Here is a 72,089-nt window from a genome sequence, read left to right as displayed (position 1 = left end):
GAGGATGACCCACTACACTTGAGAACAGGTAAAGGCTTATGGGATGCCTGGCAGGTCGATTACATAGGCCCCTTTAAGCAGTCAGGAGCCAAACACTTTGTGTTAGTGGGAGTTGGGATAACATCGGGATTAGTTCAAGCCGAGGCCTTTAAAAGAGCTACAGGAGAAAACACTGTCAAGGCATTGCAAATTTGGTTTGGAACTTTCCCAAAACCGCAGGAAATCCAATCTGATAATGGGTCACACTTCACTGCTAAAGTGGTACAGGAATGGGCGAAAAGTGAAGGAATAAAATGGACTTTTCACACTCCCTATTACCCTCAAGCAAATGGAATTGTAGAAAGAACCAATGGTCTTTTAAAACGACTTCTGAAACCACAGGAGGGAGGCTGGGATGGCCGTTTGCATAAAGCTGTGCAAAGTGTAAATGAAAGATGGGGGGTGAATGGGTGCCCAAAGATTACCGCTTTTTGCCCAAATTCTCTGAGCCTAGTTTCCTCACAGAGAGGACCAAATTATCCCAAAAACCCAGCTCATTATCCGGGACAACCTGTGTTAGTAGATCTCCCCACGGTGAGAGAGGTACCACTTGTGTTGAAAACTTCTCTGAATAAATTTGCATGGATAGCATCTGATGCCTTGGGAAAGGAACATTGGACAAATACCCACTGGATAATTCCATCATTTTAATATCCTGCCCATAGGTGGCAGATTATACGGTGTTTGCTATTACAGGAGAACTCCCAGGGACACTTCAAGTGGCATAAGAACCAGATAGCCATGTTAACATTATTAGTACTTTTCTGCATCCTGTCATCCTCCCATGGCCAAAATTTGACTGAGTGGCCGTGGTCTGAAGCTACCATCATATACACCAGTGCTCAAGGATCCTACCCTAGAGACCGTCGCCCAAACCTAGCGACCGTGGTACAGCATGACTCAGAGGTATATCGTCAGAATTAGTGGGGTTGGGACCGAAAAAACTAGGCCAGAATGTTGTCTGGGACAATTGGTGAAGAAATCAAGGTAAGATGCAGAAAGATAGAAGGATCTTCCCATGAGAAAGCTACCTCCATCGTAATAATGGGAAACCTTTTAGAACCAAACATAACAAGCAGTTTGCACCCCAACATTACAGCAGAACTTTGCCCCACTACAGCGTGGAACTGCAAAAAGCATGCCCCTTTTAAACTGTGTTGTCGTCAGAAGGATATTGGAAATCATACACTTGACCCCAGCACCAACAATGTTGAGATCACAAAGCTCTGTAAGGATGAACCTACTGACTGCGGGTATAATTTCACTTTAGCCAAATCAACCTATGTGATATGTAACTGGCAAAATGACCTGGCAAATCAGTCAGGTCCAAAGAGTTTAGCTTATAAGTTTAAAATCAATGCTGTGGAAAGACCCATGCTGATAGTAGTGATCATACAACCTGGTATGCAAATTCCCCTAGTGTTAAACAGCAAGGACAATATTTTCCCTCCCTTTACAGTGACACAAGGTGATGATATCACAATTCGATGTGAATTAATTGCTAGATCCCTTGTTGAACCCATACATAGCTCTGTCATAGGCTCTCATGCCCGTGTTTTACACTGTGAAGTTCAAAATCAAAATTGTTGGTTGAATTTGACTAATGTACAATCTTCCCACAAAGTGGTATGTGGTGAAAACCATACTAAGCATTGGGGGGAACTTGATGTAAATGTGGTAAAGCCCACTACCCCACCACCAGTCATGCTAAGGCCACAGATTTATGAAATTGGACCATACATAATTAGGAAAACTGGCCAACAACAAATATTGTTTCATCCTGAGTGGTCCCTCAAAAAAGTCAAATTACTGATGCAGAATAATGTTTCAGAAATTCAGCCAAATTGTTCACCCTTTTTACAAACCTCCTTTAAGGGGTGGGATACCTGGCTGCGAAAATGGAATCCTTCTAAGAAAAGAGTGGCAAGAGACATAACCGGTGTTATGGAGACAGGATTGGGAATTCTAAATAGCATTGACTCTGAGGTATTGTTGAATAAATTAGCTGCCACCACGACGGATTTGGCACAATTACAACAACCCCTATAGTCCTCTTTGTCCGCCTTGGGGACACAACAGTGGTTGTTATCCAACATATTACCAAATTGGGAGAAGGCAAATGTGAAAGATCACAAAATGATAATTGATGCACTGGATGTTACTCAAAACAACATCTCTTTGGCCCTTAGTTGCATCCAGGCACAGTTATGGATGCAGACAGTTGTTGCCTCAATCATAAGAGAAGGTGAGGAAGGCATATTTCCTACCGAAATTTGGAAAATAGTTTGGGACAATGTAAATGATTATGAAAGAGAATTCCAATCCTGGTGGAAATTAGTGAACTTTACCTATAACCCCAATACCAACACAGTTACAGCTTTTGTGTTAACAATAGGCAATGCTTCAGTGCATTTGATATTCCCTATCATTGCATTAGGTATAAATCATGATGGAGCCATTCTCTATCCTTCCGAGCATAGACTGGGTCTGTCAAACTGGTGAGAAATGGCAAACTGTCAATTTAGAATCTTGTGTTGATAGGGAGCAGCAAGGTTTTATTTGTGAAAGTAATGCAATCATAGCTCAGGACATTTGTTTGGACACAGAGCAAAATATTTGTCATTTTGAAGTACATCCTAACGAAGCTCCTGGAACAGTGCTTGTGTATATAGGCAACGGGTGGGCATGCTTCAGGACTGTCTGTGATGTTGTAGTTGTAGAAAATGTAATGGTAGATACAAAAAATCACTCTAATTTTTGTGTCTGTAATTTTACCACAATTACAGGATGTGACTTCTCTTATAAAGCCCCAGTTACGTCCTACCATCTTTTACAATCCAATTTCACACTGATTCACCGGATAATGCCTGCCCTCATTGGAGTGAACCTGACCTTAGTTAAGCAATTGTTGCTTCACCAGGATTTAATAAAAATTTTGGAAAAGATCAAGGAAAATGGACAGAAAACTTTGGTAACAGTCCATCATGATGTGAAGGAAATACATCGTGTTATGGAAAGGGTAAAAAAGGATGCTGAATACAGGTGGTGGGATACCCTTTTTGGGTGGTCACCTACTGCTACAGGTATCCTGAACAAAGTGTGTCATCCTATTGTTGTCCTTTTGATTTTGGTTTCGATTGGCCTTGTTTTATCAGTCATTTTATACATCCTAAATTGGAAAATGATGAAGCAGTTGACACATTTGGCATCTATAATGAGAGCACACAGTTTAGTCAACATCCCTTTTGCAAAGGACACTCCTAAAGTTATTGACATAAGACGCACTACCCAGACAGCGAAAGTTAGGCGTGTAACAGCAGTCTGATTTGAAATGGTTTGTTGTTTTTATTAATGTTGCTTTGTCTTAGTTATGTTAATTAAAAATTAAGTTTGGTTTTTTTTTTGTTTAGAAATTATTATCACTTTAAAATTTTAAAGAATTTTGTGAAAGAAAATTGTTTTCAATTAAGTATATGATTGAAAATTGTAATTGTTGATTTTAATTGATGGTATTACATTATTTGGTAATTTGAGTTAATCTTTTGAAAAATTGTTATATTAATTATTTGGTGATTTATGCTGATTATTTTGAAAAATTGTTATATTAATTATTTAGTGATTTGTGTTTTGAAAAATTGTTATAATAAATTTCTTTAATTTTTGTTTCATTTTTGCTTCTATTCCCTTTCCATATTTTTCCTTTCTCCCTCCTCTCTCTCTCTCTGTCCCTCTCTCTCTTCTACACCCTCTCTATTGTTTCTGTTTTTTCTGGGATATACTGCCAATGTGGACAAGTCCTGAAGACTTCAGGAGACTACGGAACCCTGCTGATGGAAGAACACCTTTGTCGCCAGTCGTGAGTCACGGGGTGGTGTCAGAGTCTGTCCAAGGATGTGATTTGCCTCACAACTGTCTCCAATGGTTGGGAACAGGGACCCCAAAGGGAGCCCCTGGCCTGGCTGAGGTGGGACGTTTGCCGAGTCTTGGAGGACTGAGAACAATAGAGCTCGTTACAGTGGACTGAGCTGACTATACTGACCGTACTAGAAGGGTACAACTTTCAGCTTGTTCCTGAGCACCCAACCTTAACACAGGTGCCTGCCTCGGCTCTGTGCCACTCGCTTGGTTCTCTTTGGCTCCATGCCACTCGCCTTGATCCTCACCTTAACCAACCTATAAAGACTCTGAAGACCCAAACACCTTCGTGTACATCCCACTGGAGAAGATCGTGTCTATGGGCATCTCTATGCCTTGAGGACTTGTCCCTCCACGTTGGTAGCTATAACCCCCTTACCCTCTTTCTCTATCTTTCTCACTATTCTCTATTTTCTTTCCTTACTATCGCATTGTGGGCACTAAATAAAAGTGCATTTTTTGTTTAAGCAAACGGAGTTGTCCCCTGCTGTGTCTTTTGCGCTTTGAGATCTCCAAAACGAACCATCAGGTTCCCCGCATATGTTTGCGGACCCTGACAGGAGGGAAATGAGAGAGTAGCTTTGGTGGGTGCCTGGCATCCAGCCAGCATCAACCCACTACAATGATGAAAATGTGGAGTGTCATACAATGTCTGCCAAGACTATAGACATTTGTTCACTTTATGACACACATCACTGACCTGGAATATAACATTCTGGCATTAAATTAAATTGGGATAAAGGGGAGGATACAAAAAAACCAAAACACGATTCAGAATGATGTAACATTGAGGACAAAAATGAACTATACTGTATGAAGAAGTTGTAATGGGTGCTGTGGTGGTTTCATGTTTGCCAAATTTTATTTACCAACTGGAAATAGAATTTGGGAGAAAAAGGCAAAACAGGCTCAACTTGAAGGTAAACACATAGTTTATTAACACACAGTAAGGAAAAGGAAAAAAAATGAAACTTTCAAATCCCTTCTCCTCCCCCACAAGTTTTCACTTTCCTACAAACAATATAGAGACAAAACCTGTGACATTCCGTCAGTTTGACCATTTAAATATTGAAAAAAATGAAATTTAGAAAACTGAAACCTTTAATTGTCATATAAGTGTATTAATGTCTTAAATGTTTATTTTGTAAAAAGCCACCTCCGTGCCCCCCCCTAGAGAGGGGAGGGGGGGCAGTGAAGGGGGAGTTGCCTGGTCGCTTAGAAACCGCCCGCAGGCCCCTCCCCCAGACCCCAGAAGTAAGCTGCCTGCCGCCCTGAACAAGGGGGAGTCTGCACTCCCCCAGACCCTTGGACCACCTTAAAAACAAACCTCAAAAGCGAAAAGCCGGTTCCCTTCAAAGAAGCTCGGCAGCCGCAGCCCCCCCCCCCCGCCGCCGGAGCAGCCAGCACTGCCACCACCAAAGCAGAGAAAGAGAGGACCGGCCGCTCCCCCCAAGCCCGGCACGGGCGATCCCCGCCCGTGGCCAGCCGCCGCCGAGACCGAGAGAGAAAAAAAAAAAGAAACCGGCCGCTCCCCCAAGCCCGGCACGGGGAATCCCGGAACCCGCGGAGCCGCCCCTCCCCCGGCGCGGCTCCAGCCGCCAAGCAGCCGCCCGCCCGGCCCGAGTCCAGTCGCGGAAAAACCCCAAAGCCCGCACGTGGCTCAGCCGACAAGCGGCCAGCCGCCGCTGCTAGATAGCGCGTCCACAAGCCCGCAGAGCCGCGTCCCCGAGCGCGCCCAGACCGCTGCCTCGCTCCAAGAAAGGGGAACCCACGCCCGCCACGTTCCGTCCCCATCTAACAGCCCTGGTGCTGCCCACCCCCGAAACCTCCAAGATGCCATATTGAATGCCATGAGAGCCCGCAGCCCCTGCTGCCCAAAGGCCGACCCCGCATGCAAATCAAAGACCCCGAGGTGCATCTCGGGACTCTTTTAACACCAAAAACCCCTTATAAAAATAAAACTGAGTAAAATTAAAACACACAGGAACCAATGCTGAGCCGTGTAGACCCTAAAGTATCAGGAGAACTGATTTTTCCAGTTTTTGTTACTGGCTGTAACTTAAGGGTGCCAAACCAGAAGTGAGACCCCCAAAGAAAACAAAAGCAATTCAGAACTTTGGAGTTACTCCCAGCGAGGGGCGGGTTCTCCAGCTCTGTTGAACTCCCTGCAGCAGAGCTGTTCAGCACCCTCCTCCTCCACGACGCACGGGCTGCCAAAAACCCCTCGAGCAACCATCATAAGAGCTGATTAATAAAGGCATTTTAAAGAGATTAATATTATCTCTGCCCATTTTATTCATAACAAATATAGTCTTTCATCAATTCTTCAGGAGAGGAGTCTCTTGTTTACCATGGAATTCTCCCACTGACAACCTAGAAAAGTTCTCTTGTGGGTAGGAACTCACAGAAACAGCCGCCCGGGGAAAACCTGCTTCCATGTGATCTCCTCCCATTAGCAGTTGCCCAAGCTGCTTATGGGTCGTGGAACTCAGGCATCTGGAGTGTCACCTTTTAAAGATAAGCAACTTCAAAGCAAAGGATTTCTAATCTCAAGGAACAGAGATGTCTTCTCACTCCTTTCACTGGTGGAGGAGCTTCTCATACAGTCCATCACAAACATCTTTGCTCAAAAATCCACAAATCACCTCCCCAAATGCATATTTTTCCATGATTTAAAGGACAATCTACCAATAGAGTTCATTTCCATAGCTCAAACAAGAAAGTCCAGCCAGCAGGCAACTCCTTCATCCTTCCTCTAATTAATCCTTTCCTCACTCTCTCCATCTGATTTATGCTGTCTTCTCTATGCTCAATCACTTTGTCTGTTCTCACTCCGGGAAGAGCCAGTGCTTTGGAAGTTTCATCTGCTGGCAGGAAAGACTTAAAACTTGCCCAGGCTTGCGGTGGTCACGTGATTTCTGCTCGATGGCAGCCAGGATTTTCAAAAGCCATGGGAATGGGGGGGGAAAACTCAAACAGATTTTGGAGCAGCCTGGCTGATGAAAAAACTCCTTGCCCCTCCACCCCTCCTTCTCCTTCAGGGTGGGCCCAGCTCGGAGCGGCTGCAGGTTGCAGGCTCCCCTCCTCCTGCTGGGGGAAAGGGCTCAGGCCCACGGCCAGGCCTTGGGCCAGCTTCCCCTGCATAGGGGAAGAGTCAGGGTGTTTCCAGGTGCTAAAAAAACTGATTCCGGCTGAGATGGAGGCACATCATCCCCTTCCCCGGCCTGGGAGTCACCGGGCCAGGTGGGCCTCCCATGAAGGCCCAGGCCTGGGCTGGTTGGGCTGTCCTGGCCTCCTCCAAGGGAGACGCCTGAGACTGTCTTACCTCCTGTGAAAGCGGAAGAAAGAGAGAGCAATCCCAGGCTTCCTTCTAACTTTTAAGGCTGTGTGTTTCCCAGAGGTGTATCCCTGCATGCAATTGGCTATTTTGGTTGTCAATTCAAAGGAAACCACCAATTGCACCTCACCATTGGTGCTAAACCACCACAGGTGCATTTTTAAAAACAAAATTTGAAAATTGTTGAGATAGCAGGTGTTGGTGTAAGGAAAGAGTTAAACAGAGAGCAACAGCAGCAGCTCCGGCAGCACCAGCAGCATCTCTCTGGACAGCATGTACCTGAGACAGAACTGGACGAATGAGTTTCTACTTCCACATCAACATAGAACTGTACACTCTTCACGCTCCTTTACCATGGCTTTGGAGAGAACAACAGAGGATGTCAAGAGGACAGATTTATTGTAGAACTGTGATTACGCCTGTAAGCTATAACAAAAAAAAAAAGCTCTTAGGACTATATATATATATATATATATATATATATATACTGATGCTTTCGAAAAAACCTCAGATTCACTCTCTCTCTGCTGGTGGGTCTCATTCCTTCATGTATCACAAATGGCACCTTATTACATAGGCTTACAACTGCTACGGTGATTCAGTCCTGTGATACAACTCAGCCGAACCATTTGGTTGTGCCTGAAAGATCACTGAGGAGCTCCTCTCATCGCAGCTACAGATCAAGGCTAGCCAAAAAGCAAGCAGCTGGGTAGCATTTTTTCTTTAATTATGGGGAAAAGCGCAAACAAATCTCAAAGACTCCATAAAGACTTTCTGTTGCGCATTAGCAGGGAGCAAGGATATAAAGTAATATCTCAGAAACTTATATCCTTACTCATATGGATTCAAAAAAACTGCCCTGGTACCCCTCTGATGGTTCTTATGAACTTAGTCATTGGCAAAAAGTCAAGAAATGCTTACAAACTCGTCAAGTTGCTCACCATGGCGTTCACCCCAATGATACAGTGACTTGGCGTGTTATCTATTCTGTTTTGCAACAATTTAGAGAAGTGGATCATGTCGCCTTGGATGCACCACTATCCTCGCCTTCTGAGAAGGATGATTAGGAACACCAAGAACTGTTTGATCTGGGACCTATCGACCCTGACCAAGAACCAGATTTATACTCTCCTGACCCCAATACACATTATGGCAGCCACCACTCCTAGCGCAGAAAAAATATTACAGACAGCATGCCACTCGTCCTCTTCCCTATGCCACATCTCACCTTGCTAATGATTATGAGGACATGCTACCTACTGAACTCGTGCTAGAAGGGTTTATACATAGCTGCTTTACAAGAGGGAAATATTGAACTTTTACAAGCTATGTTGCAGTGTGCATTTTGGGTTTTCTAAAGTTCTGTATGGTTTTTGTTAAGTTTCTGTAATAGTTCATCCCTACCATCCCCCTTTCCCAAATACCTGTCTTTTATCCTCACAATAGCCCTCTCCCAGTCCATTGTAATTCTTCCCTGATAAGACCCATTGACACACCCTAGTGCTTGAGTGCTCTGGCAGAGCCTGGTGACTCAGCCAGACTTCAGGTTCCCCACTCCCCTTTTGCCCCAAAATAGACATGCCAATGCCCTCTGTTCCTAAGTCATTCTCCTTCATTCTCAAAGGTAACACCCCCTGTACTTAAGGGCAGATAAGCCCTAGAACAGGTCACTTGCACCTGGGCCATGGCCTGAATAAATCCTTCATGGTCACCAAGTGTAAGTCCGCTCCTTCTTTCAGCCTGGAACACGTCTCTGTCTGGGGTCTAGACCCAACAGGAATAACTCATTTATATGGTTATCTGAAGAGCAGGGCTGGCCGGAGATCAGCTCAGAAGAAACCATATTTGGTGCCCAAGGTGTGGGGCTCAGATCTCAGACCTACCGGACACCCAAAAGCACGTGGCTGAAAAGGGTACCGAGAAGACATGACTTTAAAGCGACCACCGAGGGTTTCTCTGCAATATTGAAACCCCGGAGCATCCAGGGACCAGCTAAAGAAAACACTGGCACCAGCGAAAGGACTTTGGTTCATTTTACACTGCTGGGAAAGACACCCCCAGCAGAGAAGGACAGCCCTCAGCTCCCAGAGGGTCCTTCTGCAGCTTGGAAGACGTACCATGAAATTTCTTTTCTCTATGCAAGATGGTGAGTTGCTTCTTTGTTAGGAATAACTTTTGGAGTTCCTACTGGAACAAAAGGCTTTAAGTCTAGGATCCCCTTTCCCTGTGAAGAAAGGATTTTTGGGAAATCAATTGCGCAATTGTAAGGGAATATCATCCGTAGAGAAAAATCTCTATCTCTGTTTCTCTCCTTTCTCTGTGAACATGCGACTTTCGGGGGGGGGTCACATTTTGTGGGCTTTTTTCTTTGCTCTACATCGCCACCTGGAGGTTGTGGCAGGCGCAGCACCCCCCCACCACGCCACATGGCCGGGGACAGGGACACTGAATCTGACTGTTTCTGACTTTTCGTGGTATTGTAAAACTTCTGTAGTCATGGGAGTGAATTATTCTGCAGAGGAAAGGAGTAGTTTTTTAAGGATTTGCTCAGAGTTAACAGAAGCAAAAGTTAAGTTCTCTGAAAGGGACCTGAAGAAATTTGTAAGATTCTTGTTTTTTCATTTCCCTCAAACCACTTTAAGATCGTGTAATTGATTTATTAGAAAACTATGGATATTGATCTAATACCAATATCCAACTATGACGGACAAAGACTCTCTAACAGTTTAAAGTTAGAAAGTGTATGTTTATTACGATGCCGAGCAGCGTGCGGGATTGCTCCCAAATACACACGCGCAATTTACAGATGATCACAGGGTCTTTTATGTACAGGAGTATTGAATACCCAAAACATAAATGCATATTCATAACTCTGGTACATCCCATTCCCCGCTTTGTATGGTAATTAGCCCAAAAAGCCATTAAGCATGCGTAGTTTGTTCTTTGAAATGGGTCAGTGGTCTTTTTTATAGGGTGGGGTCCCAAAATGATGAAGTAAGATGGGTCTTCCTCTCTTTGACTTTTTAACCTTTAGTGTTAGTGACAGCTGAATCCTGTTTTTTTTCAGGACTGTTTGATTTATGATTGTATTGTATTCATGGGGTCTATTGATTATTCAGGATGCAAAAGCCTGGTTTGACAGCTTCTCTGATTTATCAGTTCCTTCAATGATTTATCAGTTCCTTCAGTCTGGCTTCTGTTAACAAAAGGGAAGTCTAGCTCCCTTACCTCAGCAATATTTATTTTAACTAAAGTCTTTAATTCTTCTAAATCAGTGCTTCACCAGTTAGCAAACAAAATTTGGCGAACGTGAAACCACATAAATGGTGCCATGACTTGGATGAACGAGCCAAAACCACTACATACAGGCAGAGCTTTATGGTTTCTTCTGAGCTGATCTCCGGCCAGCCCTGCTCTTCAGATAACCATATAAACAAGTTATTCCTGTGGGTCCAGATCCCAGACAGAGGCCGCTCCTCCGTGCTCACCGCGGGGACCCCAGTCGCCGAAAAAACCGAGAAGTGAGCCGGGCCCCCCGACCCCCGCTCCGCTGCCGCGGGGTCTGGCTCCCGGCATCCCCGCGGTCCCCGCCCGCAGCCGCCGCCATCGGGAGTCTGCCTCGGGCTTCCCAGCCCAAACCGCTCCAGCGCGGCACAGCCGATAAGAGCGGCCCGCCGCGCTTCGTTCCCAACCCAGCCTCGTCCCACAGCCGCGCCAATAAAACAGCGCGTCCCCCGGCAGCCGCGGGGCTGGGCACCCCCGCCGCTGCCGCCGGGTGGCCGGCCGCCACTGCTAGACGGCGCGTCCCTGGGCCGCCAAACCGCCGCCGTGGCAGCCGACCCCGGCCCGAGCCCGGCGCAGAAAACCCCAAAGCCCGCAAAACCACCACGTAGTGCACCCAGCCGGGCGGCCGCCAGACCTCCGCCTCGCTCCAAAAAGAACACGCTTCGTCCCCACCTCACAGCCCCGCCACCATCAAGACCTCCGAGACGCCATAACTGATTGCGAAACTCCCATGAGGTCGTTAGAGCCTGCAGCCCCTGCGCCCCGGAGCAACCCCGTACATGCAAATTAAAAATCCCAGGTGCATCTCGGGACCCTTTTAACACCAAAAACCCCTTATAAAAATAAACCTAAGTAAAATTTAAACCCACAAAAACCAATACTAGGCCGTGTGAACCGTAGAGGATCAGTGGAACTGATTTTTCCAGTTTTTGTGACTCACTGTGACTTAGAAGTACCAAACCAGGAGTGAGACCTCGAGGCAAACAAAGAGAATTCAGAACTCCGGGAACACTCCCAGCAAGGGAAGAGTTCTCCAGCCCTGCTGAACTTCCTGCTGCAGAGCTGACAAAGACCCTCCTCCTCCACGGTGCACCGGGCTGCCAAAACCCCTCGAGCAACCATTGTAAGAGCTGATTAATAAAGGCATTTTAAGGAGAAAAATATTATCTCCGCCCATTTATAACAGGAGGAGCGGGACCGACCCTCTCTCTCCTCTCGTTGCATGCGTCTTTTGAGAAAACAGGGAACAGGGCTGGGGGAAAGGGGGACCCGGAGAGAATGTTCAAGAGACTGTTTTTCACTTCCCATCTGACTGCAAGCCTGAATTGCCTGCAGGCAGTGAGGCCACTTAGCAAACTGCAACTTGTAAATCACCATCACGGCTCAAATCCACAAAAACCTCTCATACTTGACCACAGAAGTATGGATCATTATGAAGCATTGATTTAGAAGAATTAAAGACTTTAGTCAAAATAGATAGTGCTGAGGTAAGGTAGCTAGACTTCCCTTTTGTTAACAGAAGCCAGACTGAAGGAACTGATAAATCATTGAAGGAACTGATAAATCATGGAAGCTGTCAAACTAGGCTTTTGCATCCTGAATAATCAATAGACCCCATGAATACAGTACAATCATAAATCAAACAGTCCTGAAAAAAAACAGGATTCAGCTGTCACTAACACTAAAGGTTAAAAAGTCAAAGAGAGGAAGACCCATCTTACTTCATCATTTTGGGACCCCACCCTATAAAAAAGACCACTGACCCATTTCAAAGAACAAACTACGCATGCTTAATGGCTTTTTGGGCTAATTACCATACAAAGCAGGGAATGGGATGTACCAGAGTTATGAATATGCATTTATGTTTTGGGTATTCAATACTCCTGTACATAAAAGACCCTGTGATCATCTGTAAATTGCGCGTGTGTATTTGGGAGCAATCCCGCACGCTGCTCGGCATCGTAATAAACATACACTTTCTAACTTTAAACTGTTAGAGAGTCTTTGTCCGTCATAGTTGGATATTGGTATTAGATCAATATCCATAGTTTTCTAATAAATCACTGGGAGATAGGATCCTGGGAGAAAAAAGCAAAACAGGCCCTAACTTAAGATAAACAGACAGATTTTATTAACACACACTAAGAGAAGCAAAGGAAAAGGGAAAAAAAACCCCACAAATGAAATTTCTAAAACAAGCCTTTCTCACACCACAAACTGTTCATATTCTACAAACAGTGTAAAGAGGCAAAACTCAGAATTCCAGGTCAGTACCACTTATAAAACAGTCTTTCATTCAGTCTTTGAGAGAGAGAAGTCTCTACTATTGTTTGATAACTTTCCACAAGAGAAACAATCTGCTTGTGGCTTCCAACTCACACAAATGCGGCCCGCCCAGGAAACTTCTCCAGTTCTGGAACCTGCCTTATCACGTAGCCTTTCCCATGACTACATTTGGGCTGTAAACTCACATATATATTGGGGTGGCACTTTTAAAGATAAACAACTTCAAGGCAAAGGATTCTTTAACTCAGGGAACAGAGATGTCTTCTTACTTCTTCTGCTGGCACAGGGGGCTTCTTCTCATCTCTCTGTTCCAACCTCTCATGGGACCACCAAATCCCAACTTCTAATTCAATATTCATTCAGTAAATCACCGATACCTTTGCTCAAAGAATCAAAAAATCATCTCCCCAATTCATATAGTCCACGATTTAAAGGATTACTCTGGCATATTCATATTATAGTCTGTCACCAAAACTCCCAGGAGTTTTCAGCCTAGGACTCAGGCAACTTGTCATCTCCTCCCACTTAAGAAGTCACTCTTCGTTTACTGACTTAGATATCTTCATATTGTCCCTTTACATATCTCTAATTTGGCTGTCTCTGTCACTGAGAAAAAGGTTAGGGCTTTGGAAATTTCACGTGCCAAGAAAGAGTTAAATTTGCCCAGGTCTTCTTTTCTCTGGACAGCGGCTGACTTCAAGGCCGTGCTGTCTGGTCGTTGGCTGGGTGGCCGGGCCGGTGGGGGAAGGTGGGGAAAAAATCTCACACCGATTGAAACAGCTCGGAGCAGCTCAGGCAGTCAGGGATCTCAGCTGCAGCCTCCACCCTGTGAAATGTGAGGTTGTGTTTCCTGTCAGGTAAAAAAAAAAAAAAAAAAGATGGCCTGTGTAGTTGTGAAACGCGTGGAATGAGGCCACAGGACAGTTATAAAAATGAGTTTTAATAAATAAAGAAAAAAGCATGGAAAGAGGCTTTTTGGACAAATATTTTGCATGCTGGTAAGTGAATAATGTGAGTTTTAAAGTTTTCACAATATAAGTCTGAAGTTTCTTTTTAGACTTTTCGCATGTAGGATAGAAGAATGCATAAGTATTATTTGCTTTGAAACAAAATTATTATAAGCTTTGAACTGCTTTGTAATAAGAGGTTTTGAACTACAGCTTTAGAATAAAAAAAATGTGGTAATCACCTAAATAAAAGAAGGAAATGAGCTTATCTTAAGCTAAGAAAATTGAAGATCCTGGAAAGGAAAACTGGACCCCATCATCACAAATGTAAGGAAGCTAGACATCACCTTCACTGACTTATGGCCCTGGGAAGAGAATCTGGGCCTCACCATCACTGATGTATGATTGTGGAAAAAGAAACTTAACATCACCACCACTGATTTACAACCTTAGGGTATAGAAATTTGATGTTACCTATGGGAACTGATCACAATGGGGTATAGAAATTGGACTTCACAAATAGAAACCAGGAGGAAACCACAAAAAAAAAAAAAAAAAAAAAAAAAAACTGCTGAGAAATGCTTTATGAAGATGCTCAATAAAACCCAGCAAAAATCAGCATTCGGTGTGCAGCTGGAGGGGAAACCCCCACTGTACCCAGCATGCTGCTTTGCTCATATTTTAGCATTTGAAATAATAAATTGATTATTGCTTGATATATTGGCTGAGTCAAGCTCTTATTCCTTACAACCCCCACCCCCAGCAGCCGATGGGGGAGCCTGGAGACATGGCCAGACCCAGGGGGGGAGCAGCAGGGCCTGGTCAGCCTGGGCCACTCCCCAGAGCTCTGTTACCTTCTCCAGCCAGAAATGAAAAAGGGCCGAGCCACCTGGGATCTTTGAATTAAGTCTGGGCTCTCCAGAGGCGTGGACAACACTCCTATTCGTCAGCTAAGCTGCCAATCCATACTATAACTTCCTTAGGAAAAAAAATCCCTCACATTCATGCTAATCCACCACACTGTAATATATCACAATCAAAATTTACATCATGAACAGTTGTCCTATGAAATGGTTAAAGAACTAAGGACATCGGTGAAGGAAAACAGCTTGCATTCCTCCTTTACTGTGAATTTAATAGATGCTATAGCTGAATCGCATACCATGTTACCGGTGGACTGGAAATTTTTTTAAAACAGTTTTAACAGGAGGGTAGTACTCTGTGTGGTGGACAGAATTTGTAGATTTGGCTCAAACCCATGCACTGAATACTGGTAATCAAAACCCGCCACTTAATATAGTGACACTCCAGCTCTCGGGGACTGGCATGTATGCCACTGCCCTTGCCCAGATGCAATTACAGCTGCAGGCCTGGGACCAAAGCACAACTACTGTGTTGCATGCTCTAAGGAAAGTACCTGATGCAAAAAACCTAGAGCCAGGATTTTCTGCTACTCTTCAAGTTGCCCAGGAACCATATGTCACCTTTATCAAACGACTGCAATCAGCGGTCAGACGGCAAATTGAAATGCAAGCAGCAGCCAATGCTGTTTTAAAATCCCTCACTTATGGATTTGCCCTCTGTTGGGAATTACAACAGAATTATCTCCTTTATTTAAATTGCTAAAAGGGGACCCAGACCTCTCTTCCCCATGGCAGTTGGCAAAAACTGCCCAAAAGGCTTTAGAGACTGTATGTGATAAAATCAACAAGTCCTTTGCCACACGTTGAAACCCAGATTTGCCTTTGCAGCTGTTCCTGATTTTGCAATCTTTCCAACCCTATGCTCTTATTGGCCAATGTGAAGTGCAAGAACATCGTCTCTGATTATTAGAATAGATTTCTTGCCACACGCCTTTTCAAAAACTATAACCACTCAACTCGAAATGATTATTCGACTGCTGTTGATGGGACAACTCCAATGTCAGAGCCTGACAGGATATGGTCTGGCAATGATACATCTCCCTATTACTGCAGCAGTTATAGAATCTTTTCAGGGATTCACTGTCATTTCAAATTGCACTTGCGGACTATAATGGACAGTTTATTCACATGATGCCTCAACATGCATTGTTTCAGTCCTTCAAAGAACTCCCAACCAACACATCTAAAGTCAAAAACACCTATTCCTGATGCAAAAACTGCTTTCACTGATGGATCAGGGAAAACAAAAAGCTGTGACCCTGTGGACAAATGATACAGGACAATGGGAATACTTAACTTTCCAACCAGGATCTATCCAGCTAGTTGAACTGGCAGCTGTGGTAGAAGCATTTCGCCTTTTTTCACAGGAACCTATTAACATTGTCTCTGACTCTGTGTTACAGAAATTGCTGAGAGAATAGAGCATTCATTCCTGAAGGAAGTCTCTAACAAAGATCTTTTTGTGTTATTAACCACTTTGTATAACCTTTTACTTCACAGGTCTCATGAATACTACATCCTGCACCTTAGGTCACACACCACTCTACCCGGACCTATAGTGGAAGGTAATGCGAGAGCAGGTGCTCTCACCATGACAGTCACGATACCACAGAAATTAGGACAGGCAAAACTTTCTCATGATTTCTATCATCTAAATGCCAGAGCACTGGCTAAAAAATTTGGCTTAACCTTCCCACAAGCTTAAAATATAGTGAATGCTTGTTCACAATGCCAGCAAACTTTTTCCTTACCACAAACATTAGGTACAAACCCATGAGGGTTAAAACCTAATGATATTTGGCAAACAGATATTACTCACATATCGAGTTTTGGGATTTTTAAATATGTGCATGTTTCTATTGATAGTTTTCAGGTTTCATAGTAGCAACAGCTCACAAAGGTGAGAAATCAAGAGATGTCACCCGACATTGGCTGCGTGCCTTTGCTACAATGGATGTTCCTCAACAGATAAAAACAGATAACGGACCTGCATATACATCTCAAAAAACACAAGATTTTTTCCACACTTGGGGGATCAAACATGTTACAGGTATTGACCATTCTCCAACAGACCAAGCCATAGTGGAGAGGGTACATTACACATTGAAAAACATGCTACTGAAACAAAAAAGGGGGAATCCGTTAGGTATGGTCCCTCAGGAGCAGCTTGATAAAGCAACCTATGTTTTAAATTTTTTTAATCTTTCCACTAGGGATGACCTCACAGCACATCAAAGGTGCCTAGGTTAGACAAATGATGGACAAGGGGTTCACCCAGAAATTATACACTACGATGTACATAGTGGTCAGTGGAAAGGTCCACTTCCACTGTTAGCCTGGGGGAGAGGTTATGGATGTGTTTCTTTGTCCAAAGGACCATATTGGCTTCCAGTGAGATACATCAAATCCAGCCAAGGATGACAACAATGAGTCTCGTCTTTCTTCTGCTATACTGTCATCAAATTGTGGAAGGAAGAATCTACTGGGCACACATTTTTGACCCACACTCTGTTTTGGCCTCTGACCTGAGGGGATCCAGAGCCTCCCCTCAGCAACAATGGAATGGAATGGAATGGAATGGAATGGAATGGAATGGAATGGAATGGAATGGAATGGAATGGAATGGAGGAACATCCTCCTCCTCTAGATCAGGATGTTGTAAATACATATGCTACCAATGCTTTTTATGTTACTGATTTATTGTCTATTTGCTTAATGTGGAATCAAACAAGTACCTTTTCACCTTTACCTTGTGCCAATTTTTCTATGCAATTGCACTTGATATATGAATCCTCAGGAAAAAATTCGACTGCTATTATATTGACGACCATTGTGTCCATCTCCAACAATCCTGTGGATGCCACTCCACCTCATTATCCCAAATGTTGCTCTATGTCCATTTCCAATTTCCAACGTTTGGAATGGACATCATGTTTAGGACAACAACCACAACAACAATTCTTACAGTATGGGAAAATGATTGACTGGGGACCACATAGCACCCTTAGAGAAAAGGGGACAAATAAAACCATCCTTCCCTTCCAAAAGGCAAACTGCAGCATTGTTTGGCATGATGGTGGAATGGCCAGACCCTTGATTCAATGTTATCTAGGTAATAATCAATCACGTGTTTGTAAGCATCTGTGGAAAATGCTGTTACCTGCCGTTGCTGGGGTGACTTTATGATGCTTGTATCCCCAATCGTCTGTTCTGTTTGTGCTGTATATTGAGTTCTGTGCCTTTAAGACTGGTTCTGAGAGTGAAGCAGGGAAAGAAGCAGCCCCCAGTTTGTTTGGAGAAAACAGCATTCACTCCTCTGCATTCCTCCTCTGATGTGTTCGGCTGAGGCACGGACAGCAGCGGGACAGAAATCTTTTTTTTTGCTCTTAGTTTTAGCTAGCTGAGACAGAAAAGCTCTCTGGACTGTTTTGTTTTGTTTTGTTTTTTTTTTTCCCTTGGGACTGTTTAAACCTGCTCTGGACTGAAAAACCCAGAGGAGGACTGAAGGCTCACACCTGTGGCCCACCAGGGCCTGGAGCTCTGGAGGGACGAATAGGGGACTGACCGAACCAAGCTACACCCACAGCAAGAACTTCCTCAATTTGTCCTCTCACTCCAGAATGAGAGGTTTTATTGTTTCATATTATTCATTCTTTAAGCTTGTGGGCACTTTGTTGAATAAATAGTTTTTTCTACTTTTCTCCGAGGAAGTTCTTTTCCTGGACCGGCTGGGGAGATGGGCTGTTTGGGTCTGCTTCCCAGAGGGACCCTATTTGGGGATTTTCTCCCAAATTTGCCCAAAATCAGGACACTGCCTTTGGTGATACCATATACCAAGTGAACCTGAACAAGAATGCTACCCTCGCAAATTTGACATTCTTAAAGAAACAATCACGAATGACTTGTACTTCACACCCATATGGTTTTTTTTTTAGCTAATGATTTTTCAATTGATTATAGGAACGGCTTGTATTTTCTGTCTGCTAATGCTTTTGTTTTGAAATTCCGTGTAACCAATGAAAATATGAATAACTTTTCTGTCCTTTTTCCATTTAAGATAAGACTGGAAATTTGGGTACCTATAAATCTGACTAGGACTTGGGAAGGACAAGACGGACTCTCACAACTGGCTTGACTATTCCAGGAGGGAATCCAAAAGAGTAAGCAATGAGTTCACAAATTTCTTGGTTGGTTGATCTTTGCCATCATTTCTGCTGTAATAGTTTTAACCACAGCCTCTGCAGCTGTTGGAGCTTTAACTAATTCCTTTTAAACTGCCCACACTGTGGGACAAGCTCTAACCAATATTACAAAAGAATTACAAACACAAGAGCAAATTGACAAGAAAATAATGGCCAAAATAGATGCTTTAGAAAGTGCTCTTTTATAGATTGGTGAAAGAGTTGAGGCTCAAAAACCCCGCATATCTCTACATTGCAATTGGAAACACATACAAGACTCTCTATGTGTCAGTCCTCTTCCTTGGAATGAAACAGAACAAAATTGGGAAACAATCAAAAACCACCTCCAAGAAGCCTTTGATAAAACCCTGAGACAAGATATCCACTCACTTCACACTCAATTAAAAGATCAACTCAGAGATTTCCAAACTCTGGAGGAGCAAAAGGTGTTGACAGACATAACAGATGATCTTACTTGACTAAATCTGAAAAACTGGTTTTCAGGAATAAATTTACGAGTTTGGGTGTTTATTGGATTAGGTTGTTTGGCGGTGATATCTTTTTTAATTTTCTGTCTTGCTCTTTTCAACATAATTAGAGCTGTTAAAGGCACACAAAAACAAGCTATGGTTGCACTTGCTTTGTCCATAACCCCAAAAAATAGAAAAGGGGGAATTGCTGGGATAACAGGTGTTGGTGTAAGGAAAGAATTAAATAGAGAGCAACAGCAGCAGCGCCAGCAGCACCAGCAGCATCTCTCTGGACAGCATGTACCTGAGACAGAACTGGACGAATGAGTTTCTACTTCCACATCAACATAGAACTGTACACTCTTCACGCTCCTTTACCATGGTGTCATGGGTTAACACAGTTTGGTTTTTAGTTAAAGAGGAAACAGTTCCCTGTAAGGACCTTGGAGTTTCCTTTGGAGAGGACAGGGACCTATCAGAGGCAAATTTTTAGATACTGACATATTGTATACCTACTGAGGAAGCTGGATGCGCCTTTGTGAATACACATATAAAGTTGAACCGAGCCTAGGAACTTCCCTTTTCCTCCTGGCCCCAGAACAGTTAACAGGGCTGGCCTTGCTCCGCCACATGGCCCCCCGTCTCGGCTGGGGTGGGTCCGATGACTCCTGGGCAGAGGGAGAGGAGGAGGTCATGCCCTGTCCCGGCTGAGCCCGGGCCCAAGTGGCTGCTAACATTTGCTGTTACACTGCACTTCCATCGAGGCCTGGACTGAGCCCTACCCCCCCCCCCCCCCCCGCCCCCAATGCAGTTGCCGGACAGAGGGGAGGGGGCGGCAAGCCCAGCCATGCAAAAGTTACTGGCTCTAGACCCGGCACGGCCTGAGTCTGCCACCTTCTATCATCTCCCGGGGAAGAATCAGTGTTATAAATGCAACGGCAAAAATCGGATTAACAAAGAAACAATTTATTAATAAAACAATCTCAATCACCGATAAAAAGAGAAAACCACAAATAGGATTCGCAGCGCAGCGCTGGGTGGATGAGGGGACCGCACTCTAAGGCACGGTTTTCCCAAATCCACACGGAGCGGATCGCAGCTCGGGGTTTTATAGGGGTTTTCATGTCCCGAGGCAAAACAGGTGCCCGGGATAGTCCAGCAAATAGTCCAAATAATTTTCGGATGGGCTTCCCAGATTTGTCGAACTTTGCAGATAGTATTCCGGGAAGATTCTTTTCACATGCGGATGGAGCCTGCCGGCCCATGGTTATTTCAATGTGTATTCCTTGGCGGAGAATTCTCTTTTCGTTCGGAGAGGAATTTCTCTGTCTGGGTGCGATGCCGATTCTTATCTGGGTTGGCTAGTGTCTTTTGTTCCTCCTGATGGCTCCTGTCTTGTTCTTTTGTCCCAGGACTGGGGACGGTGGAAACCTGGCTGGGGAAAAGTTTCTACGGACTATACCCTTTTCACATTTTATATTAACACCAATCTAACATATATTGCTATATTCTTTTATCACGAATTTTTACCCAATGCCACATTTATCACAATCAGCATGACCTCTGCAGACCTGGAGGAGATGCTTTTTCTTTACACAGATAAAACTTACAAAGCACTAACCCTTCTCTGAGCGAGAGAAAAGTCAGAGTGAGAGACATGTTAAGAGAGTATAAAGATACCAAGGTCAGTGACAGAGAAGTTATATCCTAAGTGATGAGGAGATGGAGAAGATGCCTTGGTTTTTGGGCTAAAAGTCTTTTGTGAGCCATGATAACAGACTTTAATATGCTAGAATATCCCTTTAAATCGTGGAAAATATGCATTGGAGAAAATAAGATTGTTCAGATTGTAGATTGGAGCAAAAGTATTTGTAATGGACTAAGTGAATATTAAAGTAGTTGTGATCATATGAGAAGCTGTGATTTTATAAGAAGTTTTAACCGAGAGATACGAGATATTAAGTCCCTCTGCCCCAGGGAAAAGGAGAAAGAGATCTCTGTTCCATGAGATGAAGAAAATCCTTTGCGTTTGGAATCGTCCATTTTTAAAATGACACCCCAGTAGCATCCATGACCCATATGCAGCTGGCGGGAAAGCTGCCAATGGGAGGGACTTCACAAAAACAGGTTCCCAGGCAGCTGTTTTTTGTGAGAATTAAAACCCACAAGAGAACTGTTCTATGTTGTCAGTGGGGAAATTCCATGACAGACTAAAAGAGACTTCTCTCTCTAAATGGACTGTTGAAAGACTATTTTAAAAGTGATATTGACCTAGAGTTCTGAGTTTTGTCTTTATACGTTGTCTGTGAGAAAGAAAAGAAGCTGTTGGAGGAGAGGAAAGTGTTTTGAAGGCTTTATTCTAATTCATATTAATTTTTTTCCTCTCCTGTAGTTTTGTTAATAAATATGTCTTTATACCTTTTAAGTTTGAGCTGGCTTTGCTTTTCTCCTAATCCTATCTCACAACAAAAAAAGAGTAAATGATTCTAGTGAGCACTCCAACCATTACAAATAGTGTGTTAGCCCAGAAATCAAAAATTGGCGAATGTAAAACCACAACATGAATTGGTGTTTCTGCCTGGTTGTGATCTAAAACCATCACACATGGCTTTGGAGAGAACAATAGAAAATGTCAAGAGGACAGATTTATTGTAGAATTGTGATTACGCCTGTAAGCTTTAACCAAAAAAGCTCTTAAGACTAGATATATATATACTGATACTTCTGAATAAACCTCAGATTCACTCTCTCTCTGCTGGTGGGTCTCATTCCTTCATGTATCACAGAAAATAATTTTGATTTATCCTATGGATGCTTTACATTGCTATGATGATGCAAAGAAGCTATAATGAAAAAGAGTGTTTTGCCCTAACTGCTTTTATATTCAAAAAAAGAAAAATGAGAATAATTACAAGATAAATAAAATCACCCCCTCTGAACACAATTGACATTTAAAAGATTAATTTAAAAGTCTTGTTTAATATGCATTGTAAGAATTCAGTAAGTACTGTCAAGACTGCTTTTGAAACATTTTCATAGAATTATTAATCAATTGGAATAGTCCTCTAAAATCATTGATTCCAGCCATTACCCAGCACCACTGTGTACATCACTAAACAATGTCCACAAGTGCCACATCCACATGCCCTTTGAACACTTCCAGGGATGGTGATTCCATCACCCCCCTCGGCAGCCTGTTCCAATACTTGACATTCCTTTCGGGGAAGAAATTTTTCCTAATATCTAATCTAAACCTTCCCTGGCACAGCTTAAGGCTGTTTCCTCTCATCCTGTCCCTTGTTCCCTGGGAGCAGAGCCTGACTCCCACCTGGCTACACCCTCCTGTCAGGGAGTTATGGAGAACCAGAAGGTACCCCCTGAGACTCCTTTTCTCCAGGCTGAGCCCCTCCCAGCTGCCTCAGCCGCTCCTTGTGCTGCAGACCCCTCCCCAGCTCCATTCCCTTCTCTGGACACACTCCAGCCTCTCAATGTCTTTCTTATTGTGAGGGGCCTAAAACTGCTCCAGGATTCTCATTTGTAGTAGAAGCAATAAAACTCCATAACCGAAACACAAGGCAAAGCTTAAAAATAAGCCATCTGTCTGTATTTCAAACATCAGGATCTGTGTATACACTCATTTCCATATAAAGCCATAAAATAGAAAGTTGTCTAGCTATTCCCTCTACTTTTTACACTTAATCTTGTGGCTTCACTAAACTTCTCTGATAACAAGATAAAGGAGTGTTCTTTAGAAATGCAAATGGAATTAGATGCTCTCTTTTTCACTGAATTTTAATGAGAGCTCTGCCATTATAAATTTCCTGTTATAAATCTTTGCTGAAAAGTAAGGTCAGCTTGACTTATTCCAAAGGACAGCTATTGGCAGTATAAGTTGGTAAAGAATAAACTGGCAAGATTCAACTGTAGTTCAAGTACTAGAACACCACCTTTATTCTTGCTTTTCATACAATTTTGGATTTTTTAAATTGCTGCCTTAATTTTTTAATAATAACATTAATAATATTAAGTAGTAATTTAGACAGTTAAATTCTTGCTCTGAGGCACCTCTTACCATTAGAGTCCTCCACCTCTTCAGCAGCAGTGTGTTTCTTGGAAGTGCAGTAGATGAGTGAACCTGAGAGGCTGACAACACGGGGTCTTGGTAGTATCAGTGATTTCCCATGCACTCTCAAGGAATGCTCTTTTAGCTGGCTGATTGTCATGGTGGAAAATGTGCAGGAAGAACATTTGTAGGCATGTTCACCTGGGTAAGCAAAATACAGGCAAGTCATCAGCTCACAAAAGAAACAAAATGGGATCCACATTCTTTTCCTGCTGAACTCAGCAGTAAAATTCCTATGGCCTCCTTCAGTATAAGACATTCCAAATAGAACAAACTATGTGCATCTCCGTGTTGAAACAGTCTGAAGTCTGCACCTGCTTTGGGACCAAAGTCTTGTTTTCTGTCAACTCTAGATCCTTGTTAAATGACTGATACAAGAAAACAAAGACCAGACTCTTATCATGCCTATGTGGCATGGTATAAGAAGTCATGGATGAAGAAAGAGCTGCTTGACTAGAGCATTTCCAAATTTCTTTGGGAGGAAAGCAAGGGTGAAGTCCTCTGTGTTTTTCCATGTAACACATCTAGAGTCATTACTAAAGAAACTAGGACACTATAAAATGTTACCTAAGGTTCTTATAAAACAACACAAAATACTAAAAGCCAACCAACTCCCTGCACTTAATGTGAGGAGGATCCCATTTTCCTTGTATGAAACCTGCCTCCAGGTAGGAATGAGCTCCATAGAACTAGTAACTAAGTCAAAGTTGGTTTACTACAAGAAGTGGACATGGAGATACCAAGAGCAGTGCATATTTATAGGGCTATAGGAAAGCATGTTATAGAAAAATATTAAAAGAAGTGAAAGAAGATAGATAGATAGATAGATAGATAGGGAACAACAGTGAATTTGGTTTCAAATACATTCCAAGTCATAAAGACTACAATAGGAAACAAATTTCCAAGATAAGACTTGTTTTGCCTTAAGCATGGGAACACCTGAAAAAAAAAGTGACATGTCCAGTGTAAGTGATGGGATGTTATATGTGTGGCAAGTAATTATTCTGGAAGTGCCGCTTCCAGGTAAAAGGGCTACACTGACTACATGCAAGTTGTACATACAATGACAAAACTAATACAGGAATTACATATTCATGAACACTAATGGAAGGATAAGAACTCTGGTTATGAAAGAGGCTGAAAAATGCTTTCCATTTCTCAACAAATCTAACAAACAAGGTTCTAGAACAGAATGGTTTCAAACATCAGAAATAAAGGAACAAAAAGAGAACAAGAGAAAAAAAGTATCACAGCCAGTCATAACAAGCACACAGAGATTAGCAATCATTCTACATAAAAATACCTCCGCCAAAACACCTATGCTAATCACAGACAAAATAGACTTAGAAACCTACATTGGTGTATCTGAAAAAGATCAGAGTCCGAAATGTAGAAACAAAATGTCACACATTTTCTTTTCAAATTACATTCTGCACCTGAATATTATTAACATGGAGGTATCATTATTTAACAAAGATAAAACAAATGGTTTTCATAAAGCATAAATGATGGACTGATTAATGTGAAAGTGTTTATGGAAAAGTATGGGTGGAATGGGATTTTGCTGCAGTTTGATACAATACTTATGGAGTTGTGTGATCCTGATTTGTGAAAGAAGGTGAGGTGGATGGAGGAGCCAGTTTGTTAATACAACTCCAATATTAGTGACATGTAAAAAATGTGAAAAAAATATGATAAAGGTGTGAAAAAAGTGAGAAAAATACATTGTGCATTTAGTCAGAAATTACAGGTGTTGTTAAGAAAGTTAGAGAAATGTAAAAGTAAGAAATTATGTCCTGCAAGCATTCATCAAATAGCAACATGGGAAGAGTCCATGGACACATCATAACCAAATGGAAGACAAAGTGCATCAGTGTTCAGATGATTCCCCATATACTTCAACTGTCTCATTTGGCAACTCCTGAGGACCAAAACTAGGCCACAACGCATTGTATGTTCAAGTCCTAGATTGCAATTACCTCAGTGCACTGGAGATGCAGCCTAAAGAAGCTCCCTCTCAAAAAGGAACCAAAATTGCCCAAACTGTCAGATGTCATGATTACGAGAGTAAATGTTGATATATAGCCTACCAGATGTCTCATAAAAGGTAAGGTTTAAGGATTAATCAAGGTATGGCCTTGATATAGGAATCAGAGGTGCAAAAGTGCAAGTTGTGCAAGGGGTTTGGAGGAATAAATGATCCTGAAGCTAGACATGAAGGATCTTACATACACAAGGTTGCTGCATTCATGTGAGAAACACAATTAATAGATAATCTGGTATGATAGCTACTAGTACGTTGAGAAGTGTATGGAGTTGTTCCTTTAAGGGTATCTGGTCAAGAGCCTTTTTCAACACACAAAAAAAAAGGTAATAAGAAAAGGAAGAAGCCATAAACAAGAACATTCAGGGACACAAGCCTGCCCGAAAAATGATAAGGGAATCAGTGATGAGAACCAAACCTGATCAATCACACTAAGATTGTGAGAATGTATATTCCAGCAAGGTTATCTGATCAGAGACATTGTCAATTGAGAAACCAAGGGGGAAAGGGGGAAACTAGAAACTAAAATATACAGAAACAGACCTGATAGAACAAACATGGAGACAATGACAAAGAAATACACCTGACCAGTCACACTAATAGATGAACTACCAAGAAACCACAGGCTCCACTTACAGGAAGATCAACCTGGACTTTACAACTGATAAGATTGAAAACCAGAAGGGATCCTGGATACTGGACTGGGAGGGATGCAGGAATTCATAGAACTATGTAACTCATGAGATGGCATACAGGGGGAAGGGGGAGCAGGGAGGAACAAAAAGGGTGGTAGACAGAAAGGGGTATAAAAAGGACCAGACACATGTAAAACAGGGTCAGTCAGTACACTTGTCTGACAACCCTGCATCTAATCACCACAGTCTGTCCTGTCTTTTTATATCTCCTTCTTAAATCTTTTCTTAACTATCGCTCTGTATAATCTCACTCTATTTTGCATATATGTGTGTTGTAAGGATTAAGTACCAGCTACTGATGAGATCTGTGTGAGTGGAATCTGGTGCCAATCACTGGAGTCAGACTGGGGGTGTAGATGGCCCTGGCCTGTGCTGTCATATACTGGTGCGAGTAGTGGTCTTTAACCTCCAGTCACTGGGGTGGGAATGGTGTGTGTCTTGACAACCAGCTACTGGGAGGGACTGGTGCGAGTGAGGTGAGCAAGAGGCTCTGCATCAGTTGCTGGAGTGGGTCACAGCCCATGTGACTGGTGCTAGGCTTCCCCAAACTGAGTGCATGGGGAGGGGTGGTGGTATATTTGCTAGCAAACTTCAAGCTGGACTAGCCATGGTCCTAGTGGCTGGGCAGGAGGAAGTCCTGGACTGGAACTTCTGGAGGAGGCAGGGGCTTCTAACATCCCTTAACAACTCTAGCTATTATGCAAAAATTCATTTTATAATAAATGGAGTTTGTTCCCCAAAAGATAATGGACATGAAGAGACATGACATGAAGACACCTGGATTTTTACAACTGCCAAGGCACTTTAAACAAATGTATGGGCACAATGCACATCCATAAGAATAAATAAAATAACAGAATATCTACAAGAGAGAGACAAAAACCCCCTTTAAACTAATGAAAGTCACAGAAATACTGTATTACTGGAAGACTGGTGAAATATATCCACAATGTTATTATTCAATAGGATGTATTACTAAAGAACTTACTGGAAACAAAACCGGATAAAATAGAGACCCAGAGAGAGCTACAAAGATGAAGAGAGTTCTGAAATCAGAGAGTAAGCAAGCATCTGACCAAGACACGGCATGGCCCCAATTCAGAGTAGACCTATGACACAGAGAGCACATCCTCTGAAAAAGTGTGCATGGCAAAGAAACTGCAAAAGAGCATGTGACTGGCCCAGAGAGAGACCACACGAAACCCAGAGAAAGAGACACGCAGAGGGAGAAAGAAAGAGCATGTGATCCAAAGAGGCAGTAAGTGCATGTGATCCAAAGAGAGTGTGTGTGTGAGCCCAAGAGAGAGCATAGCATGGAGAAAGGAGTATGACCAAGACAGATAGAAAGCAAGCGTGCCCCAGAGAGAACATAAGCACAGCCTGGAGAGACAGTGTGAACTGGATTGAGCACCACCTGAAGAAAGATATAAAGCGCATGAGACCCAGAGACAGACACAAAGTATGAGACAGAGACCCAGTGAGAGAGAATGTGGATGAGAGGAAGAGAGAAGGGGTGTGTGACCCAGGCAGACATAGAGCATGACCCAGAGAGGAAGTGACTGAGATGAGAATGTGACCAAAAGCATTACCCATAGAGACTGAGACAGAGATAACATGTATGGGGGGTGGGGAGAGAGAGATCATGATGGGGGAGACAGCATGATGGAGGGGAAGAGGCATGATCCAGAGAGAGTGAGCATGTGTGACCGACAAAGAACAGCCCATAGAGAAAGAGCATGTGAGTCAGGGTGTGTGTGTAACTTAGGGAGCAGTAGTGTGACCTAGAGAGAGCAAGAGCCAGAAAGAGGAAGGGAGAGAAAGCATGTGAGCTGGAGGAGGGGGACACCCATGACTCAGAGCAAGTGAGAGCTTGACCCAGAGAGAGAGATGGCAGGTATAGCCCAGCAAGAGAATGGGCGTAGCCCAGAGAGAGAGAGCTCCTGAGTGAGAGGGGAAATTAAACCGTTGCCTGGAGCAAGCAACTGCCTGTACATAGGGGACAACTCAAAGAGAGAATGAGTGTGTATGGCCCAGAAAGAGAAAGAGGAGCAGCTCAACCCAGAAAGAGAGAGATCAACTCACAAGGCAGGGGGGTCCAAAGGGAGAGAGCTTGAGAGAGAGAACTTGTGTGACTGAGGGGTAGGGAATGATTTGCAATAAGGAAGAGGAACTGAGGGGGAGAGTGAACCAAATGGAGGGAGAGTGTGCACAACATGGGTGGTGGTGTGCAGGGGGTGGAGGGGACAACCAAGAGAGAAAGACAGACAGGTAAGCCCAGAGAGGGGCAGGTGGACCTAGAATGAGACCCAGAGGGAAACAGGGTATCCAAGAGAGACACACAGTGCACCAGAGAAGTCAACCCTCTCATGAGCAAGAGGATGACCCAAATGAGAGGTATGGCAACCTATGGAGAGAGGGTAACTCAGAGAGGGAGAGGAAGAAAGATTAAATGAGGGCAAGAGACATCAGCCAAGTGGGAGTGGGAGTATGGAGGATGAGGGAAGAGAGAAGGCAAGCCAAAAGGGATGGAGAACAAAAGGGAGAGAGGTAGCGACCTGGAGGGAGAGAGATTAGGTGCTATAGAAGAAGAGAGATACCCAGATAGGGAGGAGGAGGTGAACAAGAGGTAAATAGAGAGAAAGGCTGACCTGAGGACATGAACCTAGAGAACCCAAGAGAGGTTGACCCACAGAGAAAGAGAGGGCAACCCAAAAGAGGTGGGCAGTGATGCAAGGAGAGGATGAATCACAGAGAGACAGAAAGAAGCAGAGAGGGAGAGCATGGATAGCAGAGACAGAGAGGTGGGGGGGAGAAGGGGAGGAGGGTGAGTAAGAGAGGGTGGGAGTAAGGCAAGAGGTGGAGGAGGGGGCCAGAGAAAGAAAGAGTGCAGGTGCAAGAGGAGGAGACCCATAGAGTGGTGCCTCAGGAGGAGTGCCAGTGTAGAAAGATGCCCAAATGGTGTGAGAGACACATTGACCCATAGAGAGAGGGTGGCCCACAGAGAGGGGAGGGCAAGAGAGATGAAGCAAGAATAAGAGAGAGGCCAGCTGAGAATATGAGACAGACAGACTAGGGGGAAGAAGGTGAGTCAAAAAAGGGATGGGTGTAATAGAAGTCAGCTCAGAGAGAGAGATACAGCCCACAGTTGACCCAAGGAGAAAGGGGGTTGAGGGGAGTGATACACACAATCCAGAGAAAGAGAACAAGAGGAGAGTCCAAAGGAAGTGTTAGCAACCTACAGAGGGCAACTCACAGAAGGAATCAAAAAGCACGACCCAGAAAAGGAAAAAAAGACAGTGTGGCAGGGGAGAGGGGAGGGAGAGCAAGAGTGACAAAAATGGGAGAAGGAAGAGGGGAGAGGGACCCAAAGAGCAAGAGATTGCACAGGTCCCAAAGAATGTGACCCAGAGAATAAGAGTCAAAGCTTATGACCCAGAAAGAGAGAGCATTTGTCCCAGAGAGCAACAGTGCAATTTCTTTCGAGGGAGAGCTCAAGCATAATATACGATTACAATATAATATCAGGCTTGGCCATGACAAGCTATGGGACAACACACTCAGGTTAGAGGGACAGGGTGATAGCAAGGGCTCTTGGCATGTTGCACTGAGATGTGCTGAGTACACTGGAGCATCCTGCTGGGGGACTTCAACCACCCCAACATCTGCTGGGAGGGCAGCACAGTGAGCTGTAAGCAATCCAGGAGACTCCTGGAATGCATGGAGGATAACTTCTTGAGCCAGGTAATAGATAGCCCTACCAGAGGGGATGCAATGCTGGATCTGATGGTCACCAAACACAAGTGAGCTAATCAGGGACATCAAGATTGGAGGCAGACTGGACTGCAGTGATTATGCACTGGTGGAGTTCACAGTACTGAGGGATATGGGTGAGATGAAGAGTAAAGTTGACCCTGGACTTTAGAAAAGCAAACTTCCAGCTCTTCAGGGAGACAGTCAGTGGGATCCCCTGGGAAACTGCCCTCAGGGACAAGGGAACAGAACAGAGCTGGCAGATCTTTAAGGAAGCCTTCCATAGAGCACAACAGCCAGTGATCCCCAAGTGTAACAAGTCAGGAAAGGAAGACAAGAGCCCAGCATGGCAGAGTCAAGATCTGCTGGTCAAGCTAAATGACAAGAAGGAAATGCACAGGCAGTGGAACCAGGGACAGGTATCCTGGGAAGAGTATAGAGATGCTGTCTGGTTGTGTAATGATAGGGTTGAGAAGACCAAGACACAGCTGGAGTTGAACTTGCCAAGGGACACAAAGAATAACAGGAAGGGCTTCTATAGGTATATCAGCCAGAGAAGGATGGTCAAAGAATGTGTACCTGCCCTGCTAAACAAGGCTGGCAAACTGGTAACTATGGACAAGGAGGAGGCTGAGGTACTCAAAAACTTTTCCTGCCTCAGTCTTCAATGGCAACATCTCTTGCCACACCTCTAAAGTGGGTGGACAGCAGGATGGGGACTGGGGGAGCAAAGCCTCTCCCACTGTAAGTAAAGATCAGGTTCCCAACCACCTGCGGAACCCGAATGTACATAAGTTGGTGGGACCCAATGAGATGCATCCCAGAGTCCTGAGGGAATTGGCCAATGTAGTTGCCAAGCCATCCTCCATGATATTTGAAAATTCATGGCAGTCAGGTGGAGTCCCAGGTGACTGGAAAAAGGGAAACATTGAACTCATCTTTAAAAAAGGTAGAAAGGAGGACCCTGGGAACTACTGACCTGTCAGCCTCACCTCTGTGCCTGGGAAGATCATGGAACAGATCCTCCTAGAATCTGTCCTAAGGGAAAACTAGTAACAGCAAATATATGTCCACTAGAGTGAGCATGCTAGATGGAGAAACCACAAGCAAGAGAAACCTAGTCTGACTTGGAGAGAAATGTAGAGCAGGCGACCTGGCACAAGAGAGTGCAGGAGGGAGCAACAAAGAAGGATGTCCCCTGAGGGAGTGCTACAGAGAGAGAGAGGGAGGGAGCATTCACAGCCACATATGAGATACAGGGAGACTGTAACCCAGAGATGAAGAGCAAACATGACTCTGGGTGAGGGAGAGCAGGCAACGGCCTGTGAGCCTCCAAGAGATTGCGACCGAGTGAGGGAGAGCATGTGCCATCACACCCAAGAGAGGAACAGCATGCACAACCTAGAGAGGGATAGTGAGCACAACCATGCACAAGGTTGAGCAACAAGGAGCACGACTGTGAGAGTGAGAGGAAGCAAACAAGCAGCAGCTTATGAGTGCAGCCACACATGAAGAGAGCAAGCACAATCATGAGAATGAGCAAGCAAGAGAGGATAATACATGACAGAGACCACACACGACCCATATGTAAGAGAGGGAGATTGCAATCTAGATAGAGAGGGGGGAATGTGACTGCATCTGAAGGAGAGTGGGAAAGTGGGAGAATTAGTGCAATTGCACACAATCTCATTGAGAGGGGACACACAAAAGTGAGAGGAGGAACATGACAGCACAAGAAGAGCTTGTGATCATGCAAGAGAATGTGGAGAGTACATGGGACTACCCACAAGGAAAAGAGAAAGAATGAGCATGACTCCATGTGAGGTTGATCAAGAGGGAGTATAACAGCAAAATAGCTAGTCTGTGAGCCTGAAAGGAGGAGGGATTTGGCTACAGAGAGTCAATCCCTGTTGAAAACGTAAGCAGGCAGCTATTGGTCAGTGAGCTGGGTGGTAACCAATCATAGCCAATCAGGTTCAAACACAGAATCTTTTGAATAGCCTATATAAAGAGCTGTGCACACCAATAAACGCTCTCTCTGCTACATGAACCTCAGAGTGTCGTGTCGTGTCATTTCTCCATCTCCCCTGACCACGACAGGAGTACACAAGAGCAAGTATATGTGCCTGACAGCAAGAGAAAGGGATCAAGAGAGTACAGGGGAGAATGTAAGGAAGAAACTAATTGACTTACCAGCATGAGCTTTGAGTATATGGGTTTTCAAGTGGCTATTGTAAGAGGACTTGAATGGACAGAGCTTGCAACAGAATGGCTTATGGTGTCCATGATGAGTCTGCATATGGCGATCCACACTGATCAAAAGACAGACAAAGGGAAACAAAATAGTAAATCATTTTTGCTATTCCTTTAGATGCAAGCCAAAAATCTAGTAACAAAAAAAATTTTAAATAAGAGCAGGCTAGGCTCAGCTATCTTTCTCATGCTGGTTCTTTATATCCAACAGATCTTATAGAACAAGGCAGAATCTAATTGAGGAAGAAAGAGATCTGTGATCAATTTTATCACACAGAATGCAAGCCACTTAAACTCAGTAGGGCAAAATTACTATCAACCAAATTATACCAAATCCAGACTATCAAGAGAGTTACTTAGAGGATAAAGGCTATTTGAGAAAAAAACAAAAACAAACAAGAAAAAATTCAAACTGAACAATAAAAATACTAGTACAGGATTTTTCTGTGCAGTGTTTTCATGAAAATATGCCCCCTTTTCTCCTCCTAAGGTAAGGAAAATATTTTTCTAGCTCTACTGAAGAAATCTTCATTTGGTTACAGCAGCAAAAGCAGATTAGACAGCCTACTCTGGGGGGAGGTGCCAGCAAGCTGTCTACAGTCATTGATTTTTAGGAGTAAGAGGTGGCAGTTTCAGATATAATGGACTAGGAGACCCTGTATGAAGCTCAACAACAGAAGAAGAGATGAAAAAGATCAGATGCTATCTTTCTGCAGGGGAAATCAGCAACAGGAAATTTGACATTGAAGGGGGCAAGAATTCATCACCCATCTCCATGCCTTCAGATCAGGATGGAGAGATTTCCAATACAGCGTTGTCTTAATTAATGCTTTGTGATATAAGGGTACTCTGAGCCTGTTTATATGAAGCAGTGAAACAAGAAAGTATGGAAAAGTTTGGAGAGGGTTGGTTCATCCCTGCAAAACACAACCCTAATAGTTCCACGCATACTTTAGCTTTATTTCTGTTGGGAAAGATTAATCAGGGAAACCTTATAAATATGATTGCTTAGCAAAAGATTCTGAAGATATGAAACCTGTAATCGAAATAGAAATGGAAGCTTACTTTGAGTTGTAGGATACCAAGTCTTAGTTACTATATAACCTAAAGACAATAGCCTAGCCAGCTGAAGGAGAATCCCTTTTGATTGAACAATACCTTTCTGCTGGCTAAGGAATCCAAAGGTCAATGTAACAAAACAGAAAAGTCTAAAGAGTAATTTTTAGAGTTTAAAATATAACACATGGTAATGTAGTAGTTCTTATAGGCTGTATGTAGATTCTATAGGATTTTGTGTCTTGTATTGGTTGGTCACTGTAAATTAGAATATTCATCACAAAAGGAGATATAATGTATTGTAACCAGGACCTCTCTCTCTTGGCTTTCCCTCGCTCTTCTCTCGCTCTCTTGGCTCTCCTCTTCACTCTTTCTCTCTGGACCTCACTCTCCTTTCCCTGCTCTTACCTCTGCTCTCTTCCCCCGGCACTCTGACCCCTGTCAGCTTGCTCTTGCTCTCTCCCCTCTTCTTACCAGCTTACCCTCTTGCTCTCTCTCGTTCTCTCTCTGGGACTTCCCTTCAGCCGAGGCTGGTGGCTGAAGGGAAGGCCCTTTCTACCCACAACCCTTGCAATAAAACCATATATTCTAGAATATCTCAGGTTTGCAGAGTACCTTGTCCCTGTAAGTCACGGATGCCTCTACAATTTCCTATTCATTGATCTGAATTGTCCTGGTTTTTTTCTACTGAATAGCAAGATCTGGATCAAATGGAGTCTACTCCAGGCCCTTACACTATAGAGGGTCTCACATGATCTTTAGTTTCACACTGACAGAGCCTGAGCCAAGAAAATCCCTGTTTACCAGTGCTAACACCAAAGTTTGTGTATACAAAGACCTAATGATAGCAAAACCAAAAACCAGACCATATATCCAGTTTCAGGGCTACTTCATAGAAACATTATATTGTCATAAATCTAACAAGAAATTTGTGGTAAGTAATTTTTCCCCATTTCTCTGGAGTACCAGTATGTCTCCTAAATAAGAGTGAACATTTGTGGTCATTTTTCCATTAAAAAACCCTCACATTTTAAATAGATGATAGAAAATTATCTGCTCTAAAATCAAATCAGATTACCAAAGATGTATAAAATGCATATCTCAAGCTCAACACTGACTTAAACAACTACCCTTGGCATATCAGAAGCTCGTACTCAGAGCTCCTGAGGAAGAATGCAGCTTTCCATGTTACAAGCAAGTTACTGCACTGAGCTGTAAAAGGAACCCCTTCTTACCCTCTCAGCTACCTTTACAGAATAGGTATGAAGCTCTGGGTACAGTAGATGAAGGAGATGAGATAGAAGAGGAGGAATCTGTGCAAGTACTCTCATCAAGGTGAGATCAACCAATCCCTCACATCAAGACCTGTTTAATGCACTTGACCAGCATTGAAAAGAAACAACACCAAGTAATGGCCATTGGTGACTTTCCTGAGCCAAATGAGTCTCCATCTGCAGACTGGATCATCTTTTCAGGGAAGTTTGCTGCCTCCCTGGGCCCCAAATCAGAGATGTAACCAAATGACTGATAAGCTCAGTACAGCCTTCAGACTATTACCTACTCCTTCTCTTTCACATGGGTACTAATGACATTGCAACAGGAAGGCCAAGGTCAATCGAAAGAGATTTCAGGCCCCTGGGAAGAATGCTAAAAGATTCAGGAGAAGAGGTTGTGTTTTCCTTGATTCTCCCAGTAATGGGGAAAGTCAATGGAAGAAACAGGCATGCCCAAAACATCAATATCTGGCTCTAGGACTGGTGCCTCCACCAGAACCTTAGATTTTATAACCATAGAAGAGTCTACAAGACACAAGGTATGCTGAGGCCTGACAGGATCCACCTGCCCTGATGGGGGAAATGCTTCTTTGCTCATAAGCTGGCAGGACCAATTGAAAGGACTTTAAACTAGAAGTGATAGATAAAGTGGATACCATTAGGAGAGCTGAAGCTAAGCCAAGGGTTGGCATGGCATTTCCTGAGAGTGGCAATGCTAGTGGGAACATTTATGGTCTTCCAGGGAGTACTGGAGTTTTAGGAGCATATCTGAAATATTGACTCCCTCAAAAACAGAGGCGCCCTGCAGAGAGACCTTGACAAATGAGAGGGCTAGGCAATCACCAAACATGTGAAGTCTAACAAAGACAAGTGCCAGATTCTTCACCTGGAATGGGGCAACCCTGGATGCACTGACAGACTGGGGAATGAAAGGCTGGAAAACAGTGCTGTGGAAAGGGATCTGGGGGGTCTATATGAGGAGTGGCTGAAGTGACTTGATTTGTTTGGTCTAGAGAAGAGGAGACTGAGTGAAGACCTCATAGCAATCTACAGCTTCCTTACGAGGGGAAGTGGAGGGGTAGCACTGATCTCCTCTCTGGTGACCAGTGACAGGACCTGAGAGAAGGGTTGGAGCAGTGTCAGGGAGGTTTAGGTTGGATATTAGGAAAAGTCAATGTGGAAAAAGGCCAGTGTGATGCCCATCCACAAGAAGGGCTGGAAGGAGGATCCGGGGAACTAAAGGCCTGTCAGCCTGACTGCAGGAAGAATTTCTTCCCAGAGAGGGTTGTCCAGCATTGGAATGGGCTGCCCAGGGAAGTGGTGGAATCACCATCCCTGGAGGTGTTCAAGAAATGACTGGATGTGACACAGTGTTCTGTTCTAGTTTACAAGGTGGGGGTCACAGGTTGGACTCAATGGTCTTGGAGGTCTTTTCTAACCTAAATGATTCTGGAATTCTGTGAAAAGGTTCTTCCCCCAGAGGGTGGTCAGGCACTGGAACACACCCCCCAGGGCTGCTAGAGGACAGTGGTCACACCCCCAAGGCTGCCAGAGCTCAAGAAGCATTTGGACAACACTCTCAGACACATGGTGGGATTGTTGGAGTGCCCTGTGCAGGGCCAGGAGTTGGATTCCATGATCCTTGTGAGTCCCTTCTAACTCAGGATATTCTATGATTTTATTAAATGCTTGTACACCAATGCATGCATTATGAAAAACAAACAGGATGAACTGGAAGCATTGGTCTGTTCCCAGACCTATGTCATTGATATAAATGAGAATTAGCAGGAGTCCTACAACCATAGTGCTGGGATGGAGGGCTACAGGCTGTTCAGGAAGGATAGGCAGGGCAGGCGAGGAGGTGGTATTGCACTATACATAAAGGAGAGGTTTGACAGTACAGCCCTTACAGTTAGGGACAATGTGTTTGAGAGTCTCTGAGCATTAGGGAAATGGAAAACAGAGATGTAGTGGATCTCTCCTACCAATCATCCAGCCAGGATGATAGCACTGATGAGTTATTCTATAGGCAATTAGGAGAAACCTCTAGATTGGTAGCCCTGGTCCTTAGGAAGATTTCAATTTCCCAGACATTAACTGGGAATACCAAACTGCTGTGATGAAAAAGTCTGAAATTCCTGAAATTTGTGGAAAATAACTTCTTGTTACAAGTACTCAGTGAGTCAAATAGGAAAGATGCCCTCTTGTTATTTCTGAATAAGATATTCAGGGGAGACCTTATTGCTCTCTCCAACTCCCTGACAGGAGAGTGGAGTCAGGTGAGGGTTCAGTCTTTTCTCCCAGGTAACAAGCACCAGAACAAGAGGAAATGGCCTCAAGTTGTGCCAGAGGAGGTTCAGGTTGGACATTGGGAAGAATTTCTTCACTGAAAGGGTGGTTATGCATTGGAATGAGCTGCCCAGGGAGGTGGTAGAGCCACCATCCCTGGAGGTGTTAAAAAACCGAGTAGATGGGGCACTTAGTGATATGCTTTAGTGGGCATGGTGGTGATCAGTCAAAGGTTGGACTTGATCTTGGAGGTCTTTTCCAACTTTAATGATTCTATTATTCTAATAGAGAAGGACTTGTGGGAGATGTGATGGTAGATGGTTGTCGGCCTCAGTGATCACAAAATGGTTGTGTTTAAAATTTTCAGTGTAATGAGAAAAAATGTCAGCAGAGTTGCTACCTTGTATTTCAGAGAGCAAACTTTAAGCTATTCAGGGAGCTATTTAGCTGTGTCCCCTGAGGGTCTGCTTTTGAGGGCTTAAGGGTCCATGAGTCCTGGTCAGTTTTTAAGAAGCACCTTTAAAAAGCACAGGAGCAGGCAATTCCACTGTGTCAGAAGTCAAGCAAATAGGGCAGAAGACCAGCTTGGCTGAACAGGGAACTCCTCATGGAACTCAACGGGAAAAACAAATGCTATGATCTCTGGAAGCAAGGTCAGACTTTGCAGGAACATTACAAATCTGTGGTTTGTATATGCAAGGAGAAAAGACAAAACCCCAAAGCTCAACTACAGCTGAAACTGAACAGGGTAGTGCCAGACAAAAAAGAAAGGCTTTTTTAAGGACATTAATAGCAAGAGGAGGTCTAAGGATAACAGAAGCATAGAATCACCTAGGTCAGAAAAGACCTCTAAAGTAATTGAATCTAACCATTAAACTAAAACTGCAAAGCCCACCACTAATCCATATCCCCAAGCACCACATCTATGTGGCTTTTAAATCCCTCCAGGGATGGTGACTCCACCACCTTCCTGGGCAGCTTGTGCTGTGCCAATGCTTGGCAACCCTTTCCGTACAGAAATTTTTCCTAATATCTGATTTAAACCTCTGCTGGTGCAACTTAAGGCCATTTCCTCTCATCCTATTTCTTGTTAGTAGAAAGAATAGACTAACCCTCACCTAAATACAACCTCTTTTCAGGCAGTTGTAGAGAGCAATAAGTTCTCTCATGAGACTTTTTCTCCAGGCTGAGTGTCCTCCAGCTCCCTCAGCTGCTCCTAATCAGACTTGTCCTCTAGACACTTCACCAGTCTTGTCACCCTTCTTTGGACACACTCCAGTGCCTCAATGTCCTTCTTGGAGTGAGGGGCCCAGAACTGGACATAGGATTCGAGGTGCAGCCTCACCACTGCCCAGTACAGGGGTACAATCGCTTCCCTAGTCATAGAATCATAGAATGGGTTGGAAGTGACCTTAAAGATCATCTAGGTCCAGCCCCTCTGCCATGGGCAGGGATGCCATACCGATCAGGTTGCTCAGAACCCCATTCAACCTGACCTTAACACTTCCAGGGATGGGGCATCCACAACTTCTCTGTGCAACCTCTGCCAGTGCCTCTCCACCCTCACAGTAAAGAATTTGTACCTAACATCTATTCTAAATCTCTCTTTTTAGTTTAAAACCATTACTCCTTGTCCTACCATTATCTGCCCATGCAAAAAGTCCCTCTACCTCTTTCTTATAAGCCCCCTTTAGGTACTGAAAGGCTGCAGTAAGGTCATCTCAATCTTCTCCAGGCTGAACAACCCCAGCTCTCTCAGCCTGTCTCCATAGCAGAGGTGCTCCAGTCCTCTGATCATCTTGGTGGCCTCCTCTGGACTTGCTGCAACAGGTCAATGTGCTTCTTGTGCTGGCAGCCCCAGAGCTGGACACAGCACTCCAGGTGGAGTCTCACCTGAGCAGAGTAGAGGGGGAAAATCACCTCCCTTGACCTGCCAGCCACACCTCCTTTGATGCAGCCCAGGATGCAGTTGGCCTTCCAGGCTGTAATCACACAATGTTGGTTTATGTCCATCTTTCTGTTCACCAGAAGCCCCAAGTCCTCCACAGGGCTGCTCTCAATGAGTTCTTCTCTCAGCCTGTATTCTGTCTGGGATTGCTCCAACTCAGGTGCAGTACCTTGCATTTGGTCTTGTTGAACCTCATTAGATTCACATGGGCCCATTTCTCAGCTTGTTCAGGTCCCTCTGGATGGCCCCATCCTTCAGGTGTTGTAAACTGCACTACTCAGCTTCATGCCATCAGCAAACTTGCTGAGGGTGCACTTGATCCCTTTGTCTATGTCCTTGATAAAGATATTAAAGAGCACCAGTTCCAAGACAGAACCCTGAGGAACACCACATCTCACTGATCTCCATAAGAACATTGAGCCACTGACCACAACTCCAGTTAGAGGACCACAAGTGTAGGAACAGTGACTTTCCATTTGTGGACACTGAAATTTTAAGGGATCAGTTGAATCATCTAAATGTTCCTAAGTCCATGAGGCCTGATGAGATTCATCCTAGAATACTGAAGGAGCTAGCGGATGTTATGGCAGGATCCATCTCAATCATCTCTCGAAGGTCTGGGGAGTTTAGGGAGGCCTCCACTGATCAGAAGACCAGTCCTGCAGAAAGGGATCTGGGGTGCTGGTCAGCAGCAGGCTCAATATGAGTCAGCAGTGAGCCCTGGCAGCCAAAAGGGTAAACCTCATCCTGGGGCACATCAAACACAGCAGAAACAGCTAGTCAAGAGAGGTGATGATCCTGCTGTATTCAGCATTGGCATGGACTCACTTTGAATACTGTATGCGGTTCTGGGCTGCACATTTTAAGAAGGAAGATCCTTGAATTGCCCCCGGAGGAGGGCAACCAAGCTGGTGAAGAGGCTGGAAGGCATGTCCTGTGAGGAGCAACTGAGAACTCTGGGTTTGTCTAGTTTGGAGAAAAGGAGGCTGAGGGCTGACCTCATGGCTCTCTATACAGCTTCCTGAGGAGGGGAAGGGGAGAGGGAGGTGCTGAGCTCTTCTCCCTGGGATCCAGTGATAGGATGCATGGGAATGGTTCAAAGCTGTGTCAGAGGAGGTATAGATTTGACATTAGAAAACACTTCTTTACTGAGCAGATGGTCAAATCCTGAAACAGGCTTCCTGGAGAGGTAGTCAATGGCCCAAGCCTGTCAGTGTTTAAGAAGCATTTGGACAATGCCTTTAACAGCATTCTTTAACTTCTGGTCAGCACTAAAGTGGTCAGGCAGTTGGACTGAATGATTACCGTATGTCCCTTCCAAGTGAAATATTCTATTCCATTCCATTCCATTCCATTCTATGTCTGGGGCTACAAGGAATGTCTGAGGCTTCTCACTGAGGATGAGGCAGAGGAAAACTGTCTCCTTGCCTACAGGAGGTGTGTGCTGGTTGAAGAGCTGTGTTACCATGTTAAAGGAGCTGCAGGAAGTCATAATGAGAAAAAACATTCTCTCTCTTCTCAGAGATCCTGCAGAGACAAGAGCCCAAACTCTGAATTGTACTGAAGGAGGGGCAGCCAGTGTCTGCATTTATCAGGTTGGGAAATGGAGACTACCAAGATGGCAGAGGCTGGAAGCTTGTGATATCTGGCACTGAGAGGATGGGTATTGCTTTGCCTGCAGAACTGCAACTACAGAATAGCTTCTATAGTTCTGCATCTGATTGCAGATTAGTTCTGCATCTGATTGCAGATGAGGGGCTGGGAGCTCTGTCCAATGAAGCATCAGAGCTGGTTGCACCTGAACCATGCAGCAGCAACAGGAGAAAGTGGTGAGTCATCTTAGTGGGAGATTCCCTTCTGCAGGGGAGATGTCAACCTAACCTGTGTACAAGGCAGTTTACTGCTTGCCAGCAGCTCAGATCCAGGATGTTAATGAGAGATTGCCAAGGCGTGCCCAGCCCTTGGACTATGCCCTGTTGCTCATCCACATAAGAACCATGCTGTGATACTGACAGAGATGCTGCTTTTCTAACACAAGGGTTTATAAATATTTCTTTTATCGTGTTTTCTTTCCCACATACTTTTAATTACAGAACAGTAACAACTTTACCCAATTTAAGGATGCCACTGACAGCACTATCAATGCCTATGTTAAACAAGCACCTGGATCTCTCTTCTTTGAGGAGAAGGGGGGTGGACATAGAATGGGGGGATGGGACATTTCTCCCCACAGAAGCTACAGAAAACATGTACATGTGTTTGTCAATCTAGGATGCCAGTAAAAAAAATGCAATAAACCTCATTTCTTTGTGGCAAGCCATGAATAAATCTGATTAAAAGAATTCTAAAATTTCCTAGCTGTAGGCAAAGAAATAAGTAATGAGGAACTTGATTATTTATTATGACCATGCATTTTTCAAGGGTCACATCAGATAAGGGGTAATTTCTCAACCTATTTCAAGTATGCCACACTGATGTCAATACTATGTTCATAGACTGAACTTGCATAACACAAATTAGAAATAAATAATCTAACCTTAAGATTGGTATGTGATAACTGTTCAACACTAGAAATTAAATCTCTCTCAATCAAATAAAAGTCATGGTACTGTTTATAATAAAGCAGTTACATGGAAGGCTAGTGAAAATACTTTTTCCTCTATGGATTTTTTAATTTCATGCATTTGACAGGACTGCATAAGTGATGGACATCTTTTGTTTGGTGTGCATTTCCCCTACACACAACAAAAAGAGAACTCAAATTTGAGAAGATATTAAAACGGGACTTTTTATAGTCACAGGCAATGATAAAAAGTTTGAGGCCATAAAAACTACCTAAATCCTGAGAACAGAGAAAAACGTGGCTGGAAATCAAATTGAGTGTGCTCTCCTTCAATGTCAACCAATGTAAAAAACATCCATGCTAGTCTGTGCTTCTGTTGAAAACAAGCCATAACTTACTTGTGCCTGAAAGCAGAGACAAAGGAGCAATACTGGCAGCTGTACTTGTCTTCCTGGGTAAACATAGCCAGAGCCAAATGACCCTTCTCATGAGACAGCAGACCCTGCATAGACATCAAAACCCAGTCACACTGGCTGCAGTGGTAGCCCCCAGGCCTGGTTTCATCTTCCAAGGATGCTCCAGATTCAGCTTCTGTAAATTCCACAGGGTCTTTGGCTCCCTCAAAACCCTCCAAAGTTGTTCTTGAAGAATCTTCAGCTTCCTGCTAAAAAACATATATCCCCCCCAAAGCCATCAATTCTCTCTCCCTTCTGTCCCTCAGTCTCTCCTATGTATTAACATTAATATCTGTTTCCTGCTGCATTCACTTTCTAAAAGTATCCCTACCATACTCCACTAATGACTTTATGCATGAGTTTAGTCTTTAATTATATATATATATGCATATACATTAAAAAACAAATGACCCATCTCTTAGTCCCTTTCCTAAGTGTTAATTAGCACAGCACAAATTTTGCAGCAACATTAAAACTGAAAAGCATATTTATATTATGTTTTTTGAGTCTTATAATTTAGTTTTTGTTCCCTGCTGTTGAGCAAGTAGTATTTACTTGCTCAAAAGATGATATTGACCCCCCATAAACTTTACTTGAGAAGCAGAGAAAGAGCAGGAATCATTTGATAGAAGGGAAGCACCCCATTCTGTCAGAAGTATTGAATAAGCTAAAGGAAGGACAATGGAAGCTCTTAGGTACAACTGTTTAGACTGATGGACTCAGCAACTTTACACAGCATGCAGTCAATGTCATGAAATAGGCATGCTTTAGGTCACACAGAATGCAGAATGAGATTTTTCTGAGTTCTCACTGCATCAAGAAAACGAGAAGTGCATAACCAGATCCTGCAACCTTACCACATCTGAACTCCCCCTGTACAGTCTGTCCTCAGACATTCTAGGTGGTCTCCACTTGCACTGGGAGGAGACAGCAGCACATTTACAATTAACTACTTAAATTGGACCCCTGGCTCAGCTGGATATTTGAATATGTATTTGCAGCACTATAATTTCACTTTTGCATATAGTTTGGAGGAAAAAAAAAAAGGAAAAAAGCCCCCCCACCTTAAGAGTCTAAGAAAGCAGAAAAGTAGCCCAGAACAGCTGAGGGAGAAGCTCCTGCTCATAAATCAAGTCTTTCAGTCATCTGTGATATCAATTCCTTTGTGTCAAATAAGAAATGAGTATTAAATTGGTTTTGTGCCCCAGATGAAGAGCAGAAGAAAGTCAAAACATGTTAAAGTAAACAAAATGTGCTGCAGAAACATGAAGAATTAGATTAGAATATCATGTTTAACTGTTCAGAATGTCCAGTCCAAAACCCATTTATCTCCATGGGAGCCTTCTGTGGGCTTTCAGTTAGGCCTTAATATCAAATACAAAATGCTGCCAGTTCACAGAATTCTCACCTTTACTGTAGGTGACACAGAAGAAACATTACCATACTGGACATGCTTACGGAGATGATTACAGATGGCTCGGAGCGTTGGATGAACTTCCACACACAATTTACATTTGTAGCCTACTACTTTCCTCTCCTTAGGGTTTGAAGCATCTTCCAAGTTGTTGTGGTTTTGAAAGCAAAATGAATGAGAGGCTCCAAGTCAGAGATATAATTTAATAAGAAGAAAGGTAAAAAGGTAAAAGTAAAATAAAATAAAAACAATAACACAAAGGATCACTGACAGAGTCAGAATACAACCTGAGCAGGATGGTGGAAGCAGTCCAGGTGAGGTGCTCTTCCTGAAGCAGTGATCCTGTAGAGAGGTCTGGGAGCTCTGGTCCTCTGGGAATCCAGTGGGTAAGTGCCCACTGCACTGTCCCAAATCCCAGCTTATATCCAGGTGAGAATGCTTGGCTCCTCCCCCTGGGCAGAGCACCTCACAATAGCATGAGAAGTGTGAAATGTGTCCTTGATGGCCCATTAACAGAGATAACCCCTGGAGGGAGTTACCTGTGACTCATGGGCCATTAGCAGGAGACACCCCAGAAGTCATTAGCAGAAAAACACCCCAAAGGCGTTAATGGGCCATTAGCAGAAAAGGCAGGGGGCTTGGGAAAACACTAACCCACCTGGTTTCAACAGTTCATGAAGATGGTGATAGAATAAATACTTTGTGTACATCCTACACTGCAACCCAGGACACAAGTGTCCAAAAGCCTATTGAAGCACACAAGTATTAATCAGTTACACTAATGTAATACTGAAACCTGCTTTCAATATCTCACTTTTAGGAATATACTCAGACTAGCAAAATAACCTTTAGTGTACACATATGTATTGAGTCTGGCTGACATGGAATTCATTTCCCCATAGTAGCCCTCACAGTGCTGTACTTTGCATTGAGAGCTGTAAAGGTGTTGAGAACACACCAGTGTTTTGGCTACTGCTGAGCAGCACTGGCACAGCATCAGTGCTGTCTCAACATTCCCCCCCAACCCCAAAGACCCTTAGGCTGGGGGTGGGCAAGAGCCTGGAAGGAGATATAGCCAGGACAGCTGGCCCAAACTGACCAAAGAGATAGTCCTTATCATATTACACCTGCTGAGATATAAAAGCTAAGAGAAAGGAGCGGAGGAAGGGATGGGGGATATTTCTTATTACATGTTGTCTTCCAGAGCAACCACTACACATGCTGAAGCCCTGCTTCCTGGGAAGTGGCTGCACATTCCCTGCTGATGGGAAGTAGAGAATAAATCTTTTGTTTTCCCTTGCTTCTGTGTGCAGCTTTTGCTTTTGCTTTATTAACCTGCCTTTATATTGACCCACAAGTTCTTTTCCATCTTATTTTCTTCCCCCTTGTCCTGATGAAGAGTGGAAGTGATAGAATAGCTTGGTGGGCCCCTGGTGTCCAGACAAGGTCAACCTACTACAACATTCTATTGTGCAAAACTTCAGCCTCAATTTGCACTGACTTCTATTTAAGCACTCAAAGTAGGTGGATAGGATATGCACAGAAAAAAACTTGAGTTTCTGCATAATAGAAGTCCCCTATAAGACTGTTCATGTTTAACTTACAATACCAAGCCATGGTCTTTCATAGTTCCCCCTCCCCCCCACCCAATTGTATGTTTTTCTACAGCAAGTAGTTACTCCAGATGGGGAGAAGGGTACAGAAAAGAGTAGCAGAACTTGGTCTTCTGTTCACAGGAACACTTGCCCAAAGTTTGAAGTTATTGGATAGATGCACATAAACATCAAGTTCTTTACCAGAAAATGTACTGAAATAGATAAGCTTGAGAAAGGAAATGCTGTGTTATTTCAAGGTACATTGATGAGCAGTGGAACAGGATATCTGCTAAAAAATCTATGGGAAAAAAACCAGCAGCCTTGCAAAAGATACATATAGCCACCCATAAGGGTGGGAGAAAGGAAGAAAGAGAAAATCCTGAAGAAAACAATTGGAAGGAGCAGAACTTCCCATGAAACCTAGGTGGAAAATGAAGAAAATTAAAGCAGAATATGTAATTGATTTATAGAGCCCAATGACACACTGAGTCACTCATTAACCTGCATCATTTGGCTGTTAAAGTGAACATGCAAGTGGGTATTAATAATGAGCCTCTCAGGGTATAGAAGAACAGCTTTTGGTTTTCTTTTTCTCCCTGGGGAGAGGAAGCAGAGAAGAAGACCAGACACACAGATCCTTACCCTCTCTTGTTTGAAATCTGTAAAAGCACCATCTGCATATTTCTGCTTGCTCAAAAGCTGTTTGCTCCTCTCTTGACGTTTGGCACACTTCTGGAATTCCTCATTGTGACTATTCAAGTGTGAGGTCAGCTCTGCCATGCTATGCAATTTAGTATCACAGTGCTTGCAGTGGTAGACAGCATTATGAGAGCAGGTACCACTTCCCAGTAGGGTAAAGTCTCTCTTCAAATCCTTGCTGTGGTGAGCAGTGTAATGCATGCACAGCAGCTCTGCTATGCCAAAGGACAGCTTGAAACATTTTATGCATCTGAAGGGAAACCACTCAGTTTCCTGAGCCTTGCTCTCCACCTCAAACTTTTCAAAGTTATTCCTTTCCTCAGCTGGAGTTGACTTTTCATGTTCATCAGCATACACAGCAGTGAAGTAGCCCCCAAGCTTGCTCGCATGCTGCTTCTTAGGGAAAACATCAGGGTGACACTTCATGTAGTGGGACACAATACCTTTCTTGCTAAAAGATTGAAAGGAACAAAGTGAGCACTTCTTTTCCACAGCTCTCCTCAGCTCCTCACTTAACTGAGGAGTGTCCTCTTTGGGAGGAGATGGAATGATCACTTTATTGGGTTTGTCGCTTACTGTCCTGGAGGCTGCTAAACAATGAGTGTAGTAAGCATCAATGTCATGTCTTTTCTGGTAGTGTGCTGCAAGCCCTTTGCGGATAGGGTTGGTGTAGGAACACAGAGCACACTTGAAAAGGTTGTTCTTGCCTTCTGGTTGTGCCTGCACATTATTATGTTTGATGTGGTAGTGCCTAGCTATCCCCTTCTGTGTGGAACAGAAGTATTTGCAGAGCTGACACCAAAACACTATGAGACACTAAGTGAGAACTGGAGAAATGAGGTACTGGGATAGAGATTTCTCCAACACTATCAGCAGCAATTTCTGGGGAGGTCTTGATTTCAGTTACCATGTCTGACTCCACTGAGGCTGACAACTTTGGTGGTGACTTAACAAAAACATCAAATTCAGGTTGATCATGGTATTTCTCATAGTGAATTTTGAGCTTCTCCAGTGTGCCATGGGTGTAAAGGCATAGTTTGCACCTGTATGCACCATAGCCTTGCTTGAAAATCCTATTCATCTCTTCTATGTCATTATGTGCAATGTCATTCGACTGTTCCACATCATGCACAAAGTCTTCAGCAGTGACCTTTGCTGATGGGTGCCGTTTCTGGTAATGTGTGAGGACACCATGAATGCGTGTGTTAATGTATGGGCAATGTCTGCACTTGTACACAGCCCCTGGGTTAATGTCTATGTCCTGTGCAAAGTCAGCAGCTTTCACTTTCATGCTAGGATGCTTTTTGCCATAATGTGTCAGGAGGCCATGCAAGTTATTGTACTCAGACTGGCAAACTGTACACTGATATGGAGTGGAGGAGATGGTAGCATTTGCAGAAGTCAGCTGAATATTTTTTTCATGGGAAAGGCTGGGGTGCTCCACGTCCTGGTCCATCTGTGATAGTACCTGGTTTTCAGAATTAATCCTGGTCCTAACTTCATCAAGTTGTGTGCCAATTTTCTTAGCAGCATCTTTCTCCTCAATGATTTCTAACAATACAGATTCATCCCCATTCATAGTCCAAGGGTGAAAAGCCTGGTAGTGATTAGTAATGTCCCAAATGGAAGATGCTTCAAAAATGCAGTCTCTGCATTTATAGGTCTTTGCCACTGTTGGCATCGCTAGGGTAGGAGGGGAAGAATCTGGACCGGCTCAGAGTTTAGTTGTCATATATGTATAGTCAACATAATGTTGAGGATGTCTCCTTTGGTAATGCACAAGCAAACCACAGGGTTTTGTATGTGAATAAATACACCATTCACAGTGATAACCAGCTTCTATCAAGCCATCCAAAAATGCCCATCTCAGAATGGATGTGACCGTGGTCTTCAGTCGGGTGAACTTTCTTAATATGCTTTCTCAATGCATAGAAATAAGGTGATGTGTAGCTACACTGCCTGCATTTGAGGGCTCTCAGCTTTGTCTTGTCCTGTTCAGTGCTGGAGGTGTGAGAAGGCAGGCTGCCAGATGATTTCTTCTGGTTATGATCACAAAGGCTTCTAATGGTGGCTGTGTGCTACCTAATCACATCTGCACTGGCCTTGAAATCACAATGCTTCTTTTGATAATGTATGAGCACACCTTTTATGGTCCGGTTTCCATAACCACTGTGCTGTCAGAAAAACATTTCATTCTCAAGGGGATTCACAGAGTTCTCAGAACTGCCCTGGCTCAACTGCTGCACTGACACTGGCATTCTCTGAATCCCAGGTGGCAGCTCACCAGTCTTCATCATTGCCACAGTAGAGAGTGCCTGCCTGATGTACTTGGCACTGACCTTTATTTCTGGATGTCTTTTCTGGTAGTGGACAAGCACTCCCACAACTGAATGGTTGCTGTATGAACAGTGTTTGCAATAGTACAGTTCAGGAGCAAGGTCTGGGAGCAATGTTGGGGAAGGTGGAGGATGAGAAGACAAGTTGGACGGTTTGGGAGACACAAACACTCCCATCTCAAAAGACATTTGAGCCAGGGCAGAGCCCCTGTCTACAGATGCTATATGCATGGTCTTCTGAATTCTGAAATATGATGCTTTTTCTTCAGGGTGTTTTTTCTGGTAATGCACCAGAACAGAATGCATGTTAGGGCTTGCAAATGAGCACACATCACAGTCATAAACAATCACAGAACTGATTGAAGGTGCCTTCTGATTTTCATATTCAAGACTCAAAGTCCTTGTGGCACTTTTGTTAAAACTTGCTGGCACAGTAGTCCCATGAGCCACGGGGATGGAGGTTGCCATAGTTTTTGTAGCAGAATTCAAGATCTCTCTCAGTGTTTGAGATTCTGAGTTTAGCCCTCCTTGCTGCTCAACAACATAGCTTGAAAATATCATTGCATTGTTAATTTTCACTGTTGGATGCATTCTTTGGTAATGTGGCATCAGGCTTCTAACATTTGGGCTAGTGTAAGAACAGAAGTGACAACAGTAGATCAGATCAGAGTGATCAGAGTTCAATACATTCTTAGCTTCAGGGTGATACTCCCCATAGTGCTGCTGCAGGTCTTCAAAATTTGTATAGTCAATATAACATTCAAGACATCTGTATACTGCACTGTGATCATTTGGATCCAAGATATACTTAAAGCTGAATTTTACGTAGGGATGCATCCGTTGGTAGTGGGTGCTAACACTCCTGGCAGATTTGTTGCTAAAATCACAGTGTTTACAATAGTAACACCTGCCAAAGTAATGAATCTCCACATTTTCATTGTCCTGATCAGGGTCATTTATATTTGGCTGGCTTCCTAGAACAGAGGCATTAAGGCTCTGTTGATTTTTCATGTTAATAGAAGAAAAATAATTTTCCTCATCCTCAGATAAAGTGAGCTCGATCTCTGCTCCATTGGTGGAATTATAATTCTGATGCATGTTTCTGAAGTTTGCATCCTTCTGGGAATCATTAGTCTCTCTCCTCCACATTTGCTGGGGTGCATAAGATCTAGAAACCTCCACCACTGGTTTTGCTTGTTCTTCTTCTCTGTCTAATTCCACTTCTATCTCCACCTCGTCTTCCTCCTCTTCCTCATAATCCTCTACATTAGTCACAGCAAATTCTTGCTGCTTGTTTTGGTTTATTTTGCTCTGCAGGTTGCTTGCTATTTCATCAATTCTAGTTCTTTTCTTCACTGGTGAGACATCCAAAGGGCAGTCATTTAACACCTTCCGAGTGACCTTAGCCACAAAGTTATTTTTAGATGAGAGACCAAGAACTGAGGTCTGGCTTTTCTTCACTGTGCTGACTGAGGTGACACCATCTGCCTCATTCTCTTGTGGCATGTTGGATGGCAATCCATCATATTTTGGTAAGTTGTCACAAAATGAATGTTTATGCTGCTGATGAACTCTGAGGCCTTTCAAAGCAGTGGTAGAATAGTTACACATTGTGCACTTATAAGGATGCTGTGAATGGGGTTGAGGCAACTGCTGCAGTTGCTGCTGCACTGTTTCCATCATCACAGCTGACTTTCTTTCATTTATACTTCCACTTTCATAAGAAACCATGTCATCATTCAAAGAGGAGACAATGTTTTCTCTCTGAGAATTCACAGTGTCCCAGTCTGACATTGTACCTGTGTGACATTGCCTATGAGCCCCAAGCTTTAACGAAATCTTACAGGTGAAAGGACATTCATTGCATTTGTATACAGTTGTCTTCCCAGACAGATGGATATTCTCAATGTGGCGGGAGATGCTTCGGCAGTGCATTGTGAGGAAAGGACAAAAAGGACATTGGAACCTGTTCATGTATCTTCTAAATGGAATCCCTTTCGTTTCCAACCATTTGTTGCCATCAGATCCCATCAGTTGCTCTGCAGATATTCCTGAAGTCTGGTTGTCCACCGAATTCAAGTCACTCTTGCTGTCCACTTCATTTAGCTCTTCATCTGAGCTGGAGTCATTTAGCATACTGCTTGTTTCCAAGTCAGCAGAATTTGTCATGTCAGCAACTCCATAGTGGGATCTGTCAGACAAATTAACTATGTCCAAGTTGTGAGGTAATTTAGATTTCATTTGACAATAAGACACAGAAGAAAACTTAGAGGATATAGAAGAGTTGGGCCTGACAAAGGAATTGCTCATAGAGCTTCTGACATTTGAGACATCAGCATTCAACATATCACATCCTGTCATATTCATAGAGATATAAGTAGAGTTTGGGGAGGCATTCTGAGCACTCTGCATATCAGGCACACTGGTTCTGTCTTGTTCCGCCCTCAAACTTGACAGCATTTTTACCATGCTGCAATGCTTCTTCATCATATGGTCACACCAGCGTTCCCTTCGAGGTGTCTGGTAACTGCACCATTCACAGCAAAAGTTGTCTCTCGACTTTGTTAGAGGTTTGATCATGGACTCCAAAATGCTCTGTTCTACCAGCTCTTCAGGCAATTCCTTGCGGGGTTCCTGCACTGGAACAGAGGCAGATGTCAATTCAGATACAGCAGAAGCAGTAGTAGAAGTTAAACTCTCCTTGGCATTGTTTTTGTGATACATTTTCTGGTGCTTAATAATCCTTGCACGCCTTGGTGATTTGTAGGTGCAGAACTGGCAAGAGAAAACTTTGCCAAATCCCTTGTGTATCATGATGTTATAATTTAAGGATCCAGCAGTGTGTGACCCTACTGAGCTCCCCCCAGCCTGTGCTCCATTAACCTTTCAAGTGTGCTCTATGAGGAGGTTTTTAGATTGGAAGTAATGCACACAGAATTTACACTGGGAAAACTTGTTGCTTGGTTTAGGATTTGGAGCCATATGCTGACCATAAGAACTTTGGCTCTGGCTATAACAACTTCCAGTTCCCATCTGAGTTGTTGTATTTTGCCCTAAAATAAGAAAAAATAAATATGTAAATAAGTAAAATTCGACCCTTTCCCCTCACCTACCCTGTATGCATATGAATACACACATCTTGAACACATTAATACCACTAGAATTCCCTCATTTATTTATTATTAGACCTGTGCATACAAGAATGGTCAGAAAAGTAACAGATGGTGAATAATTTGGTATAGACAATTCCCAAAATAAGCTTCTTGAAATAAAAAGGTTTACTAATAAAGTTCAAAACTCTTCTAGAGCTCATGGTGGTGTAAAGAACGTAAAAGAAGCAATATGATAAAGCATGAGAAAAATAGCAAGACAACAAATCCACACATTTACATTTACAGAAAAAATCTGTAACTAAACATCATCCACTTCACTACTATAGTGATAAAGGTGACAGTTTTTAAAAACACACTGAAGCATACTAATTAAAGTGCACTGAAATAAGTCACGTGAGATAGGGGCTTAAGGTTGAGGTTTACCTGCTATTTCATCTGCAGTTGTAAATTCATCCTTTACAAAAGAAAATTCTATCTCAGTCAGGTTGCTAACATTCATGGAGCCAGACCTCAGCTGGCTAGGGTTTTCCTCAGAGACATCTGTTGGCTGCAGAAAAGCGGTATGAACATCCTGAATGTGAGCTTTTAGGTCTTCATAGGATGGAGTTTGGAAATCACAGCCATCACACTGCAACACCTCCATGGTTCAAGAATTATCTTTTGCATTAGAAAATTCTGCAAGAAAAACAAGGAAAGGAGAAAAAAAGAGGCAGGAGTTTGTTTTGGTTTTCCCTGTTTGGTTGGGTTTCAGAGGGGTTTTTGCTTGTTTTTACAGAAATTTCCTTCGGTGAATTGGGAAAATATATTAACATCAAGCTTCCTATCACTATTGTCCTGGTTTCAGCTAGGACAGTTAATTTCTTCTCAGTAGCTGACTCAATGTCTCAAGTCTCAAGGACTTAATGATTTCCAGAAATTCCATAATTCCTGCAGTCTAAAACTCAACATTTAAAAGGCATCAAGGTAATTTTGAGTCAAAGAAAAATCTATCTAGGTAACTTGCAAGTTGCTGTTAGCAATGCTACAGTCAACCTGTTATGGATTTCCTCAGGAAAGGAGGGCATGATGTGTATTTAGACCTTCTTGAACTACCCTAACTGTGGCCTAACTGAGGCCTGGTTGAGGCCTAGCTGAGGCCTAGTTGGGGCCCAAGGCCTATGACACAGCAAAAATTTCTCAGTTAGTTGTGGCGTAGTTAGAATTAGGTATTAAGGTGTTTGGGAAAGATAATAGGGTGTTGAAGGTCACTGAATAGAATTGTTAGCATGCAGGTGTAAGCCACCTTAAGGGTAAACCAAACAATGTATGTTTACATTCTTTCCTCTGCTGTGTGTCAATGAAAAAGTTGTTACATGTATAAACAATGTAGAATAGTATATAAGTAGCTGCACTGCACATAATAAACGGACTTCGTAGAATTAACCATACTGGTCGTATCTGCATTTGTCTAGTCTAACCCTCTCTTATCAGGACCCTGACTTCAGTCAACCTTCTGACAAATGACTACTGTTTCAATGGACTTTGTCCTCTAGGCTTTTCCATTACTTGGGAGAGAGCTGTTGTTAGGAAGTCTGTTTCTCTAGCAGCTATATGCTAGAACAACCACATTATTCCCAAACATTCATTCACTGAAACTTACAAACAGACAACAGTGGTTTCTGCTTCTATAAGACTCACTCTAACCTTGGAAGCTGAGAAAGTCCTGTCAGTTTCATTAGCAGCTATTAAAAAAAAAAAAAAAAAACTTTAAAAATAAAACACTTGTCTTTCTTTTCAAAATGTTCTAATTCCTGACTTCAGTGGAAAACAAACATAATTGTGAAGTGAAATCCAAATATGTGTATTGAAAATAGAATGCTGTACATTGGAATAAATCCCACCAAACACCAAGAACATCTCTACTTTTAGTTTTAATAAATCAATAAGTCTGTAAGAGTTCCATTACCGTCTGTTATTGGAGACATATCTTTGATGGGATAGGAGTTTGAGGAAGGGATGGGCAGTAAAAAGAATAAAAATACTACAAAAATACAATGGAAACATAAATAACAGCAATCTTCATAAATACTTCATGACTTCATGATTAATCCCAAACCTCTATACTGTAATGTACAAAGCAACAAAATTTGGCAAGTTTGAGTTCGGTATGTGACCAATTAATCCCGTTTCACAAAACACTGACATGGAATTTATCACTAGACTCAGCTTATGTACCGTCATAAACAAGAGGACAGAAAAAGTTCAAGAAATGCAAAAGGCTGAGACTATTGCCCTGTACAGCAATTGTGTACAAAAGCAGCCTTTTATTTTAAAGTGATAACTCATTTATTAAGTTTCCCACACATTGCACTGGGCCAAGATAACCTAGGAGTTCCAGAGGTCCAAGACACAATAGCAGACAAAACCATTATAGTGTAAAAATTCCATTTTTTACTGTAAAATGTAAAACTATTTCTATAGTAAGATGAAAATCTGCCAAAGGCAAACCCATCTTAATTCAAGGAATTTTATTTTATTCAGTTTATCATCAACTTCTTTCTGCCCTTCCTTATTTCTTACTCATCTTTCTTCACTGGTCTTTGCTTCTAACTGTTCTGCTCCAGTGTGGGTTCTACCATGGGCCAAAGTCCCTTTTGAGGTTGTAAATGCTCCTGTGTGCAGAACCTTCTTTCAAGAGTGAACCTCCTTCTCCTATTGGCAACTGTCCTTAAATATGCTTGAGCAGGGGCACCATATTCTCCTCTGATTCTTTGAAAGTCTGGCTCTCAATGGGTTCTTTCCATTTTTTCAGAACTGGCTGGAACTGGCTGTTCATGGCCTCCTCCCACAATGCAGCTCCTTGCTGCCAAGATCTAAACATTTATGTTCAATATAAAACCCTAGGGCACAAAGAGAGGACACTGCATAAAATAATGCCTTGTCATATAGCCTGCTAAAATAAACTTCTGGCAAGTCTATTTCTGGATGGTGAGCACACACACTCCACGTTTAATCTACATTATTGTACTCACTGCAATATCTGTTATCCACCACCTCCAACCACAAAAAAAACCCCACCACATAACCAAAAAAGCAAAAAAAAAAGGTGCACCAGTTTCTTTTCAATTAGCAAAACTGCAATGATTAAGATACTCCAGCTCTTATTTGCAAGCACCAGATCAAAAACCATGGAAGAGGTTACTATCTGTTCAGAGACCAAATTACAGTAGTGAGTGAAGTGCCACACCATGTCATCTTTACCCCAATCCATTAGACCTGAAAACATTTATTTTTTCTCATGGAGCAAATGACTCCTGCATTTAGAGCACTTCACAGGAAAGCAGTTAATTTATTTTTCACTATCTGTAACCCAAGCTTAGTTCTCCCATCTCAGCCAAACAAGCCACAGCTCTGCTGAATGTGTTCATTACACTTTTGAGACTTATAAGCCTCTGCTTCATTGAAGCTTTAAGACACACTAAGCCACTCCTCTGAATTTTGCAAGTAGCCATTTAAGCTCAGACAACTGCACACAGCAGCTCATAGCTTCTTATGTGTGATCAACATGGCCTCACTTTGTCTTAGATTCATCTCTGGTATACAAGATTGCTTTTTCCCTTGGATGATACAAAACTCCAAAACACCATTATCTAAGCATCATTATGCTTCTTTTCTATGATTTAGCTTCCCTCCCTGTCATGCTTTAGGAATGCTACTCCCCAAGACACTCCAAACCATGTGCCACTCTCTCTTGCTCCACTGCTTTTTCCTCCTCCTTCCACTTCTGGCAGGATGGAGAGGAGAATTGAAGGCACAAAAGGCAAAGTTCACAGGTTGAGATAAGAACAATTTACTGGAGAGATCAATGAGATAAGAAAATCAATAGGAACAGCAACAATACTAATGACAGAGGGCACAAGAAAAGAAACCATTTTAACAGAAAAGCCACTGACAATTGACAATACCAGATAGCTCCCTCCACCATGTTTACTTGACTGGAATGAACCCCTTCTCCTCAGAAGAGAGTCCTTTTTCCCTGTCCCCAGCAATGGGATTAGGTGGTACAGAATAACTGTTGTAATTCTCTAGGGAAATGGTTTTTCCCTCCTGACCCCCTGGATTCCCTGACCACTTAGAATGACCCTTACTTCCTTCTTTGACCCCATTGGCCGTGGTCCAGCTATCTCTCCTCTGAGCTGGGAGGCTATAAATTGTCTCCCTTCCCTTTGTACGCTCTCTTTCCCCCCTGGAAACTCGAAGAATAAACGCCTGGGACAAATGTCCTGGGGAAAGGGCCTCTTCTGAGATATCTCGCCTCAACCTTGATATAATTCTCTCCAAATCTTCCTAATAACTGAGCTAGCTGAGCCCCCGGGAGGAGGGCAGGAGAGGGAATATATCAGTTGGCGCTTAACGTCGGTTTTTATGAAATATTAAAAGCCCACGCAGTGGCTGGAGGCCTCTTCTGAGTAGTCTTAGAAGCCTTTAAGCAGTTCAACTACCCCCTCCACTCTCCCAGCCGTGTTGCACGGCTGTGAGTGCCTGTGGGAAGGGGCCGGGAACTCGTGACATGCCACGCGAGCGGTCCCCGGAGGAGAACTCCTGACTGTTGTGGTTTGAAAGCAAAATGAATGAGAGGCTCCAAGTCAGAGATATAATTTAATAAGAAGAAAGGTAAAAAGGTAAAAGTAAAATAAAATAAATGCAATAACACAAAGGATCACTGACAGAGTCAGAATACAACCTGAGCAGGATGGTGGAAGCAGTCCAGGTGAAGTGCTCTTCCTGAAGCAGTGATCCTGTAGAAAGGTCTGGTAGCCCTGCTCCTCTGGGAATCCAGTGGATAAGTGCTCTTGCACTGTCCCACATACCAGCTTATATCCAGGTGAGAATGCTTGGCTCCTCCCCCTGGGCAGAGCATCTCACAATAGCATGAGAAGTGTGAAGTGGGTCCTTGATGGCCCATTAAACAGAGATAACCCCTGGAGGGAGTTACCTGTGACTCATGGGCCAGGCGTTAATTGGCCATTAGCAGAAGACACCCCAAAGGTCATTAGCAGAAGATACCCCAAAGGCCATTAGCAGAAGAGGCAGGGGGCTTGGGAAAACACTAGCCCACCTGGTTTCAACAGTTCATGAAGATGGTGATAGAATAAATACTTTGTGTACATCCTACACTGCAACCCAGGACAAAAACATACTTGCTTTTTCTTGCTTTTTTCAGTCCAATAGAGAGAATCTTCCATTAAAATGTTTACATGACTTGCTACTGTGATGCACTGTAAGTACAATGCACTGTAAGTAGAAAACATCTAGAACAAAATAGCTAAGACACAAAAACATTTTACAATTTAACTAACATTCTTTGTAGACTGTTCCTAATCTGTCAAAACAAGATCTTCCTCAACAATATTTGAAGTTCTTCTTTTCAATATTTCAGTGGGTTGGGGTTTTTTTAAATTATATATCCATATTTTTTGTCTGTATGATTAGTGATGGTTTCATAACAGCATAAAGATAGTTAATGAATATTACATAGCTTTTCACCAGTTTCAGATTTGTCCTTTTCCCCCAGTTTCATTCTACAAAGCAGTATTTTGCTTATTTGAGAAGTTATCTGCCAGAACACACAGAGAAAGCATTACTGTAAATTAGATAAATCTCAAATAATATTGCAATCCAACAGGTTTTATTTGTAAACTAAAACCTAGGAGAGGAATAAAGTATTTATACTTTTTCCTCAGACTTCTAAACTTTAAGAAATGTCTGGAGGTTTTCTTAGCAACTGTTGTGGTTTGAAAACAAAACGAGTGAGAGGCTCCAAGTCAGAGATATAATTTAATGAGAAGAAAGGTAAAAAGGTAAAAATAAAATAAAATAAATGCAATAACACAAAGAATCACTGACAGGGTCAGAATACAACCTGAGCAGGATGGTGGAAGCAGTCCAGGTGAAGTGCTCTTCCTGAAGCAGTGATCCTGTAGAGAGGTCTGGGAGCTCTGGTCCTCTGGGAATCCAGTGGGTAAGTGCCCACTGCACTGTCCCAAATCCCAGCTTATATCCAGGTGAGAATGCTTGGCTCCTCCCCCTGGGCAGAGCACCTCACAATAGCATGAGAAGTGTGAAATGGGTCCTTGATGGCCCATTAACAGAGATAACCCCTGGAGGGAGTTACCTGTGACTCATGGGCCATTAGCAGGAGACACCCCAGAAGTCATTAGCAGAAAAACACCCCAAAGGCGTTAATGGGCCATTAGCAGAAAAGGCAGGGGGCTTGGGAAAACACTAGCCCACCTGGTTTCAACAGTTCATGAAGATGGTGATAGAATAAATACTTTGTGTACATCCTACACTGCAACCCAGGACAGCAACCTTCCTCAAATTATACCTTGTGCTATAGTAAAAAATTGTAGTCCTTCCAATTTTATTTGTAAGCCTAAAAATTCAACTTGTCCATTCCCTATGGCCAAATGTACTCTACATATATGTTTGGATATCTAACAGATGTTACAATTCCTATCCAATGTTTCTTAGCTAGCACTCTTACAATCCATTCATGGCTTCCAAACATCAATCTTTGTTTAAGTCAAAGGCCACAACACTATTACATTTAGTTCTGTCTTTAGTGAATTATAATAGTCATTTAAAAACAACCAACCTCCAATACTTCTGCTTGCAGTAGCTCTACTTTCCATCAATCAATTATGTACTCACATTTTTCATATCCTAATCACTCATCTATGACATTTTTTATATCAAAATATAATTTGAAATTGATGGAAGAAATAAATGTTGTCTGACCTTTTAAATTTGGTTTTTCTCAACAATGTAATTAATTACAAGTCTAAGAGTATCATATAAGGAAACCAATTGTTTAAAGTACTGGTTTTAAGTGGTTATATGTGGACTATTTCTAATAGGCCTAAAAAGGGTAATCAAGAAATTCAAGTACATATACTATAGAATAAATTATAAATGCAAAGTTTCTAAAAGGTCTAGCACTGTGTAAGGTTTCTGAATGCCCACAAATCAAAAGCTATTACAAACCATTGGTTTTAACCAAGAACCTAACATCTAATCACAAAATTCATGACTAGCATTTTTTAATACCAAGTTTCCAAAGTTCCTTTAGCTCATTGGTTCATTTTTTTTTTTTTTTTTTTAAGAAAAAGATCCCTTAGCTAGTCTTCTGACAGCAAGGTAAACTTCAGTTTGAGTCTGGGTATAATTACAGCAAGCAATATCATTAGCAGAAATTCTGAGACTGAAATCTCTTTAGGAAGAATATGCCCTCATGGAAATAATGTCACATTCACCACAACTCAAACATTATATCTTGTGTACTGACCTTTGGTTTTCTAGGGTTTCTGTCACCAGGTACAAGGAATATATAGGCTCCCCCATATAGATCTTAATCTTAAATCTCATTTGCTCTTGTACAGCATGTTTCATGTTCAAGTGCAATACATCTGTATGTCACATAGCACTAATGCCGTTGATCTCTCAAAATATGAGACAATTCACAGTAGAAATAAAAGATAAATATCTAAGAATACGCTAGACAACAGAGAATGGGCATTTATAATCTCACCCAAACCAACACAGTTCAGTGAGGAACTTTTAATTTCCTTCAGTGGATCATGATTTAAGCCCATACTAAAATTGGCAAATAGCATCCATCACCATCACATCAGGAAAAAACAGTTAGCTTTCTCCCTCTTCACTCAGTAACAGTGTAATATGAAATATATATGAAACTGTACATTGTGCTCCACCTTACAAAGGACTTAATTTCAAACATAAAAGTCCTTTGTAACAATTTATTGCTAGACAAAATAAAACAAGCATTAATTTTAACCTAGCAGAAGTTGAAATTCCAAAGTTCACCACTAACCATCTTTCTATTCTTGGTATATGCATGGAAGCATGGTTACTTGTATTCATTTGCTGATCTCTCATCCTATCATTTCTACTATATATACATCTATATTCCACATGTCCTCTTGAGCTCTTCTGAGTATTCCATCTGATACTTTCCCCATGGAATTGTACTTTAAAATGTTCTGACACTAAAGCATTTAATTTGAAATTTTGAGGAACTGTATCGACTATGCAACTGATGTGCAAATTGATGTTGGTGGGGAAAAAAGTAAGGCCACATGTGACACCACCCTAAACTATTACAGATGAAAAGGTAGGCTTAAAAGAAAAGAAGAAAAAAAAAACCCTTCCTGTTCATCTGCCATGACATAAAAGCTTCCAGCAACATCGTTGTTTAAAAAAAAAACATATGGATAGTCACCAAAACAAGAGTTTTGGTGAAAGTTCCCACCCCCCTCCACCCCCCCCAAGGAATCTATTTATGGTACTGAGAAGCTTCCTGAAAGCTTTCTAGTATTATAAATCTATAACCCAATGAGTGAAGGAAAATGTTTCATATTAAAATACATCCAGAAAAAGAGAATGCTTTTGAGCATCAGAAGGTAAAATAACAAAACTCAGGCCATCATCACGGCATAGAAAGAACTGATTTCACAATGTTCTCTGCAAGAACCTGAGATGCCTCAGGATGCAATCACTTCCCTCCAAGTATTGTTACACACAAAAGCTATTTAGCTAACTAATCAAACCCTTAAATCCTATTAACTTTAACCAAAGAAAAATATATAGAAACGTGACCTCAGCATGGAAGCATAAGAGTTAAAAACAACAAAATTTTTCCTCTATGATTCTATAATTCAGGCAATTTCCTCCAGTTCTTATTTACTGATAGAATGAAATCAGAAAGAATACACATCACAGTCTTGTACATTGAAAAACTGAAGAAATACGGAAAGGGGGATTGGCAGCAAAGTTTAAAAAGATTTTTTTTTAAATTGAGAGATCCATAATGTTAGGATCCTTTCCCATCTCAGCTTTGTTTACTGGAAGCCCAGTTGCTCTCCTTCATTTTCTGGTGGACCTAGAGAACATGAGATGGCTTACCTGACTCAGATCTCAGCTCTCTGCCAAATTAGTCACTTTCTCTTATACATGTAAACAGCTTCATTGTAAGGGATTTATTGAGCCGTGGTAGACATGCCTCATGCTTTCATGGTCAGCATATCTCGTCTTATTCCAATTGAGTTACATTTTTATACACTTCATAACTAGCTCATACATATGGCAAAAGTATAACTCCTTATTGGCTCTCAGCCAATGACGCACACGTTGCTAAGTCTTAATCCCACTGTTAGTGTTATCCTTATCTTTATGGCTTACTCTTCATTCCTCAGGAAGCTTCTGCATTTTGTTAACTAAACCAGATCTGCCTCAATGACATTTTGACCTTTTAAACTTTTACTAGCCGCATAGTATATGTCCTTTGGAATGCAGCCATTCTTCAGTCAGGCTCTCTACATCTCCCCCGTTTTCTTTTACAGCAAGTAAGGCAACATTTTTTGATGTAAATGCTGACATTAACATGCGCTGCAAACATTGCAAAATACAAGGCAAAAGTAACAATAACATAAACAGAATAACTATTCCTACAAGTATAAATTGAACCAAACCCTTAAGCCATCCAGTAAGTCCCCAGTCTCCAAGATTAAGTCCAAAAAATGTATCATCCCTGCGTAACAATGCGGTATGCTGCTGCAATTGTTTTATCTTGGCATGGATGGACTTAGAGTTATTTTTTTAAGTTCATGCAACAGGGGAATGACGTGGAGCTGCACGTCCTCTTCAGATTTGATGTGGAAGGAAATCCCAAACTGCTTCTGTATTGTTAGCAGCAATGGTGCAAGTGTTGTCTGAAGCTTGTGACGCTTTTTTTTTTTTTTCTCCGGACTGCTTTTGTGGATTTGCAGGACGTGTCCATCTAGCAGGAATCCATTGAGAGCCTGTAGGGGTGGAAACACATACATACCCTCTTCCCCAGTAAAGAACCTGAGCAGGGCTTTGCCACACACCAGTTTTAGGGTCTTTATATGTAACATATACGGGAGGGACAGGTGCGGGGTCCTTCTGAAAATGCATCATGACAGGGGGCACATCCCTGTCAGCAAACAGGCAAAGATGATTTAATACAAACAAAGCCCTAAGCAATCTTTCTGCTGGAATGTGTAGATCGGTATATTTTTCTAAGTACCGCTTCAGGGTGCCATTGGCTCGTTCTACTACTGCCTGACCTGTAGGGACATTAGGGATTCCCCTAACATGTTTAATGTTCCAAAAACTAACTAATTTTGCAAATCTCTGACTGGCATAGGCAGGCCCATTGTCTGTTTTGATTTCCTTAGGAACACCCATAACTGCAATACAGCTATGCAGGTGTCTCTCAACGTGCTTTGCTTGTTCTCCTGCCTGTGCGGTTGCCCAAATGTAATGACTATAGGTATCAATTGTAACATGAATATACTTCAGTTTCCCAAATGCTGCAAAATGAGTTACATCCATCTGCCATAATTGATTAGACTCCAAACCTCTGGGGTTGACTCCTAGGCCAATTCCTTGGCCTCCATTGTGGAAACTACAAGTGGGACATGCTTTTACTATTGCTCGAGCTTCGTTAAGTGAAATTTTAAACTCGTGAGCAAGTCCTTTGGCATTCTGATGAAAAATGCTGTGACTTTCTCGTGCTGCCGTCGTGCGCGGGAGAGGAGCTGGTTGTTGTATTGCTACTAGTTTATCTGCCCTGGCATTGCCTTCTCCTAAACCTTCTTCCAGTTTATGGCTTCGGATGTGTAAAATGGAGTATGGGTGCTGTCGATTCTGTAGTGTTCTCTGTAGCTGCATGAAGAGTTTTCCTAGCCGTGGGTTGTTGACCTCCTTGATGCTCGCATCTTCTATTCTTGACGCAACTCCAACAGTATACATTGAATCTGAGATAACATTTACGGGCTGTGCAAAAGTTTGAAAGGCTCAAATGACCGCCACTAATTCCAAGGTTTGCAGGTTGTCTTGTGGAGTGGCCTGAATAATGTGATGATGCCACTGTTCTTTGATTTTCCATGTGACAGCTGCTTTTCGTGATCGTCAGTGAAAACATTAAGCGCATTCGGGATAGGCTTATTCTCCTGAAGGGGTTTAACAATCCACTGCCATTGTCCTAACTATTGCAAATGCTTCGGGGCCAGCGGTGCTGAGGTGATGTGGCTAGGGGCATTAAGCAGGGCTTCCGCAAGTTCTGAAGAGTTAAGAAGATACCAGTCCATTGTCGCCTTGTGTTGCGGTGCACTCACGACGTATGTGTTCGGTACGTCCACATCGAAAATACTTCATCCGAGCTCCTGTGGGAGCTGGACGGCGCTGCACTGCCGGGGCCTGAAGGGGTGCAAGGGCAGCTAACACCTGTTGCTGAGCCTGTGCCTGATTATTCAGACCTTCACTTATCTTTTCCCCTATTTTTTCTAATGCCTGTATCATAAAAACTTGACTGCCAGCCGGGAGTGCTGCAGCCTTGTCTAACAAGTCACGAACCGACCAATCTCCTGGTGCAGTCGAGATAAGAGACCGGGTGGATGAATTTCCGTTCTGAATAACACATTGTTTCAGGATTGCATCACGCATGTGATCAGCAACGCCTGCTTTGGATAAAGCAGTCATAATCTTATCTACAAATGCACCAAGAGGTTCCTCACGACCTTGTTTAATTCCCATATAGATGGGGAGACCTCCCGGATCCCGAACTTTATCCATGGCTCTTTTTGCAACCGTCATAGCCTCTCTAAGCTTTTCCGGTCCTAACGCAGCCTGCTGTTCTAAAGGAATGTGGTTACCATCGCCCATGAGCTCATCTAATGTAATTCCCTGAAGAGGATCTCCCGCAGGGCGCGGCAAAGCCACAGAAGCGGCTGCTTCCTCTTTCCAGCGCGCCTCAAAAAGTATTTTCTGGTGGGGGGTATATATTAAACGAGCTATGCCTTTAATATCTCCGGGCAACAAGACTGTGGAGTTAAAAAGATAATCTAACATCTGTTTTGCGGGCTCGCTGGTGACCCCAAACTGAGCTACAGTGGCACGGAGCTGTGCTAGCAGTTTCCAATCTAACTGTGTCACGTCCGCTCTCGGGGGCGCCCCTTGACGCTGGTGAAAAATAACAGGGAACGCCAGCGACATTGCCGGAACTTGCTCCTGGGCCGCCGCTGCCAGATCTAAGTCGCCGTCATTAATGCCTTGCTTAGCCAACGCTGCCCATGCCTCCCTTCTCTTTTTTGCCATAGCCTCCGCGATATCCGACAGGGCACCGGGGAACGGCTCCGTGGCATTACTGGGAGGGGGGGGTGGTCCGGGCGGAACCGGAACGGCAGATGGGAGTACCGGCGGCAAGCCGGACAAGGCTGACGGTGGGACCGGCGCGGGAACGGCAGGATTATAAGAAAAGGGGGGGGCTGATGGAGAAGCGGCAGGATTATCAGGAAAAGGGGGAGCTGGCGGGGGAGCGGCAGGAAAAGGGGGAGCTGGCGGGGGGGCCTCTGGGATTTCTACCGACGCGAACATAGGGGGATTAGGTGCGGAAGGATCGTAGTCTCGGTTTCGCGCCTGCGCTAACCGAGCGCTTTCCGCCGCTCTTTTTTCCGCCTGAACCATAAGTAACGCATTCTGCACTACTTTCCAAAATTTACTCATCTTTTTTGCTGGTTTATCATCATCTAACACTAAATCCCACAAACGATCTCCGTATCTGCGCCACTCAGCTAACTCATGAACACTATGAGGGTCTGAAAAGAACCCATACGAGAGCGCATGCGCCAAAAGCGCTGGCAAATCTTTATCTAAATCTACACCCTTGATATCCCGCTTCCTAAGAAAAGTAGTAAAAAGTTCATACGCCGCTTGCCTGTCCATGCTTAACCGGTACCGTTGCAACCTTCAGGCTTCGGCAGCGCGTATCGGCAGAGTGCACCGATGTACCCCTCTGGGCGGAGTGGCCTGACGACTTCTTCCGATGAAGCAAGGCGCAGCGCCGAGATCCGCCGTCTTAGCGACCCGAACCCATCACAGCTCTTTTAAGAGGGAAAGGGGAATTGGCTATTCGGGCGCCAATTGTAAGGGATTTATTGAGCCGTGGTAGACATGCCTCATGCTTTCATGGTCAGCATATCTCGTCTTATTCCAATTGAGTTACATTTTTATACACTTCATAACTAGCTCATACATATGGCAAAAGTATAACTCCTTATTGGCTCTCAGCCAATGACGCACACGTTGCTAAGTCTTAATCCCACTGTTAGTGTTATCCTTATCTTTATGGCTTACTCTTCATTCCTCAGGAAGCTTCTGCATTTTGTTAACTAAACCAGATCTGCCTCAATGACATTTTGACCTTTTAAACTTTTACTAGCCGCATAGTATATGTCCTTTGGAATGCAGCCATTCTTCAGTCAGGCTCTCTACACTTCATCACACACACACACACACACACACACACACAGTGTCACACTAAAATAGCAGTAGAAAGCACTCAGACTTGTAGGTCTATTTCCAGACATCAGAAAACGAATGCAGCCCCCCTGCCCCCTTACGGTGGCCGGGGGAGGCGGGGGAGGGAGGGGGGCGGTTCTTAACAGATCACATCTATGGGAAACTCCAGGATAATGTGTGTAGGATAGAAACCACAACGGTGGGAGGTTACTCTAAAAGACATAAAAATACCGTCGAATGCATGAGTGTATGGGAGAGAAACTTTGTGTTGTGGAGTCTAAACTGAAACCAAAACAAACTGTTTACAAATGGAGGACAACGGAATAAAGAAATGGAAAGAGGGGAAAAGACAAGAAAGCTGCTCCGGATGATGGGGGAAAGGGGTGGTAGAAAACTCCTTCCTTTTCTGACTTCAAAGATAGAGACGTCGGAAGAACGAATGAGAAGTGGGCTTCTTTCTTTCTCCCCTGCTCTTTCTCAAAAAGGAAGTAAAAGTGTGTGTAATGACTTCTGCTCTCCAGCTGAACGCTGTCGTCCTCCTCATAACAATGTTCTTCAAAGAAACTATTACCCACACACAGACACGCACACCCAGGATGGAGCCAGAACCCCTCACATCCCAATGTCAGGAGAGCGGGGAGAGGAAGCATAAATATCTTTGTGAGGGACCAGCTTTGCAAGAGAGGAAGAGAAAGGGGGGACAGGGACAAAACCAGAAAGAAGATCACCCGATTGCCTGAGTCGTGCCAGCAAGGAGCTTTTCTCTCTTCTGTGGCTTTCCCTTCTCTAATCCAAGTTCACGCACAGCACCATCTGGACTTAGCACGCGGAAGCGCGCACGCAGAAGCGCACAAATACCCCCACCCCAAAAGCTCTCCTATCTCGCTTATCTCTCCATTCAATGTAACAAAAATTAACTACTTTCCTCCTCCCACTACCAGCACCTCCTCTGTCATGCAAGAGACCTCTCTCAAACAAAACACTTTTCTTTCTTTCTTTCCCTTCCTTCCTTCCTTCCTTCCTTCCTTCCTTCCTTCCTTCCTTTATAAATGCAATGGCAAATATCGGATTAACAAAGAGACAATTTATTAATAACACAATATCAATCACCAATAAAAGAGAAAACCACAAAATAGGAAATTAGCAGCGCCGCGCCAGGTGGATAGGGGTCTGCACACCAGGGTACAGGTCGCCCAAATCCACAACGAACGATTCTCAGTCCACCGTTTTATAGGATTTTTCTGCCCTGAGGCAGTCCAGGTGTCCAGGGTGGGCCAAATAGTCCAAATTTCTTTTCTATGGCCTTCCCAGATCTGCCAAGTCCCGTTGATCCATTCCGGGAAGGTTCTTTCTTATGCCAATTGTACCAGTCAGTCTTATGTTGATTCCAGTATGCATATTGTGCCAGGGCGTTGATGAAATCTGCATCGTCGTCAAGAAGGAATTCTCCTTGCATTGGAAAGGATGCGATTCTTATCGGGGCTGGCTAGCGTCTTTGTTCAGTCTGATGGTCCTTGTCCTGTTTCGCAACTGGAGCCGTGGAGGCTGGGGATACAGATTGCTACCTACTGGACTTTACATTTTATTAACATCATTCTTATTATACATTGGATTATTATTTTATACACGAATTTTTACACCAAATTTATCACAGTCCCCCGCCTAATAATTCATCAAATTAAAAATTCGTATTCTTTGTTTATCTTGACCTTAACTCCAATTGAGGTCACATTCTTCCCAGTCCTCTTGTGAGGATTCATCACCTGGTTGGAGTTTTTGTCCCTCTTCAAACCTCCTCAGAGCTGCCGCAGCTCTCCCATTCCCTTTATCTTCCTCTAGCTTCATTAGCTTGGACACTGTTTTTCCTTGTGCGGCTTCTGGGTCTATGGGAAGGGAGGCTATCTGCATCCCTTGGACGACTGAATAAATCAGTCGAATGAAACAGGGAATCAGACATGGGAGGAAAATAATGCCTGCAATGGAACAGGTTATGAAGAACACTAATTTCTTCCACCACTCTCCTTGCCCAAATAGTTGATCCCACCATGAGGCTTGAAGAATCGAATTCCACTTCTGGACCGGTACATGAGCCACCTTTTTAATTTCAGTGGCTAGTCCTTTGATTGTTTCCCCGTAGTCGTCAATCTCAATGCAGCACTCTGATTCATTAAATCTGCCGCAAACCCCTCCTTCCTCAGCCAATAGATAATCAAGGGCAAGCCGATTTTGGTATACAAAAGCCCTCATTTGTGAATGTTGCTTGGCCAGGAGTTCTAAGGCATCCGAGGTGTGGTTTGAAACCACCTCCACTACCGCCTGCAGCCGTATCAGCCTATTCAGGAGGTAAATGGGCGTCCGATATCCCCAACTACCATCGTTTGCCCAGGTAGCTGGCCCATAATACTTAATGATTCTTTCTGTGGGCCACTCCTCCTCCCCCCACTTTTGGTTGCCTCTGGCTACAGGTAGCTCCCGCCTTATCTCCCTTCTTTTTCGATTCAAAGTCTCAAAGAGAGGTGCCCCCAACAGATTACTTTTGGCCCTGGGCAAGGTAAAGAAAAAGGGCCTAATCATGCCTAGGGTGCAGGACCCCTTCCATTTTCTGGGAAGTTCACTGTACGCCTTCTTCCCACAAATCCAATATATTCCATCTGGTGCTTTCCAGCCCACATTTGTTCTACCTGGTTCATCCCAGTATTCTTTCAGGCCTACTAAGGCTTGGAACGGATTAGCCCCGGGACTCTTGTGCCAGCAAAGTTCCATGGTCTCGAACCACTCAGAATTCTTTTCTCGAATTTTGCTCCAATATCCGGAGGGTGGCTCAGGTTGCCAGATTCTTGATTTATCGTTTACCGTTAGGGTGTTTATACATGGAGTATAACCTACCAGATCGGTAAACTCCTTCCCTTCTCGGCTAATACATATAGTGCCGACTATTCTTTTTTCTAGAATCCATCCCTCCGGCCTTTTTATGGTTTTGGATATTTTCGAACCCTCCCATTTTAGGAGTTGTTCCAGGGCTAGTCCTTCTCCTTTCCAGGGCCACCTTTCAGCTGATTTCAATCCCCCACAGATCCAACAATTCGTTAGTTCTAATTCAGTGGCTATTTCCTGCATCAATTCTATAAAGAGATTTTGGTTAGGAGCTGGAAATCCCCCATCACCATATTGTTTTTCCAATTGCTCATACTGTTCACTGAGTGATTTCAACCTCTCTTGTTCAATTCTCCTCTTTCTGGCCTCAGCTTCCTGTCTCCTTAGTTCTAAAGTTACCTGCTTCATTTTACTCTCAGGGTCCATCCCCTCCTCGTCCCTTGAAAAACAAAAGGTCTGATCAAACTGTAAACACACACGATTATCACCCTGTGGCAATAGGTCGAAAACAATGGGTTCGTTAATAAAGGAACCTACTTCCTCGTGTTTGAGGTTCCTTCCTTCCCAATACAATTTTCCGCCCATGTTGCATATTCTTAATTTCGCCCTATGGTAGCACAGAGAATTCACTTTGAAATAGGCGAGGAAAGTAGATTGCCTTTTTCCTCCCACCCAAACAGTTTTATTACATTGACCACATGTTTGTACCGGGTGCGGAATCTCGAGTTCACGCCTTTGCCTGATGTGTGCATTAGCAGGGACCCTGAACTGTCCGTCCTTAAAACTTGCCCCTCAGTGTTGGCACCGGACCCCTCCTTCCAATTTACAGAGATGAAATCGAGTGCCATTGGCCCAACAATCACCTAGCTGCTTCTCCAGGGGACAGTTCATTATTGCTCCGGTCTCTGGGGCTGTTAAGCACCACTCACACTTCGCGGGGGGATTCTCCCCCAGGGGCGCCCCTGGAAGGGCCCCCTTGGTCCAGCACACGGCTAGACTCAGGACTATCAGGATTCCCCACCGATATACCCCTCTGCCTTGCCCTTCGCCCGTATGTAAACATACGGCGGGGTAAACCATCTTCTCGGCAGCAAGGGTATGCTTCAGGGGCCCGTGTAGTCCTGATGGCAAACCTTCTTTTGTAGGTTGCCCACCGGGATAATTTAATTGTGTCCCCTCGGCAAGGTACCTTGATGGTCCTCCGGCACTCAATTGCCAAAGCCTCTGCTTTAGCGTCCAATTTCCCTCTTATTCCCTTTTTGTAAATTTGGTACCACTCAGGAGAATCTAACTCCAAAAGTCCGGCCCGAGTGGCAAGTATTAAGAGACGGCTAGTGTTCTCCTGCTCCTCAGTCAAACAGTTAGTACACAGACCCCTTGGTCGATTCCCTCCCCAACAATGGGTGACCCAAACTTTCTTACAGTACACGCATTCAAAATGAATAAAAGGGAAACATTCACAGTCTGGGGTGATACAACTTATCTGACTGGTCATTTAGGTTGACGCCGAAGCTTGATCTTTAGTTCTCCTGGAGGAGTGGTGACCTTCCAATCCGAGGTTTTTGGATCCTCGATCTTTTTCACCCCTGACGAGTGAGTCCAACCCTTTTCTGCAGTTCGGACTGCGGTGTCAGTGGTGAGCAGTACTAGGAATGGTCCTTCCCAATGCAGGGCGAGAGGAAGTTCCTTCCAAGTCCTGATCAGTACTTTGTCTCCCGGCTGAATCTGATGGATTGCAAATCCGAGAGGGGCACTTTGGGGAATAAGTCCACGCCTTCGGAGCTCCTGTAAATTTTTGTTTATAGTAATAAGATAAGGTTGTAATTGCACATCCTCGACTCGGGGATGTCCCACCAGCATTCCATGCTTGTATGGCATTCCATACAACATTTCAAAGGGGGACAGCCCCATATCGGAGTGTGGCATGGTTCTTACATTAAGCAGAGCAAGGGGGAGGCATTTTACCCAACACATTTTTGTCTCCAACATGAGCTTTGCCAGTTGTGATTTCAAGGTTTGATTCATTCTCTCCACCTGTCCCAAACTTTGAGGATGCCAGGGGGTGTGATATTGCCATCTGATTCCCAAAGCCTCTGATAATTGTTTTATGATTTTTGATGTGAAATGAGTCCCCTGGTCCGAATCTATGCAATCCACAATTCCATATCTAGGGACTATTTCCTCCAATAACACTTTGGAAACCGTTTGGGCCGTAGCTTTTGCCCTTGGATATGCCTCTACCCAATGCGTTAATTTGTCCACTATTACTAATAGGTATTTATACCTCCCAACTTTTGGTAAGTCGGTGAAGTCCACCTGGATCCTTTCAAACGGCCTATATGAAAGAGGACGACCTCCCCAGGCCGTTTGTCTGGATCTAGATCGATTCACCTTCTGGCAAGTCACGCACCCCTGTACCTCCTGTTTAGCTAATTCAAAAATTCCCTTGCACCCGAAAAACCTCAAGAACTGGTCAGCCAATGCCCATGTTCCCCAGTGAGTCTGTTCATGCAAACGTCTCAGGATTCCTCTGGCTGCACTCTTTGGAACCAATTCCCTCCCATTGGGTAATTTCCATTTTCCCATTTCCAAGACCCCTCCCATCTCTTTGAATACCTCAATGTCCTTCTCGGAGGGGCATATTTGGATTTCGGGGTCCTCCTCCCCAATCACCTCGGGGACGCTCACCGTGAGCAATGCTGCCCTTTTTGCCTCCTGATCAGCCAGGTTATTACCGCAGGTTTGGAATTGTAGTCCGGCCTGATGTCCTTTCACATGGACTACCGCAATCTCTTTGGGTTCCCTGATTGCCTCCAAGATTTGCAGAATTATTTCCCCGTGGATCAGACTCTTTCCCTTCGTATTTATCAAACCTCTTTCTTCCCAAATTTTCCCAAACATATGGACCACCCCAAACGCATAACGGGAATCTGTGAACACGGTCCCCCTTTTCCCTTTCAACCTTCTGAGAGCCCTTAAGCGAGCATAAAGCTCGCAAGCCTGGGCCGACCATTCGGGTCTCAGGGGGCCCGATTCCACCACCTTTCCCGTTCCACCATCCACCACTGCATAACCCGACTTTCTCTTCCCTTCTACTACCTTTGCAGACCCATCCACAAACCACTTCTCTCCCCCTTCCAATTCCTGATCCTCCAGATCTGGTCTTACTTTTGTCTGGAGTTCCATGACCTCAGCACAATCATGCAACAATTTCTCGGAGGTGTCTCCAAACATGAATTGAGCAGGGTTCTGTGCAGAGGTGGTTTTTAACTCTAAACCGGAGGAGCTGATCAGGATGGCTTCATATTTCAGAAGCCGAGAGTCAGTCAACCACTTTTCTGCCTTTTGTTGTAGAATACTTCTCACATCGGGAGGGGTGTAAACTACCAAAGAGGCCCCGAAGGTAACTTTCCTCGCCTCCTCTACCAGGAGCGCCACTGCTACTATGGCCTATAAGCACGTAGGCCATCCCCGGCTCACAGGGTCCAGGATTTTTGATAGAAAACCTATGGGTTTTCTTTTTCCTGCCCATTCCTGAGTCAGGACTCCTTGTGCTGTTTGCTCGCTAACATCTACAAACAACTGGAATTCTTTATTTACGTCCGGGAGGGTCAGTACTGGGGCAGTCATGAGAACATCTTTTAATTTCTGAAAGTCCAATTCATCCTGATCAGTCCACTTCACTCTATCAGTGTTTAACCTCTCATAAAGAAATTTTACCTTCTCACTGAAGCCTTCAATCCATTGTCTACAGTATCCCAGGAGCCCCAACACTTGGCATATCTGTCTTTTAGTTTTTGGAGCGGGTAATGCTATAATTCCCGCCACCCTCTCAGGGTCTAATTTCTTTTTCCCTTGGGATAGCCAATGACCCAGATACTTTACCTCGGGCTCCATGAACTGCAGCTTGGATTTAGACGCTTTCAAACCCTTATCTCCAATGAAATTCAGCAATTCCACAGTACATTCCCTCACGCTTTCCTCAGTGGGTCCAGCTATTAGCAGATCATCTACGTACTGCAAAAGTTTTGTCCCTTCCTTCGGGGTGAATTGAGTCAATAGATGTTCCAGAGCCTGTCCAAACAGATTAGGGGATTCTACAAATCCTTGGGGAAGCACTGTCCATCTTAACTGTTGCTTCCTATTGGTATCGGGGTCCTCCCACTGAAAAGCAAAGTAATCTCTACTTTTCTCATCTAAGGGGCAAGTCCAAAAAGCATCCTTTAGGTCAATCACACTATACCATACATCCTCGGGTGTGAGCCGATTCAATAAAGTATACGGATTAGCCACCACCAGAAATCTAGTCCTGGTTCGAGCATTCACTGCTCTTAAGTCCTGAACTAGCCAATAACTTCCATCTGCCTTTCTCACAGCCAGTATAGGGGTATTATGGTGGGACATACACGGTTCTAGGGTCCCTCCCTTCAAGAGGTCATTGATTACCTGTTTCAGCCCCTTTCTCCCTTCCAGGGGGATGGGATACTGTTTGACCCGTATAGGGTCCTCGGGGTTCTCAAGTGCGATGTGAATGGGGTCAATTTCTAGTCTCCCCACCTCCCCTTTAGAGTGCCATACCTCTGGATTAATGTCTGCTTCATCCTTTTCGGTGAGCTTAAACATTTTCACCACCAGATCGGAACTTTTTACAATGATACTAATTTCTAGAGCGATAATCATATCTCTCCCTAAAAAATTGTAATCAGCTTCCTCCACTAACAACAAGTTTCCCAAACAGACTTTGTTTTCCGACTCAATTTCCACATTTTCTATCATCAGCACTCTAAAGGGGTCCCCTTTGGCACCAACCACCATAACTCTCTCCTCACTGGCTGTACACCT

At 43.5% G+C, this 72,089-nt stretch overlaps 1 protein-coding gene across 1 annotated transcript; it reads right to left on the bottom strand.

Annotated features, from left to right (window-relative positions):
* Window positions 1-19,986: 19,986 nt before the first annotated feature.
* LOC310922261 (zinc finger protein 462-like) lies at window positions 19,987-51,633 on the bottom strand (the record flags this gene model as incomplete). Its single annotated transcript, XM_083882708.1, is given in 8 exon segments — window positions 19,987-20,051; window positions 23,456-23,647; window positions 32,189-32,307; window positions 41,777-41,880; window positions 43,242-43,400; window positions 48,049-50,763; window positions 50,767-50,930; window positions 51,414-51,633. Coding segments are annotated over 8 exon segments (3,738 nt in total).
* Between the last annotated feature and the right edge of the window lie 20,456 nt (window positions 51,634-72,089).

The sequence above is a fragment of the Zosterops lateralis genome (genome assembly GCF_965231275.1).
Source record: "Zosterops lateralis genome assembly, chromosome: W".
NCBI lineage: Eukaryota > Metazoa > Chordata > Aves > Passeriformes > Zosteropidae > Zosterops > Zosterops lateralis.
The sequence above is the reverse complement of the archived record's forward strand: the minus strand, read 5'-3'. Positions and strand labels throughout refer to the sequence as shown.